This window comes from Balaenoptera borealis (assembly GCF_965194805.1).
Source record: "Balaenoptera borealis genome assembly, chromosome: 19".
In the NCBI taxonomy this organism is placed as follows: Eukaryota; Metazoa; Chordata; class Mammalia; order Artiodactyla; family Balaenopteridae; genus Balaenoptera; species Balaenoptera borealis.
Genome location: NC_138878.1, coordinates 39,088,034 through 39,160,122, shown reverse-complemented (window position 1 = coordinate 39,160,122; position 72,089 = coordinate 39,088,034).

Here is a 72,089-nt window from a genome sequence, read left to right as displayed (position 1 = left end):
TCCCAGGCCACAGGGTTCCAGAATCCACCGATGTCATGTTCCCAGGCCACAGGGTTCCAGAATTAATCCTCAGTTATGTTCCCAGGCTACAGGGTTCCGGAATCAAACCTCAGTCATGTTCCCAGGGAACAGGGTTCCAGGAACAAACCTCAGTCATGTTGCCAAGCCACAGGTTTCCACCATCAAACCTCAGACATGTTCCCAGGCCACAGGGTTCCAGAATCAAACCGTTCTCATGTTCCCCGGCCACAGGGTTCCAGAATCCACTGATGTAATGTTCCCAGGCAACAGGGTTCCAGTATCAATCCTCAGTCATAGTCCCAGTCTACAGGGTGCCAGAATAAAACCTCAGTCATGTTCCCAGTCCACAGGGTTCCAGAACCAAGCCTCAGTTAGGTTCCCAGGGCACAGTATTCCACAATCTAAACAGATGTCATATTCCCAGGCCACAGGATTCCAGAATCACGCCTCAGTCATGTTCCCAGGCCACAAGCATCCAGAATTAAACCTCAGTCATGTTGCCAGGCCATAGGGTACCACCATCAAACCTCAGTCATATTGCCAGACCACAGGTTTCCACAATCAAACCGATTTCATGTTCCCAGGCAACAGGGTACCAGAATCCAAACCGATGTCATGTTCCCAGGCCACAGGATTCCACAATCTAACATAAGTCATGTTCCCAGGACAATGCCCTCCAGAATCAAACCACAGTCATATACCCAGGCCACATGGTCCCAGAATCAATCCTCAGTCATGTTCCCAGTCCACAGGATTCCAGAACCAAGCCTTCAGTCAGGTTCCCAGGGCACAGTATTCCACAATCTAAACAGATGTCATGTTCCCAGGCCACAGGTTTCCAGAATCACGCCTCAGTCATGTTCCCAGGCCACAGGGTTCCAGAATCAAACCAATGTCAAGTTCCTAGGCCATGGGTTTCCAGTACCAGGCCGCAGTCATGTTTCCAGGGCACAGGGTTCTACAGTCAAACCTCAGTCATGTTGCCAGTCCACAGGTTTCTGCCATCAAACCTCAGTCAAGTTCCCAGGACACAGATTTCCAGAATCAAACCGCAGTCATATTCCCAGGTCACATGGTTCCAGAATCAAACCTCAGTCATGTTTGCAGGACCCATGGTTCCACAATCAAACCACAGTCATGTTCCCAGCACAAAGGTGTCCAGAATCAAACCTCAGTCATGTTCCCAGGGAACAGGGTTCCAGTAACAAACCTCAGTCATGTTGCCAAGCCACAGGTTTCCACCATGAAACCTCAGACATGTTCCCAGGCCATAGGGTTCCAGAATCAAACCGTTCTCATGTTCCCAGGCCACAGGGTTCCAGAATCCACTGATGTCATGTTCCCAGGCCACAGGATTCCAGAATAAAACCTCAGTCATGTTCCCAGTGCACAGGGTTCCAGAACCAAGCCTCAGTCAGGTTCCCATGGCACAGTATTCCACAATCTAAACAGATGTCATGTTCCCAGGCCACAGGATTCCAGAATCACGCCTCTGTCATGTTCCCTGGCCACAGGGTTCCAGAATCAAACCAATGTCAAGTTCCCAGGCCATGGGTTTCAAGTATCAGGTCGCAGTCATGTTTCCAGGACAGAGGGTTCTACAATCAAACCTCAGTCATGTCGCCAGTCCACAGGTTTCTGCCATCAAACCTCAGTCAAGTTCCCAGGCCACAGATTTCCAGAATCAAACCTCAGTCATATTCCCATGACACATGGTTCCAGAATCAAACCTCAGTCATGTTCGCAGGCCACAGGTTTCCACAATCAAAGCACGGTCATGTTCCCAGGACAAAGGTGTCCAGAAGCAAACCTCACTCATGTTCCCAGGGAACAGGGTTCCAGTAACAAACCTCAGTCATGTTGCCAGGCCACAGGTTTCCACCATCAAACCTCAGACATATTCCCAAGCCACAGGGTTCCAGAATCAAACCTTTCTCATGTTCCCAGGCCACAGGGTTTCAGAATCAGGCTTCAGTCATGTTGCCAGGCCACAGGGTTCCAAAATCCAGCCTCAGTCATTTTGCCAGTCAAGAGTGGTCCACCATCAAACCTCAGTCATGATCCCAGGCCACATGTTTCCACAATGAAACCTCAGTCATTATCCCAGGCCACAGGTTTCCAGAATCAAACCTCAGTCATATTCCCAGGACACATGTTTCCATTATCAAACCTCAGTCATGTTCGCAGGGCACAGGTTTCAACAATCAAACCTCATTCAATTTCCCAGAACACAGGTGTCCAGAATCCAACCTCAGTCATGTTCCCAGGGAACAGGCTTCCAGAAACAAACCTCAGTCATTTTCCCAGGCCACAGGGTTTCAGAATCAAACCACAGTCATGTTCCCAGGCCAGAGGGTTGCACAATCAAACCTCAGTCTTGTTCCCAGGCCACAGGATTCCAGAATCCAACCGATGTCATGTTCCCAGGCCACAGGGTTCCAGATTCAAACCACAGTCATGTTCCCAGGCCAGGGGGTTCCACAATCAAACCTCAGCCATGTTCCCAGGCCACAGGTTTCCAGAAGCAAACCTCAGTCATGTTCCCAGGACACAGGTTTCCAGAGTCAACCCGAGATCATGTTCCCTGGCCACAGTTTTCCAGAATTAAACCTCAGTCATGTTGCCAGGTCAGAGGTTTCCACCATCAAACCTCAGACAAGTTTCCAGGACACAGGGTTCCAGAATCAAACCGTTCTCATGTTCCCTGGCCACAGGGTTCCAGAATCCACTGATGTCATGTTCCCAGGCCACAGGGTTCCAGAATCAATCCTCAGTTATGTTCCCTGGCTACAGGGTTCCAGAATCAAACCTCAGTCATGTTCCCAGTCCACAGGGTTCAGGAACCAAGGCTCAGTCAGGTTACCGGGGCACAGTATTCCACAAACTAAACAGATGTCATGTTCCCAGGCCACCTGGTTCCAGAATCAAACCTCACTCATATTCCCAGGCCACAGGTTTCCAGAATCAATCCGATTTCATGTTCCCAGGCAACAGGGTACCAGAATCCAAACCGATGTCATGTTCCCAAGCCACAGGATTCCACAATCTCACATCAGGCATGTTCCCAGGCCAATGGTTTCCAGAATCAAACCTCAGTCATATTCCCAGGCCACATGGTTCCAGATTCAAACCTCAGTCATGTTCCCAGGACCCAGGGTTCCAGAATCAAACCTCAGTCATGTTCCCTGGACACAGGTTTCAAAAATAAAATCCCAGTCATGTTCTCAGGCCACAGGGTACCACAACTAAACCTCAGTCATATTCCCAGGCCAGAGGGTTCCACAATCAAACCTCAGTCCTTTTGCTAGGCCACGGTTCCACCAGCAAGCCTCAGTCATGTTCCCAGGCCAGAGTGTTCCACAATCAAACCTAAGTCATCTTTCCAGGCCACAGTGTTCCACCATCAACCCTCAGTCATGTTGCCTGGTCACAGGTTTCCACCATCAAACCTCAGACAAGTTTCCAGGACACAGGGTTCCAGAATCAAACCGTTCTCATGTTCCCTGGCCAGAGGGTTCCAGAATCCACCGATGTCATGTTCCCAGGCCACAGGGTTCCAGAATCCACCGATGTCATGTTCCCAGGCCACAGGGTTCCAGAATTAATCCTCAGTTATGTTCCCAGGCTACAGGGTTCCGGAATCAAACCTCAGTCATGTTCCCAGGGAACAGGGTTCCAGGAACAAACCTCAGTCATGTTGCCAAGCCACAGGTTTCCACCATCAAACCTCAGACATGTTCCCAGGCCACAGGGTTCCAGAATCAAACCGTTCTCATGTTCCCCGGCCACAGGGTTCCAGAATCCACTGATGTAATGTTCCCAGGCAACAGGGTTCCAGTATCAATCCTCAGTTATATTCCCAGTCTACAGGGTGCCAGAATAAAACCTCAGTCATGTTCCCAGTCCACAGGGTTCCAGAACCAAGCCTCAGTTAGGTTCCCAGGGCACAGTATTCCACAATCTAAACAGATGTCATATTCCCAGGCCACAGGATTCCAGAATCACGCCTCAGTCATGTTCCCAGGCCACAAGCATCCAGAATTAAACCTCAGTCATGTTGCCAGGCCATAGGGTACCACCATCAAACCTCAGTCATATTGCCAGACCACAGGTTTCCACAATCAAACCGATTTCATGTTCCCAGGCAACAGGGTACCAGAATCCAAACCGATGTCATGTTCCCAGGCCACAGGATTCCACAATCTAACATAAGTCATGTTCCCAGGACAATGCCCTCCAGAATCAAACCACAGTCATATACCCAGGCCACATGGTCCCAGAATCAATCCTCAGTCATGTTCCCAGTCCACAGGATTCCAGAACCAAGCCTTCAGTCAGGTTCCCAGGGCACAGTATTCCACAATCTAAACAGATGTCATGTTCCCAGGCCACAGGTTTCCAGAATCACGCCTCAGTCATGTTCCCAGGCCACAGGGTTCCAGAATCAAACCAATGTCAAGTTCCTAGGCCATGGGTTTCCAGTACCAGGCCGCAGTCATGTTTCCAGGGCACAGGGTTCTACAGTCAAACCTCAGTCATGTTGCCAGTCCACAGGTTTCTGCCATCAAACCTCAGTCAAGTTCCCAGGACACAGATTTCCAGAATCAAACCGCAGTCATATTCCCAGGTCACATGGTTCCAGAATCAAACCTCAGTCATGTTTGCAGGACCCATGGTTCCACAATCAAACCACAGTCATGTTCCCAGCACAAAGGTGTCCAGAATCAAACCTCAGTCATGTTCCCAGGGAACAGGGTTCCAGTAACAAACCTCAGTCATGTTGCCAAGCCACAGGTTTCCACCATGAAACCTCAGACATGTTCCCAGGCCATAGGGTTCCAGAATCAAACCGTTCTCATGTTCCCAGGCCACAGGGTTCCAGAATCCACTGATGTCATGTTCCCAGGCCACAGGATTCCAGAATAAAACCTCAGTCATGTTCCCAGTGCACAGGGTTCCAGAACCAAGCCTCAGTCAGGTTCCCATGGCACAGTATTCCACAATCTAAACAGATGTCATGTTCCCAGGCCACAGGATTCCAGAATCACGCCTCTGTCATGTTCCCTGGCCACAGGGTTCCAGAATCAAACCAATGTCAAGTTCCCAGGCCATGGGTTTCAAGTATCAGGTCGCAGTCATGTTTCCAGGACAGAGGGTTCTACAATCAAACCTCAGTCATGTCGCCAGTCCACAGGTTTCTGCCATCAAACCTCAGTCAAGTTCCCAGGCCACAGATTTCCAGAATCAAACCTCAGTCATATTCCCATGACACATGGTTCCAGAATCAAACCTCAGTCATGTTCGCAGGCCACAGGTTTCCACAATCAAAGCACGGTCATGTTCCCAGGACAAAGGTGTCCAGAAGCAAACCTCACTCATGTTCCCAGGGAACAGGGTTCCAGTAACAAACCTCAGTCATGTTGCCAGGCCACAGGTTTCCACCATCAAACCTCAGACATATTCCCAAGCCACAGGGTTCCAGAATCAAACCTTTCTCATGTTCCCAGGCCACAGGGTTTCAGAATCAGGCTTCAGTCATGTTGCCAGGCCACAGGGTTCCAAAATCCAGCCTCAGTCATTTTGCCAGTCAAGAGTGGTCCACCATCAAACCTCAGTCATGATCCCAGGCCACATGTTTCCACAATGAAACCTCAGTCATTATCCCAGGCCACAGGTTTCCAGAATCAAACCTCAGTCATATTCCCAGGACACATGTTTCCATTATCAAACCTCAGTCATGTTCGCAGGGCACAGGTTTCAACAATCAAACCTCATTCAATTTCCCAGAACACAGGTGTCCAGAATCCAACCTCAGTCATGTTCCCAGGGAACAGGCTTCCAGAAACAAACCTCAGTCATTTTCCCAGGCCACAGGGTTTCAGAATCAAACCACAGTCATGTTCCCAGGCCAGGGGGTTGCACAATCAAACCTCAGTCTTGTTCCCAGGCCACAGGATTCCAGAATCCAACCGATGTCATGTTCCCAGGCCACAGGGTTCCAGATTCAAACCACAGTCATGTTCCCAGGCCAGGGGGTTCCACAATCAAACCTCAGCCATGTTCCCAGGCCACAGGTTTCCAGAAGCAAACCTCAGTCATGTTCCCAGGACACAGGTTTCCAGAGTCAACCCGATATCATGTTCCCTGGCCACAGTCTTCCAGAATTAAACCTCAGTCATGTTGCCAGGTCAGAGGTTTCCACCATCAAACCTCAGACAAGTTTCCAGGACACAGGGTTCCAGAATCAAACCGTTCTCATGTTCCCTGGCCACAGGGTTCCAGAATCCACCGATGTCATGTTCCCAGGCCACAGGGTTCCAGATTCAATCCTCAGTTATGTTCCCTGGCTACAGGGTTCCAGAATCAAACCTCAGTCATGTTCCCAGTCCACAGGGTTTTGGAACCAAGGCTCAGTCAGGTTACCGGGGCACAGTATTCCACAAACTAAACAGATGTCATGTTCCCAGGCCACATGGTTCCAGAATCAAACCTCACTCATATTCCCAGGCCACAGGTTTCCAGAATCAATCCGATTTCATGTTCCCAGGCAACAGGGTACCAGAATCCAAACCGATGTCATGTTCCCGAGCCACAGGATTCCACAATCTCACATCAGGCATGTTCCCAGGCCAATGGTTTCCAGAATCAAACCTCAGTCATATTCCCAGGCCACATGGTTCCAGATTCAAACCTCAGTCATGTTCCCAGGACCCAGGGTTCCAGAATCAAACCTCAGTCATGTTCCCTGGACACAGGTTTCAAAAATAAAATCCCAGTCATGTTCTCAGGCCACAGGGTACCACAACTAAACCTCAGTCATATTCCCAGGCCAGAGGGTTCCACAATCAAACCTCAGTCCTTTTGCTAGGCCACGGTTCCACCAGCAAGCCTCAGTCATGTTCCCAGGCCAGAGTGTTCCACAATCAAACCTAAGTCATCTTTCCAGGCCACAGGGTTCCACCATCAACCCTCAGTCATGTTGCCTGGTCACAGGTTTCCACCATCAAACCTCAGACAAGTTTCCAGGACACAGGGTTCCAGAATCAAACCGTTCTCATGTTCCCTGGCCAGAGGGTTCCAGAATCCACCGATGTCATGTTCCCAGGCCACAGGGTTCCAGAATCCACCGATGTCATGTTCCCAGGCCACAGGGTTCCAGAATTAATCCTCAGTTATGTTCCCAGGCTACAGGGTTCCGGAATCAAACCTCAGTCATGTTCCCAGGGAACAGGGTTCCAGGAACAAACCTCAGTCATGTTGCCAAGCCACAGGTTTCCACCATCAAACCTCAGACATGTTCCCAGGCCACAGGGTTCCAGAATCAAACCGTTCTCATGTTCCCCGGCCACAGGGTTCCAGAATCCACTGATGTAATGTTCCCAGGCAACAGGGTTCCAGTATCAATCCTCAGTTATATTCCCAGTCTACAGGGTGCCAGAATAAAACCTCAGTCATGTTCCCAGTCCACAGGGTTCCAGAACCAAGCCTCAGTTAGGTTCCCAGGGCACAGTATTCCACAATCTAAACAGATGTCATATTCCCAGGCCACAGGATTCCAGAATCACGCCTCAGTCATGTTCCCAGGCCACAAGCATCCAGAATTAAACCTCAGTCATGTTGCCAGGCCATAGGGTACCACCATCAAACCTCAGTCATATTGCCAGACCACAGGTTTCCACAATCAAACCGATTTCATGTTCCCAGGCAACAGGGTACCAGAATCCAAACCAATGTCATATTCCCAGGCCACAGGATTCCACAATCTAACATAAGTCATGTTCCCAGGACAATGCCCTCCAGAATCAAACCACAGTCATATACCCAGGCCACATGGTCCCAGAATCAATCCTCAGTCATGTTCCCAGTCCACAGGATTCCAGAACCAAGCCTTCAGTCAGGTTCCCAGGGCACAGTATTCCACAATCTAAACAGATGTCATGTTCCCAGGCCACAGGTTTCCAGAATCACGCCTCATTCATGTTCCCAGGCCACAGGGTTCCAGAATCAAACCAATGTCAAGTTCCTAGGCCATGGGTTTCCAGTACCAGGCCGCAGTCATGTTTCCAGGGCACAGGGTTCTACAGTCAAACCTCAGTCATGTTGCCAGTCCACAGGTTTCTGCCATCAAACCTCAGTCAAGTTCCCAGGACACAGATTTCCAGAATCAAACCGCAGTCATATTCCCAGGTCACATGGTTCCAGAATCAAACCTCAGTCATGTTTGCAGGACCCATGGTTCCACAATCAAACCACAGTCATGTTCCCAGCACAAAGGTGTCCAGAATCAAACCTCAGTCATGTTCCCAGGGAACAGGGTTCCAGTAACAAACCTCAGTCATGTTGCCAAGCCACAGGTTTCCACCATGAAACCTCAGACATGTTCCCAGGCCACAGGGTTCCAGAATCAAACCGTTCTCATGTTCCCAGGCCACAGGGTTCCAGAATCCACTGATGTCATGTTCCCAGGCCACAGGATTCCAGAATAAAACCTCAGTCATGTTCCCAGTGCACAGGGTTCCAGAACCAAGCCTCAGTCAGGTTCCCATGGCACAGTATTCCACAATCTAAACAGATGTCATGTTCCCAGGCCACAGGATTCCAGAATCACGCCTCTGTCATGTTCCCTGGCCACAGGGTTCCAGAATCAAACCAATGTCAAGTTCCCAGGCCATGGGTTTCAAGTATCAGGTCGCAGTCATGTTTCCAGGACAGAGGGTTCTACAATCAAACCTCAGTCATGTCGCCAGTCCACAGGTTTCTGCCATCAAACCTCAGTCAAGTTCCCAGGCCACAGATTTCCAGAATCAAACCTCAGTCATATTCCCATGACACATGGTTCCAGAATCAAACCTCAGTCATGTTCGCAGGCCACAGGTTTCCACAATCAAAGCACGGTCATGTTCCCAGGACAAAGGTGTCCAGAAGCAAACCTCACTCATGTTCCCAGGGAACAGGGTTCCAGTAACAAACCTCAGTCATGTTGCCAGGCCACAGGTTTCCACCATCAAACCTCAGACATATTCCCAAGCCACAGGGTTCCAGAATCAAACCTTTCTCATGTTCCCAGGCCACAGGGTTTCAGAATCAGGCTTCAGTCATGTTGCCAGGCCACAGGGTTCCAAAATCCAGCCTCAGTCATTTTGCCAGTCAAGAGTGGTCCACCATCAAACCTCAGTCATGATCCCAGGCCACATGTTTCCACAATGAAACCTCAGTCATTATCCCAGGCCACAGGTTTCCAGAATCAAACCTCAGTCATATTCCCAGGACACATGTTTCCATTATCAAACCTCAGTCATGTTCGCAGGGCACAGGTTTCAACAATCAAACCTCATTCAATTTCCCAGAACACAGGTGTCCAGAATCCAACCTCAGTCATGTTCCCAGGGAACAGGCTTCCAGAAACAAACCTCAGTCATTTTCCCAGGCCACAGGGTTTCAGAATCAAACCACAGTCATGTTCCCAGGCCAGAGCGTTGCACAATCAAACCTCAGTCTTGTTCCCAGGCCACAGGATTCCAGAATCCAACCGATGTCATGTTCCCAGGCCACAGGGTTCCAGATTCAAACCACAGTCATGTTCCCAGGCCAGGGGGTTCCACAATCAAACCTCAGCCATGTTCCCAGGCCACAGGTTTCCAGAAGCAAACCTCAGTCATGTTCCCAGGACACAGGTTTCCAGAGTCAACCCGAGATCATGTTCCCTGGCCACAGTCTTCCAGAATTAAACCTCAGTCATGTTGCCAGGTCAGAGGTTTCCACCATCAAACCTCAGACAAGTTTCCAGGACACAGGGTTCCAGAATCAAACCGTTCTCATGTTCCCTGGCCACAGGGTTCCAGAATCCACCGATGTCATGTTCCCAGGCCACAGGGTTCCAGTATCAATCCTCAGTTATATTCCCAGTCTACAGGGTGCCAGAATAAAACCTCAGTCATGTTCCCAGTCCACAGGGTTCCAGAACCAAGCCTCAGTTAGGTTCCCAGGGCACAGTATTCCACAATCTAAACAGATGTCATATTCCCAGGCCACAGGATTCCAGAATCACGCCTCAGTCATGTTCCCAGGCCACAGGGTTCCAGAATCAAACCAATGTCAAGTTCCTAGGCCATGGGTTTCCAGTACCAGGCCGCAGTCATATTTCCAGGGCACAGGGTTCTACAGTCAAACCTCAGTCATGTTGCCAGTCCACAGGTTTCTGCCATCAAACCTCAGTCAAGTTCCCAGGCCACAGATTTCCAGAATCAAACCGCAGTCATATTCCCAGGTCACATGGTTCCAGAATCAAACCTCAGTCATGTTTGCAGGACCCATGGTTCCACAATCAAACCACAGTCATGTTCCCAGCACAAAGGTGTCCAGAATCAAACCTCAGTCATGTTCCCAGGGAACAGGGTTCCAGTAACAAACCTCAGTCATGTTGCCAAGCCACAGGTTTCCACCATGAAACCTCAGACATGTTCCCAGGCCAAAGGGTTCCAGAATCAAACCGTTCTCATGTTCCCAGGCCACAGGGTTCCAGAATCACGCCTCTGTCATGTTCCCTGGCCACAGGCTTCCAGAATCAAACCAATGTCAAGTTCCCAGGCCATGGGTTTCAAGTATCAGGTCGCAGTCATGTTTCCAGGACAGAGGGTTCTACAATCAAACCTCAGTCATGTCGCCAGTCCACAGGTTTCTGCCATCAAACCTCAGTCAAGTTCCCAGGCCACAGATTTCCAGAATCAAACCTCAGTCATATTCCCAGGACACATGGTTCCAGAATCAAACCTCAGTCATGTTCGCAGGCCACAGGTTTCCACAATCAAAGCACAGTCATGTTCCCAGGACAAAGGTGTCCAGAAGCAAACCTCACTCATGTTCCCAGGGAACAGGGTTCCAGTAACAAACCTCAGTCATGTTGCCAGGCCACAGGTTTCCACCATCAAACCTCAGACATATTCCCAAGCCACAGGGTTCCAAAATCAAACCTTTCTCATGTTCCCAGGCCACAGGGTTTCAGAATCAGGCTTCAGTCATGTTGCCAGGCCACAGGGTTTCAAAATCCAGCCTCAGTCATTTTGCCAGTCAAGAGTGGTCCACCATCAAACCTCAGTCATGATCCCAGGCCACATGTTTCCACAATGAAACCTCAGTCATTATCCCAGGCCACAGATTTCCAGAATCAAACCGCAGTCATATTCCCAGGTCACATGGTTCCAGAATCAAACCTCAGTCATGTTTGCAGGACCCATGGTTCCACAATCAAACCACAGTCATGTTCCCAGCACAAAGGTGTCCAGAATCAAACCTCAGTCATGTTCCCAGGGAACAGGGTTCCAGTAACAAACCTCAGTCATGTTGCCAAGCCACAGGTTTCCACCATGAAACCTCAGACATGTTCCCAGGCCATAGGGTTCCAGAATCAAACCGTTCTCAAGTTCCCAGGCCACAGGGTTCCAGAATCCACTGATGTCATGTTCCCAGGCCACAGGATTCCAGAATAAAACCTCAGTCATGTTCCCAGTGCACAGGGTTCCAGAACCAAGCCTCAGTCAGGTTCCCATGGCACAGTATTCCACAATCTAAACAGATGTCATGTTCCCAGGCCACAGGATTCCAGAATCACGCCTCTGTCATGTTCCCTGGCCACAGGGTTCCAGAATCAAACCAATGTCAAGTTCCCAGGCCATGGGTTTCAAGTATCAGGTCGCAGTCATGTTTCCAGGACAGAGGGTTCTACAATCAAACCTCAGTCATGTCGCCAGTCCACAGGTTTCTGCCATCAAACCTCAGTCAACTTCCCAGGCCACAGATTTCCAGAATCAAACCTCAGTCATATTCCCATGACACATGGTTCCAGAATCAAACCTCAGTCATGTTCGCAGGCCACAGGTTTCCACAATCAAAGCACGGTCATGTTCCCAGGACAAAGGTGTCCAGAAGCAAACCTCACTCATGTTCCCAGGGAACAGGGTTCCAGTAACAAACCTCAGTCATGTTGCCAGGCCACAGGTTTCCACCATCAAACCTCAGACATATTCCCAAGCCACAGGGTTCCAGAATCAAACCTTTCTCATGTTCCCAGGCCACAGGGTTTCAGAATCAGGCTTCAGTCATGTTGCCAGGCCACAGGGTTCCAAAATCCAGCCTCAGTCATTTTGCCAGTCAAGAGTGGTCCACCATCAAACCTCAGTCATGATCCCAGGCCACATGTTTCCACAATGAAACCTCAGTCATTATCCCAGGCCACAGGTTTCCAGAATCAAACCTCAGTCATATTCCCAGGACACATGTTTCCATTATCAAACCTCAGTCATGTTCGCAGGGCACAGGTTTCAACAATCAAACCTCATTCAATTTCCCAGAACACAGGTGTCCAGAATCCAACCTCAGTCATGTTCCCAGGGAACAGGCTTCCAGAAACAAACCTCAGTCATTTTCCCAGGCCACAGGGTTTCAGAATCAAACCACAGTCATGTTCCCAGGCCAGAGGGTTGCACAATCAAACCTCAGTCTTGTTCCCAGGCCACAGGATTCCAGAATCCAACCGATGTCATGTTCCCAGGCCACAGGGTTCCAGATTCAAACCACAGTCATGTTCCCAGGCCAGGGGGTTCCACAATCAAACCTCAGCCATGTTCCCAGGCCACAGGTTTCCAGAAGCAAACCTCAGTCATGTTCCCAGGACACAGGTTTCCAGAGTCAACCCGATATCATGTTCCCTGGCCACAGTCTTCCAGAATTAAACCTCAGTCATGTTGCCAGGTCAGAGGTTTCCACCATCAAACCTCAGACAAGTTTCCAGGACACAGGGTTCCAGAATCAAACCGTTCTCATGTTCCCTGGCCACAGGGTTCCAGAATCCACCGATGTCATGTTCCCAGGCCACAGGGTTCCAGAATCAATCCTCAGTTATGTTCCCTGGCTACAGGGTTCCAGAATCAAACCTCAGTCATGTTGCCAGTCCACAGGGTTCCAGAACCAAGGCTCAGTCAGGTTACCGGGGCACAGTATTCCACAAACTAAACAGATGTCATGTTCCCAGGCCACATGGTTCCAGAATCAAACCTCACTCATATTCCCAGGCCACAGGTTTCCAGAATCAATCCGATTTCATGTTCCCAGGCAACAGGGTACCAGAATCCAAACCGATGTCATGTTCCCAAGCCACAGGATTCCACAATCTCACATCAGGCATGTTCCCAGGCCAATGGTTTCCAGAATCAAACCTCAGTCATATTCCCAGGCCACATGGTTCCAGATTCAAACCTCAGTCATGTTCCCAGGACCCAGGGTTCCAGAATCAAACCTCAGTCATGTTCCCTGGACACAGGTTTCAAAAATAAAATCCCAGTCATGTTCTCAGGCCACAGGGTACCACAACTAAACCTCAGTCCTATTCCCAGGCCAGAGGGTTCCACAATCAAACCTCAGTCCTTTTGCTAGGCCACGGTTCCACCAGCAAGCCTCAGTCATGTTCCCAGGCCAGAGTGTTCCACAATCAAACCTAAGTCATCTTTCCAGGCCACAGGGTTCCACCATCAACCCTCAGTCATGTTGCCTGGTCACAGGTTTCCACCATCAAACCTCAGACAAGTTTCCAGGACACAGGGTTCCAGAATCAAACCGTTCTCATGTTCCCTGGCCAGAGGGTTCCAGAATCCACCGATGTCATGTTCCCAGGCCACAGGGTTCCAGAATCCACCGATGTCATGTTCCCAGGCCACAGGGTTCCAGAATTAATCCTCAGTTATGTTCCCAGGCTACAGGGTTCCGGAATCAAACCTCAGTCATGTTCCCAGGGAACAGGGCTCCAGGAACAAACCTCAGTCATGTTGCCAAGCCACAGGTTTCCACCATCAAACCTCAGACATGTTCCCAGGCCACAGGGTTCCAGAATCAAACCGTTCTCATGTTCCCCGGCCACAGGGTTCCAGAATCCACTGATGTAATGTTCCCAGGCAACAGGGTTCCAGTATCAATCCTCAGTTATATTCCCAGTCTACAGGGTGCCAGAATAAAACCTCAGTCATGTTCCCAGTCCACAGGGTTCCAGAACCAAGCCTCAGTTAGGTTCCCAGGGCACAGTATTCCACAATCTAAACAGATGTCATATTCCCAGGCCCCAGGATTCCAGAATCACGCCTCAGTCATGTTCCCAGGCCACAAGCATCCAGAATTAAACCTCAGTCATGTTGCCAGGCCATAGGGTACCACCATCAAACCTCAGTCATATTGCCAGACCACAGGTTTCCACAATCAAACCGATTTCATGTTCCCAGGCAACAGGGTACCAGAATCCAAACCGATGTCATATTCCCAGGCCACAGGATTCCACAATCTAACATAAGTCATGTTCCCAGGACAATGCCCTCCAGAATCAAACCACAGTCATATACCCAGGCCACATGGTCCCAGAATCAATCCTCAGTCATGTTCCCAGTCCACAGGATTCCAGAACCAAGCCTTCAGTCAGGTTCCCAGGGCACAGTATTCCACAATCTAAACAGATGTCATGTTCCCAGGCCACAGGTTTCCAGAATCACGCCTCAGTCATGTTCCCAGGCCACAGGGTTCCAGAATCAAACCAATGTCAAGTTCCTAGGCCATGGGTTTCCAGTACCAGGCCGCAGTCATGTTTCCAGGGCACAGGGTTCTACAGTCAAACCTTAGTCATGTTGCCAGTCCACAGGTTTCTGCCATCAAACCTCAGTCAAGTTCCCAGGCCACAGATTTCCAGAATCAAACCGCAGTCATATTCCCAGGTCACATGGTTCCAGAATCAAACCTCAGTCATGTTTGCAGGACCCATGGTTTCCACAATCAAACCACAGTCATGTTCCCAGCACAAAGGTGTCCAGAATCAAACCTCAGTCATGTTCCCAGGGAACAGGGTTCCAGTAACAAACCTCAGTCATGTTGCCAAGCCACAGGTTTCCACCATGAAACCTCAGACATGTTCCCAGGCCAAAGGGTTCCAGAATCAAACCGTTCTCATGTTCCCAGGCCACAGGGTTCCAGAATCACGCCTCTGTCATGTTCCCTGGCCACAGGGTTCCAGAATCAAACCAATGTCAAGTTCCCAGGCCATGGGTTTCAAGTATCAGGTCGCAGTCATGTTTCCAGGACAGAGGGTTCTACAATCAAACCTCAGTCATGTCGCCAGTCCACAGGTTTCTGCCATCAAACCTCAGTCAAGTTCCCAGGCCACAGATTTCCAGAATCAAACCTCAGTCATATTCCCATGACACATGGTTCCAGAATCAAACCTCAGTCATGTTCGCAGGCCACAGGTTTCCACAATCAAAGCACGGTCATGTTCCCAGGACAAAGGTGTCCAGAAGCAAACCTCACTCATGTTCCCAGGGAACAGGGTTCCAGTAACAAACCTCAGTCATGTTGCCAGGCCACAGGTTTCCACCATCAAACCTCAGACATATTCCCAAGCCACAGGGTTCCAGAATCAAACCTTTCTCATGTTCCCAGGCCACAGGGTTTCAGAATCAGGCTTCAGTCATGTTGCCAGGCCACAGGGTTTCAAAATCCAGCCTCAGTCATTTTGCCAGTCAAGAGTGGTCCACCATCAAACCTCAGTCATGATCCCAGGCCACATGTTTCCACAATGAAACCTCAGTCATTATCCCAGGCCACAGGTTTCCAGAATCAAACCTCAGTCATATTCCCAGGACACATGTTTCCATTATCAAACCTCAGTCATGTTCGCAGGGCACAGGTTTCAACAATCAAACCTCATTCAATTTCCCAGAACACAGGTGTCCAGAATCCAACCTCAGTCATGTTCCCAGGGAACAGGCTTCCAGAAACAAACCTCAGTCATTTTCCCAGGCCACAGGGTTTCAGAATCAAACCACAGTCATGTTCCCAGGCCAGAGGGTTGCACAATCAAACCTCAGTCTTGTTCCCAGGCCACAGGATTCCAGAATCCAACCGATGTCATGTTCCCAGGCCACAGGGTTCCAGATTCAAACCACAGTCATGTTCCCAGGCCAGGGGGTTCCACAATCAAACCTCAGCCATGTTCCCAGGCCACAGGTTTCCAGAAGCAAACCTCAGTCATGTTCCCAGGACACAGGTTTCCAGAGTCAACCCGATATCATGTTCCCTGGCCACAGTCTTCCAGAATTAAACCTCAGTCATGTTGCCAGGTCAGAGGTTTCCACCATCAAACCTCAGACAAGTTTCCAGGACACAGGGTTCCAGAATCAAACCGTTCTCATGTTCCCTGGCCACAGGGTTCCAGAATCCACCGATGTCATGTTCCCAGGCCACAGGGTTCCAGAATCAATCCTCAGTTATGTTCCCTGGCTACAGGGTTCCAGAATCAAACCTCAGTCATGTTGCCAGTCCACAGGGTTCCAGAACCAAGGCTCAGTCAGGTTACCGGGGCACAGTATTCCACAAACTAAACAGATGTCATGTTCCCAGGCCACATGGTTCCAGAATCAAACCTCACTCATATTCCCAGGCCACAGGTTTCCAGAATCAATCCGATTTCATGTTCCCAGGCAACAGGGTACCAGAATCCAAACCGATGTCATGTTCCCAAGCCACAGGATTCCACAATCTCACATCAGGCATGTTCCCAGGCCAATGGTTTCCAGAATCAAACCTCAGTCATATTCCCAGGCCACATGGTTCCAGATTCAAACCTCAGTCATGTTCCCAGGACCCAGGGTTCCAGAATCAAACCTCAGTCATGTTCCCTGGACACAGGTTTCAAAAATAAAATCCCAGTCATGTTCTCAGGCCACAGGGTACCACAACTAAACCTCAGTCATATTCCCAGGCCAGAGGGTTCCACAATCAAACCTCAGTCCTTTTGCTAGGCCACGGTTCCACCAGCAAGCCTCAGTCATGTTCCCAGGCCAGAGTGTTCCACAATCAAACCTAAGTCATCTTTCCAGGCCACAGGGTTCCACCATCAACCCTCAGTCATGTTGCCTGGTCACAGGTTTCCACCATCAAACCTCAGACAAGTTTCCAGGACACAGGGTTCCAGAATCAAACCGTTCTCATGTTCCCTGGCCAGAGGGTTCCAGAATCCACCGATGTCATGTTCCCAGGCCACAGGGTTCCAGAATCCACCGATGTCATGTTCCCAGGCCACAGGGTTCCAGAATTAATCCTCAGTTATGTTCCCAGGCTACAGGGTTCCGGAATCAAACCTCAGTCATGTTCCCAGGGAACAGGGTTCCAGGAACAAACCTCAGTCATGTTGCCAAGCCACAGGTTTCCACCATCAAACCTCAGACATGTTCCCAGGCCACAGGGTTCCAGAATCAAACCGTTCTCATGTTCCCAGGCCACAGGGTTCCAGAATCCACTGATGTCATGTTCCCAGGCAACAGGGTTCCAGTATCAATCCTCAGTTATATTCCCAGTCTACAGGGTTCCAGAATAAAACCTCAGTCATGTTCCCAGTCCACAGGGTTCCAGAACCAAGCCTCAGTTAGGTTCCCAGGGCACAGTATTCCACAATCTAAACAGATGTCATATTCCCAGGCCACAGGATTCCAGAATCACGCCTCAGTCATGTTCCCAGGCCACAAGCATCCAGAATTAAACCTCAGTCATGTTGCCAGGCCATAGGGTACCACCATCAAACCTCAGTCATATTGCCAGACCACAGGTTTCCACAATCAAACCGATTTCATGTTCCCAGGCAACAGGGTACCAGAATCCAAACCGATGTCATGTTCCCAGGCCACAGGATTCCACAATCTAACATCAGTCATGTTCCCAGGACAATGCCCTCCAGAATCAAACCACAGTCATATACCCAGGCCACATGGTCCCAGAATCAATCCTCAGTCATGTTCCCAGTCCACAGGATTCCAGAACCAAGCCTTCAGTCAGGTTCCCAGGGCACAGTATTCCACAATCTAAACAGATGTCATGTTCCCAGGCCACAGGTTTCCAGAATCACGCCTCAGTCATGTTCCCAGGCCACAGGGTTCCAGAATCAAACCAATGTCAAGTTCCTAGGCCATGGGTTTCCAGTACCAGGCCGCAGTCATGTTTCCAGGGCACAGGGTTCTACAGTCAAACCTCAGTCATGTTGCCAGTCCACAGGTTTCTGCCATCAAACCTCAGTCAAGTTCCCAGGACACAGATTTCCAGAATCAAACCGCAGTCATATTCCCAGGTCACATGGTTCCAGAATCAAACCTCAGTCATGTTTGCAGGACCCATGGTTCCACAATCAAACCACAGTCATGTTCCCAGCACAAAGGTGTCCAGAATCAAACCTCAGTCATGTTCCCAGGGAACAGGGTTCCAGTAACAAACCTCAGTCATGTTGCCAAGCCACAGGTTTCCACCATGAAACCTCAGACATGTTCCCAGGCCATAGGGTTCCAGAATCAAACCGTTCTCATGTTCCCAGGCCACAGCGTTCCAGAATCCACTGATGTCATGTTCCCAGGCCACAGGATTCCAGAATAAAACCTCAGTCATGTTCCCAGTGCACAGGGTTCCAGAACCAAGCCTCAGTCAGGTTCCCATGGCACAGTATTCCACAATCTAAACAGATGTCATGTTCCCAGGCCACAGGATTCCAGAATCACGCCTCTGTCATGTTCCCTGGCCACAGGGTTCCAGAATCAAACCAATGTCAAGTTCCCAGGCCATGGGTTTCAAGTATCAGGTCGCAGTCATGTTTCCAGGACAGAGGGTTCTACAATCAAACCTCAGTCATGTCGCCAGTCCACAGGTTTCTGCCATCAAACCTCAGTCAAGTTCCCAGGCCACAGATTTCCAGAATCAAACCTCAGTCATATTCCCATGACACATGGTTCCAGAATCAAACCTCAGTCATGTTCTCAGGCCACAGGTTTCCACAATCAAAGCACGGTCATGTTCCCAGGACAAAGGTGTCCAGAAGCAAACCTCACTCATGTTCCCAGGGAACAGGGTTCCAGTAACAAACCTCAGTCATGTTGCCAGGCCACAGGTTTCCACCATCAAACCTCAGACATATTCCCAAGCCACAGGGTTCCAGAATCAAACCTTTCTCATGTTCCCAGGCCACAGGGTTTCAGAATCAGGCTTCAGTCATGTTGCCAGGCCACAGGGTTCCAAAATCCAGCCTCAGTCATTTTGCCAGTCAAGAGTGGTCCACCATCAAACCTCAGTCATGATCCCAGGCCACATGTTTCCACAATGAAACCTCAGTCATTATCCCAGGCCACAGGTTTCCAGAATCAAACCTCAGTCATATTCCCAGGACACATGTTTCCATTATCAAACCTCAGTCATGTTCGCAGGGCACAGGTTTCAACAATCAAACCTCATTCAATTTCCCAGAACACAGGTGTCCAGAATCCAACCTCAGTCATGTTCCCAGGGAACAGGCTTCCAGAAACAAACCTCAGTCATTTTCCCAGGCCACAGGGTTTCAGAATCAAACCACAGTCATGTTCCCAGGCCAGAGGGTTGCACAATCAAACCTCAGTCTTGTTCCCAGGCCACAGGATTCCAGAATCCAACCGATGTCATGTTCCCAGGCCACAGGGTTCCAGATTCAAACCACAGTCATGTTCCCAGGCCAGGGGGTTCCACAATCAAACCTCAGCCATGTTCCCAGGCCACAGGTTTCCAGAAGCAAACCTCAGTCATGTTCCCAGGACACAGGTTTCCAGAGTCAACCCGATATCATGTTCCCTGGCCACAGTCTTCCAGAATTAAACCTCAGTCATGTTGCCAGGTCAGAGGTTTCCACCATCAAACCTCAGACAAGTTTCCAGGACACAGGGTTCCAGAATCAAACCGTTCTCATGTTCCCTGGCCACAGGGTTCCAGAATCCACTGATGTCATGTTCCCAGGCCACAGGGTTCCAGAATCAATCCTCAGTTATGTTCCCTGGCTACAGGGTTCCAGAATCAAACCTCAGTCATGTTCCCAGTCCACAGGGTTTTGGAACCAAGGCTCAGTCAGGTTACCGGGGCACAGTATTCCACAAACTAAACAGATGTCATGTTCCCAGGCCACATGGTTCCAGAATCAAACCTCACTCATATTCCCAGGCCACAGGTTTCCAGAATCAATCCGATTTCATGTTCCCAGGCAACAGGGTACCAGAATCCAAACCGATGTCATGTTCCCAAGCCACAGGATTCCACAATCTCACATCAGGCATGTTCCCAGGCCAATGGTTTCCAGAATCAAACCTCAGTCATATTCCCAGGCCACATGGTTCCAGATTCAAACCTCAGTCATGTTCCCAGGACCCAGGGTTCCAGAATCAAACCTCAGTCATGTTCCCTGGACACAGGTTTCAAAAATAAAATCCCAGTCATGTTCTCAGGCCACAGGGTACCACAACTAAACCTCAGTCATATTCCCAGGCCAGAGGGTTCCACAATCAAACCTCAGTCCTTTTGCTAGGCCACGGTTCCACCAGCAAGCCTCAGTCATGTTCCCAGGCCAGAGTGTTCCACAATCAAACCTAAGTCATCTTTCCAGGCCACAGGGTTCCACCATCAACCCTCAGTCATGTTGCCTGGTCACAGGTTTCCACCATCAAACCTCAGACAAGTTTCCAGGACACAGGGTTCCAGAATCAAACCGTTCTCATGTTCCCTGGCCAGAGGGTTCCAGAATCCACCGATGTCATGTTCCCAGGCCACAGGGTTCCAGAATCCACCGATGTCATGTTCCCAGGCCACAGGGTTCCAGAATTAATCCTCAGTTATGTTCCCAGGCTACAGGGTTCCGGAATCAAACCTCAGTCATGTTCCCAGGGAACAGGGTTCCAGGAACAAACCTCAGTCATGTTGCCAAGCCACAGGTTTCCACCATCAAACCTCAGACATGTTCCCAGGCCACAGGGTTCCAGAATCAAACCGTTCTCATGTTCCCCGGCCACAGGGTTCCAGAATCCACTGATGTAATGTTCCCAGGCAACAGGGTTCCAGTATCAATCCTCAGTTATATTCCCAGTCTACAGGGTGCCAGAATAAAACCTCAGTCATGTTCCCAGTCCACAGGGTTCCAGAACCAAGCCTCAGTTAGGTTCCCAGGGCACAGTATTCCACAATCTAAACAGATGTCATATTCCCAGGCCACAGGATTCCAGAATCACGCCTCAGTCATGTTCCCAGGCCACAAGCATCCAGAATTAAACCTCAGTCATGTTGCCAGGCCATAGGGTACCACCATCAAACCTCAGTCATATTGCCAGACCACAGGTTTCCACAATCAAACCGATTTCATGTTCCCAGGCAACAGGGTACCAGAATCCAAACCGATGTCATGTTCCCAGGCCACAGGATTCCACAATCTAACATAAGTCATGTTCCCAGGACAATGCCCTCCAGAATCAAACCACAGTCATATACCCAGGCCACATGGTCCCAGAATCAATCCTCAGTCATGTTCCCAGTCCACAGGATTCCAGAACCAAGCCTTCAGTCAGGTTCCCAGGGCACAGTATTCCACAATCTAAACAGATGTCATGTTCCCAGGCCACAGGTTTCCAGAATCACGCCTCAGTCATGTTCCCAGGCCACAGGGTTCCAGAATCAAACCAATGTCAAGTTCCTAGGCCATGGGTTTCCAGTACCAGGCCGCAGTCATGTTTCCAGGGCACAGGGTTCTACAGTCAAACCTCAGTCATGTTGCCAGTCCACAGGTTTCTGCCATCAAACCTCAGTCAAGTTCCCAGGACACAGATTTCCAGAATCAAACCGCAGTCATATTCCCAGGTCACATGGTTCCAGAATCAAACCTCAGTCATGTTTGCAGGACCCATGGTTCCACAATCAAACCACAGTCATGTTCCCAGCACAAAGGTGTCCAGAATCAAACCTCAGTCATGTTCCCAGGGAACAGGGTTCCAGTAACAAACCTCAGTCATGTTGCCAAGCCACAGGTTTCCACCATGAAACCTCAGACATGTTCCCAGGCCATAGGGTTCCAGAATCAAACCGTTCTCATGTTCCCAGGCCACAGCGTTCCAGAATCCACTGATGTCATGTTCCCAGGCCACAGGATTCCAGAATAAAACCTCAGTCATGTTCCCAGTGCACAGGGTTCCAGAACCAAGCCTCAGTCAGGTTCCCATGGCACAGTATTCCACAATCTAAACAGATGTCATGTTCCCAGGCCACAGGATTCCAGAATCACGCCTCTGTCATGTTCCCTGGCCACAGGGTTCCAGAATCAAACCAATGTCAAGTTCCCAGGCCATGGGTTTCAAGTATCAGGTCGCAGTCATGTTTCCAGGACAGAGGGTTCTACAATCAAACCTCAGTCATGTCGCCAGTCCACAGGTTTCTGCCATCAAACCTCAGTCAAGTTCCCAGGCCACAGATTTCCAGAATCAAACCTCAGTCATATTCCCATGACACATGGTTCCAGAATCAAACCTCAGTCATGTTCGCAGGCCACAGGTTTCCACAATCAAAGCACGGTCATGTTCCCAGGACAAAGGTGTCCAGAAGCAAACCTCACTCATGTTCCCAGGGAACAGGGTTCCAGTAACAAACCTCAGTCATGTTGCCAGGCCACAGGTTTCCACCATCAAACCTCAGACATATTCCCAAGCCACAGGGTTCCAGAATCAAACCTTTCTCATGTTCCCAGGCCACAGGGTTTCAGAATCAGGCTTCAGTCATGTTGCCAGGCCACAGGGTTCCAAAATCCAGCCTCAGTCATTTTGCCAGTCAAGAGTGGTCCACCATCAAACCTCAGTCATGATCCCAGGCCACATGTTTCCACAATGAAACCTCAGTCATTATCCCAGGCCACAGGTTTCCAGAATCAAACCTCAGTCATATTCCCAGGACACATGTTTCCATTATCAAACCTCAGTCATGTTCGCAGGGCACAGGTTTCAACAATCAAACCTCATTCAATTTCCCAGAACACAGGTGTCCAGAATCCAACCTCAGTCATGTTCCCAGGGAACAGGCTTCCAGAAACAAACCTCAGTCATTTTCCCAGGCCACAGGGTTTCAGAATCAAACCACAGTCATGTTCCCAGGCCAGAGGGTTGCACAATCAAACCTCAGTCTTGTTCCCAGGCCACAGGATTCCAGAATCCAACCGATGTCATGTTCCCAGGCCACAGGGTTCCAGATTCAAACCACAGTCATGTTCCCAGGCCAGGGGGTTCCACAATCAAACCTCAGCCATGTTCCCAGGCCACAGGTTTCCAGAAGCAAACCTCAGTCATGTTCCCAGGACACAGGTTTCCAGAGTCAACCCGATATCATGTTCCCTGGCCACAGTCTTCCAGAATTAAACCTCAGTCATGTTGCCAGGTCAGAGGTTTCCACCATCAAACCTCAGACAAGTTTCCAGGACACAGGGTTCCAGAATCAAACCGTTCTCATGTTCCCTGGCCACAGGGTTCCAGAATCCACTGATGTCATGTTCCCAGGCCACAGGGTTCCAGAATCAATCCTCAGTTATGTTCCCTGGCTACAGGGTTCCAGAATCAAACCTCAGTCATGTTCCCAGTCCACAGGGTTCCAGAACCAAGGCTCAGTCAGGTTACCGGGGCACAGTATTCCACAAACTAAACAGATGTCATGTTCCCAGGCCACCTGGTTCCAGAATCAAACCTCACTCATATTCCCAGGCCACAGGTTTCCAGAATCAATCCGATTTCATGTTCCCAGGCAACAGGGTACCAGAATCCAAACCGATGTCATGTTCCCAAGCCACAGGATTCCACAATCTCACATCAGGCATGTTCCCAGGCCAATGGTTTCCAGAATCAAACCTCAGTCATATTCCCAGGCCACATGGTTCCAGATTCAAACCTCAGTCATGTTCCCAGGACCCAGGGTTCCAGAATCAAACCTCAGTCATGTTCCCTGGACACAGGTTTCAAAAATAAAATCCCAGTCATGTTCTCAGGCCACAGGGTACCACAACTAAACCTCAGTCATATTCCCAGGCCAGAGGGTTCCACAATCAAACCTCAGTCCTTTTGCTAGGCCACGGTTCCACCAGCAAGCCTCAGTCATGTTCCCAGGCCAGAGTGTTCCACAATCAAACCTAAGTCATCTTTCCAGGCCACAGGGTTCCACCATCAACCCTCAGTCATGTTGCCTGGTCACAGGTTTCCACCATCAAACCTCAGACAAGTTTCCAGGACACAGGGTTCCAGAATCAAACCGTTCTCATGTTCCCTGGCCAGAGGGTTCCAGAATCCACCGATGTCATGTTCCCAGGCCACAGGGTTCCAGAATCCACCGATGTCATGTTCCCAGGCCACAGGGTTCCAGAATTAATCCTCAGTTATGTTCCCAGGCTACAGGGTTCCGGAATCAAACCTCAGTCATGTTCCCAGGGAACAGGGTTCCAGGAACAAACCTCAGTCATGTTGCCAAGCCACAGGTTTCCACCATCAAACCTCAGACATGTTCCCAGGCCACAGGGTTCCAGAATCAAACCGTTCTCATGTTCCCAGGCCACAGGGTTCCAGAATCCACTGATGTAATGTTCCCAGGCAACAGGGTTCCAGTATCAATCCTCAGTTATATTCCCAGTCTACAGGGTTCCAGAATAAAACCTCAGTCATGTTCCCAGTCCACAGGGTTCCAGAACCAAGCCTCAGTTAGGTTCCCAGGGCACAGTATTCCACAATCTAAACAGATGTCATATTCCCAGGCCACAGGATTCCAGAATCACGCCTCAGTCATGTTCCCAGGCCACAAGCATCCAGAATTAAACCTCAGTCATGTTGCCAGGCCATAGGGTACCACCATCAAACCTCAGTCATATTGCCAGACCACAGGTTTCCACAATCAAACCGATTTCATGTTCCCAGGCAACAGGGTACCAGAATCCAAACCGATGTCATGTTCCCAGGCCACAGGATTCCACAATCTAACATAAGTCATGTTCCCAGGACAATGCCCTCCAGAATCAAACCACAGTCATATACCCAGGCCACATGGTCCCAGAATCAATCCTCAGTCATGTTCCCAGTCCACAGGATTCCAGAACCAAGCCTTCAGTCAGGTTCCCAGGGCACAGTATTCCACAATCTAAACAGATGTCATGTTCCCAGGCCACAGGTTTCCAGAATCACGCCTCAGTCATGTTCCCAGGCCACAGGGTTCCAGAATCAAACCAATGTCAAGTTCCTAGGCCATGGGTTTCCAGTACCAGGCCGCAGTCATGTTTCCAGGGCACAGGGTTCTACAGTCAAACCTCAGTCATGTTGCCAGTCCACAGGTTTCTGCCATCAAACCTCAGTCAAGTTCCCAGGACACAGATTTCCAGAATCAAACCGCAGTCATATTCCCAGGTCACATGGTTCCAGAATCAAACCTCAGTCATGTTTGCAGGACCCATGGTTCCACAATCAAACCACAGTCATGTTCCCAGCACAAAGGTGTCCAGAATCAAACCTCAGTCATGTTCCCAGGGAACAGGGTTCCAGTAACAAACCTCAGTCATGTTGCCAAGCCACAGGTTTCCACCATCAAACCTCAGACATGTTCCCAGGCCATAGGGTTCCAGAATCAAACCGTTCTCATGTTCCCAGGCCACAGGGTTCCAGAATCCACTGATGTCATGTTCCCAGGCCACAGGATTCCAGAATAAAACCTCAGTCATGTTCCCAGTGCACAGGGTTCCAGAACCAAGCCTCAGTCAGGTTCCCATGGCACAGTATTCCACAATCTAAACAGATGTCATGTTCCCAGGCCACAGGATTCCAGAATCACGCCTCTGTCATGTTCCCTGGCCACAGGGTTCCAGAATCAAACCAATGTCAAGTTCCCAGGCCATGGGTTTCAAGTATCAGGTCGCAGTCATGTTTCCAGGACAGAGGGTTCTACAATCAAACCTCAGTCATGTCGCCAGTCCACAGGTTTCTGCCATCAAACCTCAGTCAAGTTCCCAGGCCACAGATTTCCAGAATCAAACCTCAGTCATATTCCCATGACACATGGTTCCAGAATCAAACCTCAGTCATGTTCGCAGGCCACAGGTTTCCACAATCAAAGCACGGTCATGTTCCCAGGACAAAGGTGTCCAGAAGCAAACCTCACTCATGTTCCCAGGGAACAGGGTTCCAGTAACAAACCTCAGTCATGTTGCCAGGCCACAGGTTTCCACCATCAAACCTCAGACATATTCCCAAGCCACAGGGTTCCAGAATCAAACCTTTCTCATGTTCCCAGGCCACAGGGTTTCAGAATCAGGCTTCAGTCATGTTGCCAGGCCACAGGGTTTCAAAATCCAGCCTCAGTCATTTTGCCAGTCAAGAGTGGTCCACCATCAAACCTCAGTCATGATCCCAGGCCACATGTTTCCACAATGAAACCTCAGTCATTATCCCAGGCCACAGGTTTCCAGAATCAAACCTCAGTCATATTCCCAGGACACATGTTTCCATTATCAAACCTCAGTCATGTTCGCAGGGCACAGGTTTCAACAATCAAACCTCATTCAATTTCCCAGAACACAGGTGTCCAGAATCCAACCTCAGTCATGTTCCCAGGGAACAGGCTTCCAGAAACAAACCTCAGTCATTTTCCCAGGCCACAGGGTTTCAGAATCAAACCACAGTCATGTTCCCAGGCCAGAGGGTTGCACAATCAAACCTCAGTCTTGTTCCCAGGCCACAGGATTCCAGAATCCAACCGATGTCATGTTCCCAGGCCACAGGGTTCCAGATTCAAACCACAGTCATGTTCCCAGGCCAGGGGGTTCCACAATCAAACCTCAGCCATGTTCCCAGGCCACAGGTTTCCAGAAGCAAACCTCAGTCATGTTCCCAGGACACAGGTTTCCAGAGTCAACCCGATATCATGTTCCCTGGCCACAGTCTTCCAGAATTAAACCTCAGTCATGTTGCCAGGTCAGAGGTTTCCACCATCAAACCTCAGACAAGTTTCCAGGACACAGGGTTCCAGAATCAAACCGTTCTCATGTTCCCTGGCCACAGGGTTCCAGAATCCACTGATGTCATGTTCCCAGGCCACAGGGTTCCAGAATCAATCCTCAGTTATGTTCCCTGGCTACAGGGTTCCAGAATCAAACCTCAGTCATGTTCCCAGTCCACAGGGTTCAGGAACCAAGGCTCAGTCAGGTTACCGGGGCACAGTATTCCACAAACTAAACAGATGTCATGTTCCCAGGCCACATGGTTCCAGAATCAAACCTCACTCATATTCCCAGGCCACAGGTTTCCAGAATCAATCCGATTTCATGTTCCCAGGCAACAGGGTACCAGAATCCAAACCGATGTCATGTTCCCAAGCCACAGGATTCCACAATCTCACATCAGGCATGTTCCCAGGCCAATGGTTTCCAGAATCAAACCTCAGTCATATTCCCAGGCCACATGGTTCCAGATTCAAACCTCAGTCATGTTCCCAGGACCCAGGGTTCCAGAATCAAACCTCAGTCATGTTCCCTGGACACAGGTTTCAAAAATAAAATCCCAGTCATGTTCTCAGGCCACAGGGTACCACAACTAAACCTCAGTCATATTCCCAGGCCAGAGGGTTCCACAATCAAACCTCAGTCCTTTTGCTAGGCCACGGTTCTACCAGCAAGCCTCAGTCATGTTCCCAGGCCAGAGTGTTCCACAATCAAACCTAAGTCATCTTTCCAGGCCACAGGGTTCCACCATCAACCCTCAGTCATGTTGCCTGGTCACAGGTTTCCACCATCAAACCTCAGACAAGTTTCCAGGACACAGGGTTCCAGAATCAAACCGTTCTCATGTTCCCTGGCCAGAGGGTTCCAGAATCCACCGATGTCATGTTCCCAGGCCACAGGGTTCCAGAATCCACCGATGTCATGTTCCCAGGCCACAGGGTTCCAGAATTAATCCTCAGTTATGTTCCCAGGCTACAGGGTTCCGGAATCAAACCTCAGTCATGTTCCCAGGGAACAGGGTTCCAGGAACAAACCTCAGTCATGTTGCCAAGCCACAGGTTTCCACCATCAAACCTCAGACATGTTCCCAGGCCACAGGGTTCCAGAATCAAACCGTTCTCATGTTCCCCGGCCACAGGGTTCCAGAATCCACTGATGTAATGTTCCCAGGCAACAGGGTTCCAGTATCAATCCTCAGTTATATTCCCAGTCTACAGGGTTCCAGAATAAAACCTCAGTCATGTTCCCAGTCCACAGGGTTCCAGAACCAAGCCTCAGTTAGGTTCCCAGGGCACAGTATTCCACAATCTAAACAGATGTCATATTCCCAGGCCACAGGATTCCAGAATCACGCCTCAGTCATGTTCCCAGGCCACAAGCATCCAGAATTAAACCTCAGTCATGTTGCCAGGCCATAGGGTACCACCATCAAACCTCAGTCATATTGCCAGACCACAGGTTTCCACAATCAAACCGATTTCATGTTCCCAGGCAACAGGGTACCAGAATCCAAACCGATGTCATGTTCCCAGGCCACAGGATTCCACAATCTAACATAAGTCATGTTCCCAGGACAATGCCCTCCAGAATCAAACCACAGTCATATACCCAGGCCACATGGTCCCAGAATCAATCCTCAGTCATGTTCCCAGTCCACAGGATTCCAGAACCAAGCCTTCAGTCAGGTTCCCAGGGCACAGTATTCCACAATCTAAACAGATGTCATGTTCCCAGGCCACAGGTTTCCAGAATCACGCCTCAGTCATGTTCCCAGGCCACAGGGTTCCAGAATCAAACCAATGTCAAGTTCCTAGGCCATGGGTTTCCAGTACCAGGCCGCAGTCATGTTTCCAGGGCACAGGGTTCTACAGTCAAACCTCAGTCATGTTGCCAGTCCACAGGTTTCTGCCATCAAACCTCAGTCAAGTTCCCAGGACACAGATTTCCAGAATCAAACCGCAGTCATATTCCCAGGTCACATGGTTCCAGAATCAAACCTCAGTCATGTTTGCAGGACCCATGGTTCCACAATCAAACCACAGTCATGTTCCCAGCACAAAGGTGTCCAGAATCAAACCTCAGTCATGTTCCCAGGGAACAGGGTTCCAGTAACAAACCTCAGTCATGTTGCCAAGCCACAGGTTTCCACCATGAAACCTCAGACATGTTCCCAGGCCATAGGGTTCCAGAATCAAACCGTTCTCATGTTCCCAGGCCACAGGGTTCCAGAATCCACTGATGTCATGTTCCCAGGCCACAGGATTCCAGAATAAAACCTCAGTCATGTTCCCAGTGCACAGGGTTCCAGAACCAAGCCTCAGTCAGGTTCCCATGGCACAGTATTCCACAATCTAAACAGATGTCATGTTCCCAGGCCACAGGATTCCAGAATCACGCCTCTGTCATGTTCCCTGGCCACAGGGTTCCAGAATCAAACCAATGTCAAGTTCCCAGGCCATGGGTTTCAAGTATCAGGTCGCAGTCATGTTTCCAGGACAGAGGGTTCTACAATCAAACCTCAGTCATGTCGCCAGTCCACAGGTTTCTGCCATCAAACCTCAGTCAAGTTCCCAGGACACAGATTTCCAGAATCAAACCTCAGTCATATTCCCATGACACATGGTTCCAGAATCAAACCTCAGTCATGTTCGCAGGCCACAGGTTTCCACAATCAAAGCACGGTCATGTTCCCAGGACAAAGGTGTCCAGAAGCAAACCTCACTCATGTTCCCAGGGAACAGGGTTCCAGTAACAAACCTCAGTCATGTTGCCAGGCCACAGGTTTCCACCATCAAACCTCAGACATATTCCCAAGCCACAGGGTTCCAGAATCAAACCTTTCTCATGTTCCCAGGCCACAGGGTTTCAGAATCAGGCTTCAGTCATGTTGCCAGGCCACAGGGTTTCAAAATCCAGCCTCAGTCATTTTGCCAGTCAAGAGTGGTCCACCATCAAACCTCAGTCATGATCCCAGGCCACATGTTTCCACAATGAAACCTCAGTCATTATCCCAGGCCACAGGTTTCCAGAATCAAACCTCAGTCATATTCCCAGGACACATGTTTCCATTATCAAACCTCAGTCATGTTCGCAGGGCACAGGTTTCAACAATCAAACCTCATTCAATTTCCCAGAACACAGGTGTCCAGAATCCAACCTCAGTCATGTTCCCAGGGAACAGGCTTCCAGAAACAAACCTCAGTCATTTTCCCAGGCCACAGGGTTTCAGAATCAAACCACAGTCATGTTCCCAGGCCAGAGGGTTGCACAATCAAACCTCAGTCTTGTTCCCAGGCCACAGGATTCCAGAATCCAACCGATGTCATGTTCCCAGGCCACAGGGTTCCAGATTCAAACCACAGTCATGTTCCCAGGCCAGGGGGTTCCACAATCAAACCTCAGCCATGTTCCCAGGCCACAGGTTTCCAGAAGCAAACCTCAGTCATGTTCCCAGGACACAGGTTTCCAGAGTCAACCCGATATCATGTTCCCTGGCCACAGTCTTCCAGAATTAAACCTCAGTCATGTTGCCAGGTCAGAGGTTTCCACCATCAAACCTCAGACAAGTTTCCAGGACACAGGGTTCCAGAATCAAACCGTTCTCATGTTCCCTGGCCACAGGGTTCCAGAATCCACTGATGTCATGTTCCCAGGCCACAGGGTTCCAGAATCAATCCTCAGTTATGTTCCCTGGCTACAGGGTTCCAGAATCAAACCTCAGTCATGTTCCCAGTCCACAGGGTTCAGGAACCAAGGCTCAGTCAGGTTACCGGGGCACAGTATTCCACAAACTAAACAGATGTCATGTTCCCAGGCCACCTGGTTCCAGAATCAAACCTCACTCATATTCCCAGGCCACAGGTTTCCAGAATCAATCCGATTTCATGTTCCCAGGCAACAGGGTACCAGAATCCAAACCGATGTCATGTTCCCAAGCCACAGGATTCCACAATCTCACATCAGGCATGTTCCCAGGCCAATGGTTTCCAGAATCAAACCTCAGTCATATTCCCAGGCCACATGGTTCCAGATTCAAACCTCAGTCATGTTCCCAGGACCCAGGGTTCCAGAATCAAACCTCAGTCATGTTCCCTGGACACAGGTTTCAAAAATAAAATCCCAGTCATGTTCTCAGGCCACAGGGTACCACAACTAAACCTCAGTCATATTCCCAGGCCAGAGGGTTCCACAATCAAACCTCAGTCCTTTTGCTAGGCCACGGTTCCACCAGCAAGCCTCAGTCATGTTCCCAGGCCAGAGTGTTCCACAATCAAACCTAAGTCATCTTTCCAGGCCACAGTGTTCCACCATCAACCCTCAGTCATGTTGCCTGGTCACAGGTTTCCACCATCAAACCTCAGACAAGTTTCCAGGACACAGGGTTCCAGAATCAAACCGTTCTCATGTTCCCTGGCCAGAGGGTTCCAGAATCCACCGATGTCATGTTCCCAGGCCACAGGGTTCCAGAATCCACCGATGTCATGTTCCCAGGCCACAGGGTTCCAGAATTAATCCTCAGTTATGTTCCCAGGCTACAGGGTTCCGGAATCAAACCTCAGTCATGTTCCCAGGGAACAGGGTTCCAGGAACAAACCTCAGTCATGTTGCCAAGCCACAGGTTTCCACCATCAAACCTCAGACATGTTCCCAGGCCACAGGGTTCCAGAATCAAACCGTTCTCATGTTCCCCGGCCACAGGGTTCCAGAATCCACTGATGTAATGTTCCCAGGCAACAGGGTTCCAGTATCAATCCTCAGTTATAGTCCCAGTCTACAGGGTGCCAGAATAAAACCTCAGTCATGTTCCCAGTCCACAGGGTTCCAGAACCAAGCCTCAGTTAGGTTCCCAGGGCACAGTATTCCACAATCTAAACAGATGTCATATTCCCAGGCCACAGGATTCCAGAATCACGCCTCAGTCATGTTCCCAGGCCACAAGCATCCAGAATTAAACCTCAGTCATGTTGCCAGGCCATAGGGTACCACCATCAAACCTCAGTCATATTGCCAGACCACAGGTTTCCACAATCAAACCGATTTCATGTTCCCAGGCAACAGGGTACCAGAATCCAAACCGATGTCATGTTCCCAGGCCACAGGATTCCACAATCTAACATAAGTCATGTTCCCAGGACAATGCCCTCCAGAATCAAACCACAGTCATATACCCAGGCCACATGGTCCCAGAATCAATCCTCAGTCATGTTCCCAGTCCACAGGATTCCAGAACCAAGCCTTCAGTCAGGTTCCCAGGGCACAGTATTCCACAATCTAAACAGATGTCATGTTCCCAGGCCACAGGTTTCCAGAATCACGCCTCAGTCATGTTCCCAGGCCACAGGGTTCCAGAATCAAACCAATGTCAAGTTCCTAGGCCATGGGTTTCCAGTACCAGGCCGCAGTCATGTTTCCAGGGCACAGGGTTCTACAGTCAAACCTCAGTCATGTTGCCAGTCCACAGGTTTCTGCCATCAAACCTCAGTCAAGTTCCCAGGACACAGATTTCCAGAATCAAACCGCAGTCATATTCCCAGGTCACATGGTTCCAGAATCAAACCTCAGTCATGTTTGCAGGACCCATGGTTCCACAATCAAACCACAGTCATGTTCCCAGCACAAAGGTGTCCAGAATCAAACCTCAGTCATGTTCCCAGGGAACAGGGTTCCAGTAACAAACCTCAGTCATGTTGCCAAGCCACAGGTTTCCACCATGAAACCTCAGACATGTTCCCAGGCCATAGGGTTCCAGAATCAAACCGTTCTCATGTTCCCAGGCCACAGGGTTCCAGAATCCACTGATGTCATGTTCCCAGGCCACAGGATTCCAGAATAAAACCTCAGTCATGTTCCCAGTGCACAGGGTTCCAGAACCAAGCCTCAGTCAGGTTCCCATGGCACAGTATTCCACAATCTAAACAGATGTCATGTTCCCAGGCCACAGGATTCCAGAATCACGCCTCTGTCATGTTCCCTGGCCACAGGGTTCCAGAATCAAACCAATGTCAAGTTCCCAGGCCATGGGTTTCAAGTATCAGGTCGCAGTCATGTTTCCAGGACAGAGGGTTCTACAATCAAACCTCAGTCATGTCGCCAGTCCACAGGTTTCTGCCATCAAACCTCAGTCAAGTTCCCAGGCCACAGATTTCCAGAATCAAACCTCAGTCATATTCCCATGACACATGGTTCCAGAATCAAACCTCAGTCATGTTCGCAGGCCACAGGTTTCCACAATCAAAGCACGGTCATGTTCCCAGGACAAAGGTGTCCAGAAGCAAACCTCACTCATGTTCCCAGGGAACAGGGTTCCAGTAACAAACCTCAGTCATGTTGCCAGGCCACAGGTTTCCACCATCAAACCTCAGACATATTCCCAAGCCACAGGGTTCCAGAATCAAACCTTTCTCATGTTCCCAGGCCACAGGGTTTCAGAATCAGGCTTCAGTCATGTTGCCAGGCCACAGGGTTCCAAAATCCAGCCTCAGTCATTTTGCCAGTCAAGAGTGGTCCACCATCAAACCTCAGTCATGATCCCAGGCCACATGTTTCCACAATGAAACCTCAGTCATTATCCCAGGCCACAGGTTTCCAGAATCAAACCTCAGTCATATTCCCAGGACACATGTTTCCATTATCAAACCTCAGTCATGTTCGCAGGGCACAGGTTTCAACAATCAAACCTCATTCAATTTCCCAGAACACAGGTGTCCAGAATCCAACCTCAGTCATGTTCCCAGGGAACAGGCTTCCAGAAACAAACCTCAGTCATTTTCCCAGGCCACAGGGTTTCAGAATCAAACCACAGTCATGTTCCCAGGCCAGAGGGTTGCACAATCAAACCTCAGTCTTGTTCCCAGGCCACAGGATTCCAGAATCCAACCGATGTCATGTTCCCAGGCCACAGGGTTCCAGATTCAAACCACAGTCATGTTCCCAGGCCAGGGGGTTCCACAATCAAACCTCAGCCATGTTCCCAGGCCACAGGTTTCCAGAAGCAAACCTCAGTCATGTTCCCAGGACACAGGTTTCCAGAGTCAACCCGAGATCATGTTCCCTGGCCACAGTCTTCCAGAATTAAACCTCAGTCATGTTGCCAGGTCAGAGGTTTCCACCATCAAACCTCAGACAAGTTTCCAGGACACAGGGTTCCAGAATCAAACCGTTCTCATGTTCCCTGGCCACAGGGTTCCAGAATCCACTGATGTCATGTTCCCAGGCCACAGGGTTCCAGAATCAATCCTCAGTTATGTTCCCTGGCTACAGGGTTCCAGAATCAAACCTCAGTCATGTTCCCAGTCCACAGGGTTCAGGAACCAAGGCTCAGTCAGGTTACCGGGGCACAGTATTCCACAAACTAAACAGATGTCATGTTCCCAGGCCACCTGGTTCCAGAATCAAACCTCACTCATATTCCCAGGCCACAGGTTTCCAGAATCAATCCGATTTCATGTTCCCAGGCAACAGGGTACCAGAATCCAAACCGATGTCATGTTCCCAAGCCACAGGATTCCACAATCTCACATCAGGCATGTTCCCAGGCCAATGGTTTCCAGAATCAAACCTCAGTCATATTCCCAGGCCACATGGTTCCAGATTCAAACCTCAGTCATGTTCCCAGGACCCAGGGTTCCAGAATCAAACCTCAGTCATGTTCCCTGGACACAGGTTTCAAAAATAAAATCCCAGTCATGTTCTCAGGCCACAGGGTACCACAACTAAACCTCAGTCATATTCCCAGGCCAGAGGGTTCCACAATCAAACCTCAGTCCTTTTGCTAGGCCACGGTTCCACCAGCAAGCCTCAGTCATGTTCCCAGGCCAGAGTGTTCCACAATCAAACCTAAGTCATCTTTCCAGGCCACAGTGTTCCACCATCAACCCTCAGTCATGTTGCCTGGTCACAGGTTTCCACCATCAAACCTCAGACAAGTTTCCAGGACACAGGGTTCCAGAATCAAACCGTTCTCATGTTCCCTGGCCAGAGGGTTCCAGAATCCACCGATGTCATGTTCCCAGGCCACAGGGTTCCAGAATCCACCGATGTCATGTTCCCAGGCCACAGGGTTCCAGAATTAATCCTCAGTTATGTTCCCAGGCTACAGGGTTCCGGAATCAAACCTCAGTCATGTTCCCAGGGAACAGGGTTCCAGGAACAAACCTCAGTCATGTTGCCAAGCCACAGGTTTCCACCATCAAACCTCAGACATGTTCCCAGGCCACAGGGTTCCAGAATCAAACCGTTCTCATGTTCCCCGGCCACAGGGTTCCAGAATCCACTGATGTAATGTTCCCAGGCAACAGGGTTCCAGTATCAATCCTCAGTTATATTCCCAGTCTACAGGGTGCCAGAATAAAACCTCAGTCATGTTCCCAGTCCACAGGGTTCCAGAACCAAGCCTCAGTTAGGTTCCCAGGGCACAGTATTCCACAATCTAAACAGATGTCATATTCCCAGGCCACAGGATTCCAGAATCACGCCTCAGTCATGTTCCCAGGCCACAAGCATCCAGAATTAAACCTCAGTCATGTTGCCAGGCCATAGGGTACCACCATCAAACCTCAGTCATATTGCCAGACCACAGGTTTCCACAATCAAACCGATTTCATGTTCCCAGGCAACAGGGTACCAGAATCCAAACCGATGTCATGTTCCCAGGCCACAGGATTCCACAATCTAACATAAGTCATGTTCCCAGGACAATGCCCTCCAGAATCAAACCACAGTCATATACCCAGGCCACATGGTCCCAGAATCAATCCTCAGTCATGTTCCCAGTCCACAGGATTCCAGAACCAAGCCTTCAGTCAGGTTCCCAGGGCACAGTATTCCACAATCTAAACAGATGTCATGTTCCCAGGCCACAGGTTTCCAGAATCACGCCTCAGTCATGTTCCCAGGCCACAGGGTTCCAGAATCAAACCAATGTCAAGTTCCTAGGCCATGGGTTTCCAGTACCAGGCCGCAGTCATGTTTCCAGGGCACAGGGTTCTACAGTCAAACCTCAGTCATGTTGCCAGTCCACAGGTTTCTGCCATCAAACCTCAGTCAAGTTCCCAGGACACAGATTTCCAGAATCAAACCGCAGTCATATTCCCAGGTCACATGGTTCCAGAATCAAACCTCAGTCATGTTTGCAGGACCCATGGTTCCACAATCAAACCACAGTCATGTTCCCAGCACAAAGGTGTCCAGAATCAAACCTCAGTCATGTTCCCAGGGAACAGGGTTCCAGTAACAAACCTCAGTCATGTTGCCAAGCCACAGGTTTCCACCATGAAACCTCAGACATGTTCCCAGGCCATAGGGTTCCAGAATCAAACCGTTCTCATGTTCCCAGGCCACAGGGTTCCAGAATCCACTGATGTCATGTTCCCAGGCCACAGGATTCCAGAATAAAACCTCAGTCATGTTCCCAGTGCACAGGGTTCCAGAACCAAGCCTCAGTCAGGTTCCCATGGCACAGTATTCCACAATCTAAACAGATGTCATGTTCCCAGGCCACAGGATTCCAGAATCACGCCTCTGTCATGTTCCCTGGCCACAGGGTTCCAGAATCAAACCAATGTCAAGTTCCCAGGCCATGGGTTTCAAGTATCAGGTCGCAGTCATGTTTCCAGGACAGAGGGTTCTACAATCAAACCTCAGTCATGTCGCCAGTCCACAGGTTTCTGCCATCAAACCTCAGTCAAGTTCCCAGGACACAGATTTCCAGAATCAAACCTCAGTCATATTCCCATGACACATGGTTCCAGAATCAAACCTCAGTCATGTTCGCAGGCCACAGGTTTCCACAATCAAAGCACGGTCATGTTCCCAGGACAAAGGTGTCCAGAAGCAAACCTCACTCATGTTCCCAGGGAACAGGGTTCCAGTAACAAACCTCAGTCATGTTGCCAGGCCACAGGTTTCCACCATCAAACCTCAGACATATTCCCAAGCCACAGGGTTCCAGAATCAAACCTTTCTCATGTTCCCAGGCCACAGGGTTTCAGAATCAGGCTTCAGTCATGTTGCCAGGCCACAGGGTTCCAAAATCCAGCCTCAGTCATTTTGCCAGTCAAGAGTGGTCCACCATCAAACCTCAGTCATGATCCCAGGCCACATGTTTCCACAATGAAACCTCAGTCATTATCCCAGGCCACAGGTTTCCAGAATCAAACCTCAGTCATATTCCCAGGACACATGTTTCCATTATCAAACCTCAGTCATGTTCGCAGGGCACAGGTTTCAACAATCAAACCTCATTCAATTTCCCAGAACACAGGTGTCCAGAATCCAACCTCAGTCATGTTCCCAGGGAACAGGCTTCCAGAAACAAACCTCAGTCATTTTCCCAGGCCACAGGGTTTCAGAATCAAACCACAGTCATGTTCCCAGGCCAGAGGGTTGCACAATCAAACCTCAGTCTTGTTCCCAGGCCACAGGATTCCAGAATCCAACCGATGTCATGTTCCCAGGCCACAGGGTTCCAGATTCAAACCACAGTCATGTTCCCAGGCCAGGGGGTTCCACAATCAAACCTCAGCCATGTTCCCAGGCCACAGGTTTCCAGAAGCAAACCTCAGTCATGTTCCCAGGACACAGGTTTCCAGAGTCAACCCGATATCATGTTCCCTGGCCACAGTCTTCCAGAATTAAACCTCAGTCATGTTGCCAGGTCAGAGGTTTCCACCATCAAACCTCAGACAAGTTTCCAGGACACAGGGTTCCAGAATCAAACCGTTCTCATGTTCCCTGGCCACAGGGTTCCAGAATCCACCGATGTCATGTTCCCAGGCCACAGGGTTCCAGAATCAATCCTCAGTTATGTTCCCTGGCTACAGGGTTCCAGAATCAAACCTCAGTCATGTTCCCAGTCCACAGGGTTCAGGAACCAAGGCTCAGTCAGGTTACCGGGGCACAGTATTCCACAAACTAAACAGATGTCATGTTCCCAGGCCACATGGTTCCAGAATCAAACCTCACTCATATTCCCAGGCCACAGGTTTCCAGAATCAATCCGATTTCATGTTCCCAGGCAACAGGGTACCAGAATCCAAACCGATGTCATGTTCCCAAGCCACAGGATTCCACAATCTCACATCAGGCATGTTCCCAGGCCAATGGTTTCCAGAATCAAACCTCAGTCATATTCCCAGGCCACATGGTTCCAGATTCAAACCTCAGTCATGTTCCCAGGACCCAGGGTTCCAGAATCAAACCTCAGTCATGTTCCCTGGACACAGGTTTCAAAAATAAAATCCCAGTCATGTTCTCAGGCCACAGGGTACCACAACTAAACCTCAGTCATATTCCCAGGCCAGAGGGTTCCACAGTCAAACCTCAGTCCTTTTGCTAGGCCACGGTTCTACCAGCAAGCCTCAGTCATGTTCCCAGGCCAGAGTGTTCCACAATCAAACCTAAGTCATCTTTCCAGGCCACAGGGTTCCACCATCAACCCTCAGTCATGTTGCCTGGTCACAGGTTTCCACCATCAAACCTCAGACAAGTTTCCAGGACACAGGGTTCCAGAATCAAACCGTTCTCATGTTCCCTGGCCAGAGGGTTCCAGAATCCACCGATGTCATGTTCCCAGGCCACAGGGTTCCAGAATCCACCGATGTCATGTTCCCAGGCCACAGGGTTCCAGAATTAATCCTCAGTTATGTTCCCAGGCTACAGGGTTCCGGAATCAAACCTCAGTCATGTTCCCAGGGAACAGGGTTCCAGGAACAAACCTCAGTCATGTTGCCAAGCCACAGGTTTCCACCATCAAACCTCAGACATGTTCCCAGGCCACAGGGTTCCAGAATCAAACCGTTCTCATGTTCCCCGGCCACAGGGTTCCAGAATCCACTGATGTAATGTTCCCAGGCAACAGGGTTCCAGTATCAATCCTCAGTTATATTCCCAGTCTACAGGGTGCCAGAATAAAACCTCAGTCATGTTCCCAGTCCACAGGGTTCCAGAACCAAGCCTCAGTTAGGTTCCCAGGGCACAGTATTCCACAATCTAAACAGATGTCATATTCCCAGGCCACAGGATTCCAGAATCACGCCTCAGTCATGTTCCCAGGCCACAAGCATCCAGAATTAAACCTCAGTCATGTTGCCAGGCCATAGGGTACCACCATCAAACCTCAGTCATATTGCCAGACCACAGGTTTCCACAATCAAACCGATTTCATGTTCCCAGGCAACAGGGTACCAGAATCCAAACCGATGACATGTTCCCAGGCCACAGGATTCCACAATCTAACATAAGTCATGTTCCCAGGACAATGCCCTCCAGAATCAAACCACAGTCATATACCCAGGCCACATGGTCCCAGAATCAATCCTCAGTCATGTTCCCAGTCCACAGGATTCCAGAACCAAGCCTTCAGTCAGGTTCCCAGGGCACAGTATTCCACAATCTAAACAGATGTCATGTTCCCAGGCCACAGGTTTCCAGAATCACGCCTCAGTCATGTTCCCAGGCCACAGGGTTCCAGAATCAAACCAATGTCAAGTTCCTAGGCCATGGGTTTCCAGTACCAGGCCGCAGTCATGTTTCCAGGGCACAGGGTTCTACAGTCAAACCTCAGTCATGTTGCCAGTCCACAGGTTTCTGCCATCAAACCTCAGTCAAGTTCCCAGGACACAGATTTCCAGAATCAAACCGCAGTCATATTCCCAGGTCACATGGTTCCAGAATCAAACCTCAGTCATGTTTGCAGGACCCATGGTTCCACAATCAAACCACAGTCATGTTCCCAGCACAAAGGTGTCCAGAATCAAACCTCAGTCATGTTCCCAGGGAACAGGGTTCCAGTAACAAACCTCAGTCATGTTGCCAAGCCACAGGTTTCCACCATGAAACCTCAGACATGTTCCCAGGCCATAGGGTTCCAGAATCAAACCGTTCTCATGTTCCCAGGCCACAGGGTTCCAGAATCCACTGATGTCATGTTCCCAGGCCACAGGATTCCAGAATAAAACCTCAGTCATGTTCCCAGTGCACAGGGTTCCAGAACCAAGCCTCAGTCAGGTTCCCATGGCACAGTATTCCACAATCTAAACAGATGTCATGTTCCCAGGCCACAGGATTCCAGAATCACGCCTCTGTCATGTTCCCTGGCCACAGGGTTCCAGAATCAAACCAATGTCAAGTTCCCAGGCCATGGGTTTCAAGTATCAGGTCGCAGTCATGTTTCCAGGACAGAGGGTTCTACAATCAAACCTCAGTCATGTCGCCAGTCCACAGGTTTCTGCCATCAAACCTCAGTCAAGTTCCCAGGCCACAGATTTCCAGAATCAAACCTCAGTCATATTCCCATGACACATGGTTCCAGAATCAAACCTCAGTCATGTTCGCAGGCCACAGGTTTCCACAATCAAAGCACGGTCATGTTCCCAGGACAAAGGTGTCCAGAAGCAAACCTCACTCATGTTCCCAGGGAACAGGGTTCCAGTAACAAACCTCAGTCATGTTGCCAGGCCACAGGTTTCCACCATCAAACCTCAGACATATTCCCAAGCCACAGGGTTCCAGAATCAAACCTTTCTCATGTTCCCAGGCCACAGGGTTTCAGAATCAGGCTTCAGTCATGTTGCCAGGCCACAGGGTTCCAAAATCCAGCCTCAGTCATTTTGCCAGTCAAGAGTGGTCCACCATCAAACCTCAGTCATGATCCCAGGCCACATGTTTCCACAATGAAACCTCAGTCATTATCCCAGGCCACAGGTTTCCAGAATCAAACCTCAGTCATATTCCCAGGACACATGTTTCCATTATCAAACCTCAGTCATGTTCGCAGGGCACAGGTTTCAACAATCAAACCTCATTCAATTTCCCAGAACACAGGTGTCCAGAATCCAACCTCAGTCATGTTCCCAGGGAACAGGCTTCCAGAAACAAACCTCAGTCATTTTCCCAGGCCACAGGGTTTCAGAATCAAACCACAGTCATGTTCCCAGGCCAGGGGGTTGCACAATCAAACCTCAGTCTTGTTCCCAGGCCACAGGATTCCAGAATCCAACCGATGTCATGTTCCCAGGCCACAGGGTTCCAGATTCAAACCACAGTCATGTTCCCAGGCCAGGGGGTTCCACAATCAAACCTCAGCCATGTTCCCAGGCCACAGGTTTCCAGAAGCAAACCTCAGTCATGTTCCCAGGACACAGGTTTCCAGAGTCAACCCGATATCATGTTCCCTGGCCACAGTCTTCCAGAATTAAACCTCAGTCATGTTGCCAGGTCAGAGGTTTCCACCATCAAACCTCAGACAAGTTTCCAGGACACAGGGTTCCAGAATCAAACCGTTCTCATGTTCCCTGGCCACAGGGTTCCAGAATCCACCGATGTCATGTTCCCAGGCCACAGGGTTCCAGATTCAATCCTCAGTTATGTTCCCTGGCTACAGGGTTCCAGAATCAAACCTCAGTCATGTTCCCAGTCCACAGGGTTTTGGAACCAAGGCTCAGTCAGGTTACCGGGGCACAGTATTCCACAAACTAAACAGATGTCATGTTCCCAGGCCACATGGTTCCAGAATCAAACCTCACTCATATTCCCAGGCCACAGGTTTCCAGAATCAATCCGATTTCATGTTCCCAGGCAACAGGGTACCAGAATCCAAACCGATGTCATGTTCCCAAGCCACAGGATTCCACAATCTCACATCAGGCATGTTCCCAGGCCAATGGTTTCCAGAATCAAACCTCAGTCATATTCCCAGGCCACATGGTTCCAGATTCAAACCTCAGTCATGTTCCCAGGACCCAGGGTTCCAGAATCAAACCTCAGTCATGTTCCCTGGACACAGGTTTCAAAAATAAAATCCCAGTCATGTTCTCAGGCCACAGGGTACCACAACTAAACCTCAGTCATATTCCCAGGCCAGAGGGTTCCACAATCAAACCTCAGTCCTTTTGCTAGGCCACGGTTCCACCAGCAAGCCTCAGTCATGTTCCCAGGCCAGAGTGTTCCACAATCAAACCTAAGTCATCTTTCCAGGCCACAGGGTTCCACCATCAACCCTCAGTCATGTTGCCTGGTCACAGGTTTCCACCATCAAACCTCAGACAAGTTTCCAGGACACAGGGTTCCAGAATCAAACCGTTCTCATGTTCCCTGGCCAGAGGGTTCCAGAATCCACCGATGTCATGTTCCCAGGCCACAGGGTTCCAGAATCCACCGATGTCATGTTCCCAGGCCACAGGGTTCCAGAATTAATCCTCAGTTATGTTCCCAGGCTACAGGGTTCCGGAATCAAACCTCAGTCATGTTCCCAGGGAACAGGGTTCCAGGAACAAACCTCAGTCATGTTGCCAAGCCACAGGTTTCCACCATCAAACCTCAGACATGTTCCCAGGCCACAGGGTTCCAGAATCAAACCGTTCTCATGTTCCCCGGCCACAGGGTTCCAGAATCCACTGATGTAATGTTCCCAGGCAACAGGGTTCCAGTATCAATCCTCAGTTATATTCCCAGTCTACAGGGTGCCAGAATAAAACCTCAGTCATGTTCCCAGTCCACAGGGTTCCAGAACCAAGCCTCAGTTAGGTTCCCAGGGCACAGTATTCCACAATCTAAACAGATGTCATATTCCCAGGCCACAGGATTCCAGAATCACGCCTCAGTCATGTTCCCAGGCCACAAGCATCCAGAATTAAACCTCAGTCATGTTGCCAGGCCATAGGGTACCACCATCAAACCTCAGTCATATTGCCAGACCACAGGTTTCCACAATCAAACCGATTTCATGTTCCCAGGCAACAGGGTACCAGAATCCAAACCAATGTCATATTCCCAGGCCACAGGATTCCACAATCTAACATAAGTCATGTTCCCAGGACAATGCCCTCCAGAATCAAACCACAGTCATATACCCAGGCCACATGGTCCCAGAATCAATCCTCAGTCATGTTCCCAGTCCACAGGATTCCAGAACCAAGCCTTCAGTCAGGTTCCCAGGGCACAGTATTCCACAATCTAAACAGATGTCATGTTCCCAGGCCACAGGTTTCCAGAATCACGCCTCAGTCATGTTCCCAGGCCACAGGGTTCCAGAATCAAACCAATGTCAAGTTCCTAGGCCATGGGTTTCCAGTACCAGGCCGCAGTCATGTTTCCAGGGCACAGGGTTCTACAGTCAAACCTCAGTCATGTTGCCAGTCCACAGGTTTCTGCCATCAAACCTCAGTCAAGTTCCCAGGACACAGATTTCCAGAATCAAACCGCAGTCATATTCCCAGGTCACATGGTTCCAGAATCAAACCTCAGTCATGTTTGCAGGACCCATGGTTCCACAATCAAACCACAGTCATGTTCCCAGCACAAAGGTGTCCAGAATCAAACCTCAGTCATGTTCCCAGGGAACAGGGTTCCAGTAACAAACCTCAGTCATGTTGCCAAGCCACAGGTTTCCACCATGAAACCTCAGACATGTTCCCAGGCCACAGGGTTCCAGAATCAAACCGTTCTCATGTTCCCAGGCCACAGGGTTCCAGAATCCACTGATGTCATGTTCCCAGGCCACAGGATTCCAGAATAAAACCTCAGTCATGTTCCCAGTGCACAGGGTTCCAGAACCAAGCCTCAGTCAGGTTCCCATGGCACAGTATTCCACAATCTAAACAGATGTCATGTTCCCAGGCCACAGGATTCCAGAATCACGCCTCTGTCATGTTCCCTGGCCACAGGGTTCCAGAATCAAACCAATGTCAAGTTCCCAGGCCATGGGTTTCAAGTATCAGGTCGCAGTCATGTTTCCAGGACAGAGGGTTCTACAATCAAACCTCAGTCATGTCGCCAGTCCACAGGTTTCTGCCATCAAACCTCAGTCAAGTTCCCAGGCCACAGATTTCCAGAATCAAACCTCAGTCATATTCCCATGACACATGGTTCCAGAATCAAACCTCAGTCATGTTCGCAGGCCACAGGTTTCCACAATCAAAGCACGGTCATGTTCCCAGGACAAAGGTGTCCAGAAGCAAACCTCACTCATGTTCCCAGGGAACAGGGTTCCAGTAACAAACCTCAGTCATGTTGCCAGGCCACAGGTTTCCACCATCAAACCTCAGACATATTCCCAAGCCACAGGGTTCCAGAATCAAACCTTTCTCATGTTCCCAGGCCACAGGGTTTCAGAATCAGGCTTCAGTCATGTTGCCAGGCCACAGGGTTCCAAAATCCAGCCTCAGTCATTTTGCCAGTCAAGAGTGGTCCACCATCAAACCTCAGTCATGATCCCAGGCCACATGTTTCCACAATGAAACCTCAGTCATTATCCCAGGCCACAGGTTTCCAGAATCAAACCTCAGTCATATTCCCAGGACACATGTTTCCATTATCAAACCTCAGTCATGTTCGCAGGGCACAGGTTTCAACAATCAAACCTCATTCAATTTCCCAGAACACAGGTGTCCAGAATCCAACCTCAGTCATGTTCCCAGGGAACAGGCTTCCAGAAACAAACCTCAGTCATTTTCCCAGGCCACAGGGTTTCAGAATCAAACCACAGTCATGTTCCCAGGCCAGAGCGTTGCACAATCAAACCTCAGTCTTGTTCCCAGGCCACAGGATTCCAGAATCCAACCGATGTCATGTTCCCAGGCCACAGGGTTCCAGATTCAAACCACAGTCATGTTCCCAGGCCAGGGGGTTCCACAATCAAACCTCAGCCATGTTCCCAGGCCACAGGTTTCCAGAAGCAAACCTCAGTCATGTTCCCAGGACACAGGTTTCCAGAGTCAACCCGAGATCATGTTCCCTGGCCACAGTCTTCCAGAATTAAACCTCAGTCATGTTGCCAGGTCAGAGGTTTCCACCATCAAACCTCAGACAAGTTTCCAGGACACAGGGTTCCAGAATCAAACCGTTCTCATGTTCCCTGGCCACAGGGTTCCAGAATCCACCGATGTCATGTTCCCAGGCCACAGGGTTCCAGTATCAATCCTCAGTTATATTCCCAGTCTACAGGGTGCCAGAATAAAACCTCAGTCATGTTCCCAGTCCACAGGGTTCCAGAACCAAGCCTCAGTTAGGTTCCCAGGGCACAGTATTCCACAATCTAAACAGATGTCATATTCCCAGGCCACAGGATTCCAGAATCACGCCTCAGTCATGTTCCCAGGCCACAGGGTTCCAGAATCAAACCAATGTCAAGTTCCTAGGCCATGGGTTTCCAGTACCAGGCCGCAGTCATATTTCCAGGGCACAGGGTTCTACAGTCAAACCTCAGTCATGTTGCCAGTCCACAGGTTTCTGCCATCAAACCTCAGTCAAGTTCCCAGGCCACAGATTTCCAGAATCAAACCGCAGTCATATTCCCAGGTCACATGGTTCCAGAATCAAACCTCAGTCATGTTTGCAGGACCCATGGTTCCACAATCAAACCACAGTCATGTTCCCAGCACAAAGGTGTCCAGAATCAAACCTCAGTCATGTTCCCAGGGAACAGGGTTCCAGTAACAAACCTCAGTCATGTTGCCAAGCCACAGGTTTCCACCATGAAACCTCAGACATGTTCCCAGGCCAAAGGGTTCCAGAATCAAACCGTTCTCATGTTCCCAGGCCACAGGGTTCCAGAATCACGCCTCTGTCATGTTCCCTGGCCACAGGCTTCCAGAATCAAACCAATGTCAAGTTCCCAGGCCATGGGTTTCAAGTATCAGGTCGCAGTCATGTTTCCAGGACAGAGGGTTCTACAATCAAACCTCAGTCATGTCGCCAGTCCACAGGTTTCTGCCATCAAACCTCAGTCAAGTTCCCAGGCCACAGATTTCCAGAATCAAACCTCAGTCATATTCCCAGGACACATGGTTCCAGAATCAAACCTCAGTCATGTTCGCAGGCCACAGGTTTCCACAATCAAAGCACAGTCATGTTCCCAGGACAAAGGTGTCCAGAAGCAAACCTCACTCATGTTCCCAGGGAACAGGGTTCCAGTAACAAACCTCAGTCATGTTGCCAGGCCACAGGTTTCCACCATCAAACCTCAGACATATTCCCAAGCCACAGGGTTCCAAAATCAAACCTTTCTCATGTTCCCAGGCCACAGGGTTTCAGAATCAGGCTTCAGTCATGTTGCCAGGCCACAGGGTTTCAAAATCCAGCCTCAGTCATTTTGCCAGTCAAGAGTGGTCCACCATCAAACCTCAGTCATGATCCCAGGCCACATGTTTCCACAATGAAACCTCAGTCATTATCCCAGGCCACAGATTTCCAGAATCAAACCGCAGTCATATTCCCAGGTCACATGGTTCCAGAATCAAACCTCAGTCATGTTTGCAGGACCCATGGTTCCACAATCAAACCACAGTCATGTTCCCAGCACAAAGGTGTCCAGAATCAAACCTCAGTCATGTTCCCAGGGAACAGGGTTCCAGTAACAAACCTCAGTCATGTTGCCAAGCCACAGGTTTCCACCATGAAACCTCAGACATGTTCCCAGGCCATAGGGTTCCAGAATCAAACCGTTCTCAAGTTCCCAGGCCACAGGGTTCCAGAATCCACTGATGTCATGTTCCCAGGCCACAGGATTCCAGAATAAAACCTCAGTCATGTTCCCAGTGCACAGGGTTCCAGAACCAAGCCTCAGTCAGGTTCCCATGGCACAGTATTCCACAATCTAAACAGATGTCATGTTCCCAGGCCACAGGATTCCAGAATCACGCCTCTGTCATGTTCCCTGGCCACAGGGTTCCAGAATCAAACCAATGTCAAGTTCCCAGGCCATGGGTTTCAAGTATCAGGTCGCAGTCATGTTTCCAGGACAGAGGGTTCTACAATCAAACCTCAGTCATGTCGCCAGTCCACAGGTTTCTGCCATCAAACCTCAGTCAAGTTCCCAGGCCACAGATTTCCAGAATCAAACCTCAGTCATATTCCCATGACACATGGTTCCAGAATCAAACCTCAGTCATGTTCGCAGGCCACAGGTTTCCACAATCAAAGCACGGTCATGTTCCCAGGACAAAGGTGTCCAGAAGCAAACCTCACTCATGTTCCCAGGGAACAGGGTTCCAGTAACAAACCTCAGTCATGTTGCCAGGCCACAGGTTTCCACCATCAAACCTCAGACATATTCCCAAGCCACAGGGTTCCAGAATCAAACCTTTCTCATGTTCCCAGGCCACAGGGTTTCAGAATCAGGCTTCAGTCATGTTGCCAGGCCACAGGGTTCCAAAATCCAGCCTCAGTCATTTTGCCAGTCAAGAGTGGTCCACCATCAAACCTCAGTCATGATCCCAGGCCACATGTTTCCACAATGAAACCTCAGTCATTATCCCAGGCCACAGGTTTCCAGAATCAAACCTCAGTCATATTCCCAGGACACATGTTTCCATTATCAAACCTCAGTCATGTTCGCAGGGCACAGGTTTCAACAATCAAACCTCATTCAATTTCCCAGAACACAGGTGTCCAGAATCCAACCTCAGTCATGTTCCCAGGGAACAGGCTTCCAGAAACAAACCTCAGTCATTTTCCCAGGCCACAGGGTTTCAGAATCAAACCACAGTCATGTTCCCAGGCCAGAGGGTTGCACAATCAAACCTCAGTCTTGTTCCCAGGCCACAGGATTCCAGAATCCAACCGATGTCATGTTCCCAGGCCACAGGGTTCCAGATTCAAACCACAGTCATGTTCCCAGGCCAGGGGGTTCCACAATCAAACCTCAGCCATGTTCCCAGGCCACAGGTTTCCAGAAGCAAACCTCAGTCATGTTCCCAGGACACAGGTTTCCAGAGTCAACCCGATATCATGTTCCCTGGCCACAGTCTTCCAGAATTAAACCTCAGTCATGTTGCCAGGTCAGAGGTTTCCACCATCAAACCTCAGACAAGTTTCCAGGACACAGGGTTCCAGAATCAAACCGTTCTCATGTTCCCTGGCCACAGGGTTCCAGAATCCACCGATGTCATGTTCCCAGGCCACAGGGTTCCAGAATCAATCCTCAGTTATGTTCCCTGGCTACAGGGTTCCAGAATCAAACCTCAGTCATGTTGCCAGTCCACAGGGTTCCAGAACCAAGGCTCAGTCAGGTTACCGGGGCACAGTATTCCACAAACTAAACAGATGTCATGTTCCCAGGCCACATGGTTCCAGAATCAAACCTCACTCATATTCCCAGGCCACAGGTTTCCAGAATCAATCCGATTTCATGTTCCCAGGCAACAGGGTACCAGAATCCAAACCGATGTCATGTTCCCAAGCCACAGGATTCCACAATCTCACATCAGGCATGTTCCCAGGCCAATGGTTTCCAGAATCAAACCTCAGTCATATTCCCAGGCCACATGGTTCCAGATTCAAACCTCAGTCATGTTCCCAGGACCCAGGGTTCCAGAATCAAACCTCAGTCATGTTCCCTGGACACAGGTTTCAAAAATAAAATCCCAGTCATGTTCTCAGGCCACAGGGTACCACAACTAAACCTCAGTCATATTCCCAGGCCAGAGGGTTCCACAATCAAACCTCAGTCCTTTTGCTAGGCCACGGTTCCACCAGCAAGCCTCAGTCATGTTCCCAGGCCAGAGTGTTCCACAATCAAACCTAAGTCATCTTTCCAGGCCACAGGGTTCCACCATCAACCCTCAGTCATGTTGCCTGGTCACAGGTTTCCACCATCAAACCTCAGACAAGTTTCCAGGACACAGGGTTCCAGAATCAAACCGTTCTCATGTTCCCTGGCCAGAGGGTTCCAGAATCCACCGATGTCATGTTCCCAGGCCACAGGGTTCCAGAATCCACCGATGTCATGTTCCCAGGCCACAGGGTTCCAGAATTAATCCTCAGTTATGTTCCCAGGCTACAGGGTTCCGGAATCAAACCTCAGTCAAGTTCCCAGGGAACAGGGCTCCAGGAACTAACCTCAGTCATGTTGCCAAGCCACAGGTTTCCACCATCAAACCTCAGACATGTTCCCAGGCCACAGGGTTCCAGAATCAAACCGTTCTCATGTTCCCCGGCCACAGGGTTCCAGAATCCACTGATGTAATGTTCCCAGGCAACAGGGTTCCAGTATCAATCCTCAGTTATATTCCCAGTCTACAGGGTGCCAGAATAAAACCTCAGTCATGTTCCCAGTCCACAGGGTTCCAGAACCAAGCCTCAGTTAGGTTCCCAGGGCACAGTATTCCACAATCTAAACAGATGTCATATTCCCAGGCCCCAGGATTCCAGAATCACGCCTCAGTCATGTTCCCAGGCCACAAGCATCCAGAATTAAACCTCAGTCATGTTGCCAGGCCATAGGGTACCACCATCAAACCTCAGTCATATTGCCAGACCACAGGTTTCCACAATCAAACCGATTTCATGTTCCCAGGCAACAGGGTACCAGAATCCAAACCGATGTCATATTCCCAGGCCACAGGATTCCACAATCTAACATAAGTCATGTTCCCAGGACAATGCCCTCCAGAATCAAACCACAGTCATATACCCAGGCCACATGGTCCCAGAATCAATCCTCAGTCATGTTCCCAGTCCACAGGATTCCAGAACCAAGCCTTCAGTCAGGTTCCCAGGGCACAGTATTCCACAATCTAAACAGATGTCATGTTCCCAGGCCACAGGTTTCCAGAATCACGCCTCAGTCATGTTCCCAGGCCACAGGGTTCCAGAATCAAACCAATGTCAAGTTCCTAGGCCATGGGTTTCCAGTACCAGGCCGCAGTCATGTTTCCAGGGCACAGGGTTCTACAGTCAAACCTTAGTCATGTTGCCAGTCCACAGGTTTCTGCCATCAAACCTCAGTCAAGTTCCCAGGCCACAGATTTCCAGAATCAAACCGCAGTCATATTCCCAGGTCACATGGTTCCAGAATCAAACCTCAGTCATGTTTGCAGGACCCATGGTTTCCACAATCAAACCACAGTCATGTTCCAAGCACAAAGGTGTCCAGAATCAAACCTCAGTCATGTTCCCAGGGAACAGGGTTCCAGTAACAAACCTCAGTCATGTTGCCAAGCCACAGGTTTCCACCATGAAACCTCAGACATGTTCCCAGGCCAAAGGGTTCCAGAATCAAACCGTTCTCATGTTCCCAGGCCACAGGGTTCCAGAATCACGCCTCTGTCATGTTCCCTGGCCACAGGGTTCCAGAATCAAACCAATGTCAAGTTCCCAGGCCATGGGTTTCAAGTATCAGGTCGCAGTCATGTTTCCAGGACAGAGGGTTCTACAATCAAACCTCAGTCATGTCGCCAGTCCACAGGTTTCTGCCATCAAACCTCAGTCAAGTTCCCAGGCCACAGATTTCCAGAATCAAACCTCAGTCATATTCCCAGGACACATGGTTCCAGAATCAAACCTCAGTCATGTTTGCAGGCCACAGGTTTCCACAATCAAAGCACGGTCATGTTCCCAGGACAAAGGTGTCCAGAAGCAAACCTCACTCATGTTCCCAGGGAACAGGGTTCCAGTAACAAACCTCAGTCATGTTGCCAGGCCACAGGTTTCCACCATCAAACCTCAGACATATTCCCAAGCCACAGGGTTCCAGAATCAAACCTTTCTCATGTTCCCAGGCCACAGGGTTTCAGAATCAGGCTTCAGTCATGTTGCCAGGCCACAGGGTTTCAAAATCCAGCCTCAGTCATTTTGCCAGTCAAGAGTGGTCCACCATCAAACCTCAGTCATGATCCCAGGCCACATGTTTCCACAATGAAACCTCAGTCATTATCCCAGGCCACAGGTTTCCAGAATCAAACCTCAGTCATATTCCCAGGACACATGTTTCCATTATCAAACCTCAGTCATGTTCGCAGGGCACAGGTTTCAACAATCAAACCTCATTCAATTTCCCAGAACACAGGTGTCCAGAATCCAACCTCAGTCATGTTCCCAGGGAACAGGCTTCCAGAAACAAACCTCAGTCATTTTCCCAGGCCACAGGGTTTCAGAATCAAACCACAGTCATGTTCCCAGGCCAGAGGGTTGCACAATCAAACCTCAGTCTTGTTCCCAGGCCACAGGATTCCAGAATCCAACCGATGTCATGTTCCCAGGCCACAGGGTTCCAGATTCAAACCACAGTCATGTTCCCAGGCCAGGGGGTTCCACAATCAAACCTCAGCCATGTTCCCAGGCCACAGGTTTCCAGAAGCAAACCTCAGTCATGTTCCCAGGACACAGGTTTCCAGAGTCAACCCGATATCATGTTCCCTGGCCACAGTCTTCCAGAATTAAACCTCAGTCATGTTGCCAGGTCAGAGGTTTCCACCATCAAACCTCAGACAAGTTTCCAGGACACAGGGTTCCAGAATCAAACCGTTCTCATGTTCCCTGGCCACAGGGTTCCAGAATCCACTGATGTCATGTTCCCAGGCCACAGGGTTCCAGAATCAATCCTCAGTTATGTTCCCTGGCTACAGGGTTCCAGAATCAAACCTCAGTCATGTTCCCAGTCCACAGGGTTCAGGAACCAAGGCTCAGTCAGGTTACCGGGGCACAGTATTCCACAAACTAAACAGATGTCATGTTCCCAGGCCACATGGTTCCAGAATCAAACCTCACTCATATTCCCAGGCCACAGGTTTCCAGAATCAATCCGATTTCATGTTCCCAGGCAACAGGGTACCAGAATCCAAACCGACGTCATGTTCCCAAGCCACAGGATTCCACAATCTCACATCAGGCATGTTCCCAGGCCAATGGTTTCCAGAATCAAACCTCAGTCATATTCCCAGGCCACATGGTTCCAGATTCAAACCTCAGTCATGTTCCCAGGACCCAGGGTTCCAGAATCAAACCTCAGTCATGTTCCCTGGACACAGGTTTCAAAAATAAAATCCCAGTCATGTTCTCAGGCCACAGGGTACCACAACTAAACCTCAGTCATATTCCCAGGCCAGAGGGTTCCACAATCAAACCTCAGTCCTTTTGCTAGGCCACGGTTCTACCAGCAAGCCTCAGTCATGTTCCCAGGCCAGAGTGTTCCACAATCAAACCTAAGTCATCTTTCCAGGCCACAGGGTTCCACCATCAACCCTCAGTCATGTTGCCTGGTCACAGGTTTCCACCATCAAACCTCAGACAAGTTTCCAGGACACAGGGTTCCAGAATCAAACCGTTCTCATGTTCCCTGGCCAGAGGGTTCCAGAATCCACCGATGTCATGTTCCCAGGCCACAGGGTTCCAGAATCCACCGATGTCATGTTCCCAGGCCACAGGGTTCCAGAATTAATCCTCAGTTATGTTCCCAGGCTACAGGGTTCCGGAATCAAACCTCAGTCATGTTCCCAGGGAACAGGGTTCCAGGAACAAACCTCAGTCATGTTGCCAAGCCACAGGTTTCCACCATCAAACCTCAGACATGTTCCCAGGCCACAGGGTTCCAGAATCAAACCGTTCTCATGTTCCCCGGCCACAGGGTTCCAGAATCCACTGATGTAATGTTCCCAGGCAACAGGGTTCCAGTATCAATCCTCAGTTATATTCCCAGTCTACAGGGTGCCAGAATAAAACCTCAGTCATGTTCCCAGTCCACAGGGTTCCAGAACCAAGCCTCAGTTAGGTTCCCAGGGCACAGTATTCCACAATCTAAACAGATGTCATATTCCCAGGCCACAGGATTCCAGAATCACGCCTCAGTCATGTTCCCAGGCCACAAGCATCCAGAATTAAACCTCAGTCATGTTGCCAGGCCATAGGGTACCACCATCAAACCTCAGTCATATTGCCAGACCACAGGTTTCCACAATCAAACCGATTTCATGTTCCCAGGCAACAGGGTACCAGAATCCAAACCGATGTCATGTTCCCAGGACACAGGATTCCACAATCTAACATAAGTCATGTTCCCAGGACAATGCCCTCCAGAATCAAACCACAGTCATATACCCAGGCCACATGGTCCCAGAATCAATCCTCAGTCATGTTCCCAGTCCACAGGATTCCAGAACCAAGCCTTCAGTCAGGTTCCCAGGGCACAGTATTCCACAATCTAAACAGATGTCATGTTCCCAGGCCACAGGTTTCCAGAATCACGCCTCAGTCATGTTCCCAGGCCACAGGGTTCCAGAATCAAACCAATGTCAAGTTCCTAGGCCATGGGTTTCCAGTACCAGGCCGCAGTCATGTTTCCAGGGCACAGGGTTCTACAGTCAAACCTCAGTCATGTTGCCAGTCCACAGGTTTCTGCCATCAAACCTCAGTCAAGTTCCCAGGACACAGATTTCCAGAATCAAACCGCAGTCATATTCCCAGGTCACATGGTTCCAGAATCAAACCTCAGTCATGTTTGCAGGACCCATGGTTCCACAATCAAACCACAGTCATGTTCCCAGCACAAAGGTGTCCAGAATCAAACCTCAGTCATGTTCCCAGGGAACAGGGTTCCAGTAACAAACCTCAGTCATGTTGCCAAGCCACAGGTTTCCACCATGAAACCTCAGACATGTTCCCAGGCCATAGGGTTCCAGAATCAAACCGTTCTCATGTTCCCAGGCCACAGGGTTCCAGAATCCACTGATGTCATGTTCCCAGGCCACAGGATTCCAGAATAAAACCTCAGTCATGTTCCCAGTGCACAGGGTTCCAGAACCAAGCCTCAGTCAGGTTCCCATGGCACAGTATTCCACAATCTAAACAGATGTCATGTTCCCAGGCCACAGGATTCCAGAATCACGCCTCTGTCATGTTCCCTGGCCACAGGGTTCCAGAATCAAACCAATGTCAAGTTCCCAGGCCATGGGTTTCAAGTATCAGGTCGCAGTCATGTTTCCAGGACAGAGGGTTCTACAATCAAACCTCAGTCATGTCGCCAGTCCACAGGTTTCTGCCATCAAACCTCAGTCAAGTTCCCAGGCCACAGATTTCCAGAATCAAACCTCAGTCATATTCCCATGACACATGGTTCCAGAATCAAACCTCAGTCATGTTTGCAGGCCACAGGTTTCCACAATCAAAGCACGGTCATGTTCCCAGGACAAAGGTGTCCAGAAGCAAACCTCACTCATGTTCCCAGGGAACAGGGTTCCAGTAACAAACCTCAGTCATGTTGCCAGGCCACAGGTTTCCACCATCAAACCTCAGACATATTCCCAAGCCACAGGGTTCCAGAATCAAACCTTTCTCATGTTCCCAGGCCACAGGGTTTCAGAATCAGGCTTCAGTCATGTTGCCAGGCCACAGGGTTTCAAAATCCAGCCTCAGTCATTTTGCCAGTCAAGAGTGGTCAACCATCAAACCTCAGTCATGATCCCAGGCCACATGTTTCCACAATGAAACCTCAGTCATTATCCCAGGCCACAGGTTTCCAGAATCAAACCTCAGTCATATTCCCAGGACACATGTTTCCATTATCAAACCTCAGTCATGTTCGCAGGGCACAGGTTTCAACAATCAAACCTCATTCAATTTCCCAGAACACAGGTGTCCAGAATCCAACCTCAGTCATGTTCCCAGGGAACAGGCTTCCAGAAACAAACCTCAGTCATTTTCCCAGGCCACAGGGTTTCAGAATCAAACCACAGTCATGTTCCCAGGCCAGAGGGTTGCACAATCAAACCTCAGTCTTGTTCCCAGGCCACAGGATTCCAGAATCCAACCGATGTCATGTTCCCAGGCCACAGGGTTCCAGATTCAAACCACAGTCATGTTCCCAGGCCAGGGGGTTCCACAATCAAACCTCAGCCATGTTCCCAGGCCACAGGTTTCCAGAAGCAAACCTCAGTCATGTTCCCAGGACACAGGTTTCCAGAGTCAACCCGAGATCATGTTCCCTGGCCACAGTCTTCCAGAATTAAACCTCAGTCATGTTGCCAGGTCAGAGGTTTCCACCATCAAACCTCAGACAAGTTTCCAGGACACAGGGTTCCAGAATCAAACCGTTCTCATGTTCCCTGGCCACAGGGTTCCAGAATCCACTGATGTCATGTTCCCAGGCCACAGGGTTCCAGAATCAATCCTCAGTTATGTTCCCTGGCTACAGGGTTCCAGAATCAAACCTCAGTCATGTTCCCAGTCCACAGGGTTCAGGAACCAAGGCTCAGTCAGGTTACCGGGGCACAGTATTCCACAAACTAAACAGATGTCATGTTCCCAGGCCACCTGGTTCCAGAATCAAACCTCACTCATATTCCCAGGCCACAGGTTTCCAGAATCAATCCGATTTCATGTTCCCAGGCAACAGGGTACCAGAATCCAAACCGATGTCATGTTCCCAAGCCACAGGATTCCACAATCTCACATCAGGCATGTTCCCAGGCCAATGGTTTCCAGAATCAAACCTCAGTCATATTCCCAGGCCACATGGTTCCAGATTCAAACCTCAGTCATGTTCCCAGGACCCAGGGTTCCAGAATCAAACCTCAGTCATGTTCCCTGGACACAGGTTTCAAAAATAAAATCCCAGTCATGTTCTCAGGCCACAGGGTACCACAACTAAACCTCAGTCATATTCCCAGGCCAGAGGGTTCCACAATCAAACCTCAGTCCTTTTGCTAGGCCACGGTTCCACCAGCAAGCCTCAGTCATGTTCCCAGGCCAGAGTGTTCCACAATCAAACCTAAGTCATCTTTCCAGGCCACAGTGTTCCACCATCAACCCTCAGTCATGTTGCCTGGTCACAGGTTTCCACCATCAAACCTCAGACAAGTTTCCAGGACACAGGGTTCCAGAATCAAACCGTTCTCATGTTCCCTGGCCAGAGGGTTCCAGAATCCACCGATGTCATGTTCCCAGGCCACAGGGTTCCAGAATCCACCGATGTCATGTTCCCAGGCCACAGGGTTCCAGAATTAATCCTCAGTTATGTTCCCAGGCTACAGGGTTCCGGAATCAAACCTCAGTCATGTTCCCAGGGAACAGGGTTCCAGGAACAAACCTCAGTCATGTTGCCAAGCCACAGGTTTCCACCATCAAACCTCAGACATGTTCCCAGGCCACAGGGTTCCAGAATCAAACCGTTCTCATGTTCCCCGGCCACAGGGTTCCAGAATCCACTGATGTAATGTTCCCAGGCAACAGGCTTCCAGTATCAATCCTCAGTTATAGTCCCAGTCTACAGGGTGCCAGAATAAAACCTCAGTCATGTTCCCAGTCCACAGGGTTCCAGAACCAAGCCTCAGTTAGGTTCCCAGGGCACAGTATTCCACAATCTAAACAGATGTCATATTCCCAGGCCACAGGATTCCAGAATCACGCCTCAGTCATGTTCCCAGGCCACAAGCATCCAGAATTAAACCTCAGTCATGTTGCCAGGCCATAGGGTACCACCATCAAACCTCAGTCATATTGCCAGACCACAGGTTTCCACAATCAAACCGATTTCATGTTCCCAGGCAACAGGGTACCAGAATCCAAACCGATGTCATGTTCCCAGGCCACAGGATTCCACAATCTAACATAAGTCATGTTCCCAGGACAATGCCCTCCAGAATCAAACCACAGTCATATACCCAGGCCACATGGTCCCAGAATCAATCCTCAGTCATGTTCCCAGTCCACAGGATTCCAGAACCAAGCCTTCAGTCAGGTTCCCAGGGCACAGTATTCCACAATCTAAACAGATGTCATGTTCCCAGGCCACAGGTTTCCAGAATCACGCCTCAGTCATGTTCCCAGGCCACAGGGTTCCAGAATCAAACCAATGTCAAGTTCCTAGGCCATGGGTTTCCAGTACCAGGCCGCAGTCATGTTTCCAGGGCACAGGGTTCTACAGTCAAACCTCAGTCATGTTGCCAGTCCACAGGTTTCTGCCATCAAACCTCAGTCAAGTTCCCAGGACACAGATTTCCAGAATCAAACCGCAGTCATATTCCCAGGTCACATGGTTCCAGAATCAAACCTCAGTCATGTTTGCAGGACCCATGGTTCCACAATCAAACCACAGTCATGTTCCCAGCACAAAGGTGTCCAGAATCAAACCTCAGTCATGTTCCCAGGGAACAGGGTTCCAGTAACAAACCTCAGTCATGTTGCCAAGCCACAGGTTTCCACCATGAAACCTCAGACATGTTCCCAGGCCATAGGGTTCCAGAATCAAACCGTTCTCATGTTCCCAGGCCACAGGGTTCCAGAATCCACTGATGTCATGTTCCCAGGCCACAGGATTCCAGAATAAAACCTCAGTCATGTTCCCAGTGCACAGGGTTCCAGAACCAAGCCTCAGTCAGGTTCCCATGGCACAGTATTCCACAATCTAAACAGATGTCATGTTCCCAGGCCACAGGATTCCAGAATCACGCCTCTGTCATGTTCCCTGGCCACAGGGTTCCAGAATCAAACCAATGTCAAGTTCCCAGGCCATGGGTTTCAAGTATCAGGTCGCAGTCATGTTTCCAGGACAGAGGGTTCTACAATCAAACCTCAGTCATGTCGCCAGTCCACAGGTTTCTGCCATCAAACCTCAGTCAAGTTCCCAGGCCACAGATTTCCAGAATCAAACCTCAGTCATATTCCCATGACACATGGTTCCAGAATCAAACCTCAGTCATGTTCGCAGGCCACAGGTTTCCACAATCAAAGCACGGTCATGTTCCCAGGACAAAGGTGTCCAGAAGCAAACCTCACTCATGTTCCCAGGGAACAGGGTTCCAGTAACAAACCTCAGTCATGTTGCCAGGCCACAGGTTTCCACCATCAAACCTCAGACATATTCCCAAGCCACAGGGTTCCAGAATCAAACCTTTCTCATGTTCCCAGGCCACAGGGTTTCAGAATCAGGCTTCAGTCATGTTGCCAGGCCACAGGGTTCCAAAATCCAGCCTCAGTCATTTTGCCAGTCAAGAGTGGTCCACCATCAAACCTCAGTCATGATCCCAGGCCACATGTTTCCACAATGAAACCTCAGTCATTATCCCAGGCCACAGGTTTCCAGAATCAAACCTCAGTCATATTCCCAGGACACATGTTTCCATTATCAAACCTCAGTCATGTTCGCAGGGCACAGGTTTCAACAATCAAACCTCATTCAATTTCCCAGAACACAGGTGTCCAGAATCCAACCTCAGTCATGTTCCCAGGGAACAGGCTTCCAGAAACAAACCTCAGTCATTTTCCCAGGCCACAGGGTTTCAGAATCAAACCACAGTCATGTTCCCAGGCCAGAGGGTTGCACAATCAAACCTCAGTCTTGTTCCCAGGCCACAGGATTCCAGAATCCAACCGATGTCATGTTCCCAGGCCACAGGGTTCCAGATTCAAACCACAGTCATGTTCCCAGGCCAGGGGGTTCCACAATCAAACCTCAGCCATGTTCCCAGGCCACAGGTTTCCAGAAGCAAACCTCAGTCATGTTCCCAGGACACAGGTTTCCAGAGTCAACCCGAGATCATGTTCCCTGGCCACAGTCTTCCAGAATTAAACCTCAGTCATGTTGCCAGGTCAGAGGTTTCCACCATCAAACCTCAGACAAGTTTCCAGGACACAGGGTTCCAGAATCAAACCGTTCTCATGTTCCCTGGCCACAGGGTTCCAGAATCCACTGATGTCATGTTCCCAGGCCACAGGGTTCCAGAATCAATCCTCAGTTATGTTCCCTGGCTACAGGGTTCCAGAATCAAACCTCAGTCATGTTCCCAGTCCACAGGGTTCAGGAACCAAGGCTCAGTCAGGTTACCGGGGCACAGTATTCCACAAACTAAACAGATGTCATGTTCCCAGGCCACATGGTTCCAGAATCAAACCTCACTCATATTCCCAGGCCACAGGTTTCCAGAATCAATCCGATTTCATGTTCCCAGGCAACAGGGTACCAGAATCCAAACCGATGTCATGTTCCCAAGCCACAGGATTCCACAATCTCACATCAGGCATGTTCCCAGGCCAATGGTTTCCAGAATCAAACCTCAGTCATATTCCCAGGCCACATGGTTCCAGATTCAAACCTCAGTCATGTTCCCAGGACCCAGGGTTCCAGAATCAAACCTCAGTCATGTTCCCTGGACACAGGTTTCAAAAATAAAATCCCAGTCATGTTCTCAGGCCACAGGGTACCACAACTAAACCTCAGTCATATTCCCAGGCCAGAGGGTTCCACAATCAAACCTCAGTCCTTTTGCTAGGCCACGGTTCCACCAGCAAGCCTCAGTCATGTTCCCAGGCCAGAGTGTTCCACAATCAAACCTAAGTCATCTTTCCAGGCCACAGTGTTCCACCATCAACCCTCAGTCATGTTGCCTGGTCACAGGTTTCCACCATCAAACCTCAGACAAGTTTCCAGGACACAGGGTTCCAGAATCAAACCGTTCTCATGTTCCCTGGCCAGAGGGTTCCAGAATCCACCGATGTCATGTTCCCAGGCCACAGGGTTCCAGAATCCACCGATGTCATGTTCCCAGGCCACAGGGTTCCAGAATTAATCCTCAGTTATGTTCCCAGGCTACAGGGTTCCGGAATCAAACCTCAGTCATGTTCCCAGGGAACAGGGTTCCAGGAACAAACCTCAGTCATGTTGCCAAGCCACAGGTTTCCACCATCAAACCTCAGACATGTTCCCAGGCCACAGGGTTCCAGAATCAAACCGTTCTCATGTTCCCCGGCCACAGGGTTCCAGAATCCACTGATGTAATGTTCCCAGGCAACAGGGTTCCAGTATCAATCCTCAGTTATATTCCCAGTCTACAGGGTGCCAGAATAAAACCTCAGTCATGTTCCCAGTCCACAGGGTTCCAGAACCAAGCCTCAGTTAGGTTCCCAGGGCACAGTATTCCACAATCTAAACAGATGTCATATTCCCAGGCCACAGGATTCCAGAATCACGCCTCAGTCATGTTCCCAGGCCACAAGCATCCAGAATTAAACCTCAGTCATGTTGCCAGGCCATAGGGTACCACCATCAAACCTCAGTCATATTGCCAGACCACAGGTTTCCACAATCAAACCGATTTCATGTTCCCAGGCAACAGGGTACCAGAATCCAAACCGATGTCATGTTCCCAGGCCACAGGATTCCACAATCTAACATAAGTCATGTTCCCAGGACAATGCCCTCCAGAATCAAACCACAGTCATATACCCAGGCCACATGGTCCCAGAATCAATCCTCAGTCATGTTCCCAGTCCACAGGATTCCAGAACCAAGCCTTCAGTCAGGTTCCCAGGGCACAGTATTCCACAATCTAAACAGATGTCATGTTCCCAGGCCACAGGTTTCCAGAATCACGCCTCAGTCATGTTCCCAGGCCACAGGGTTCCAGAATCAAACCAATGTCAAGTTCCTAGGCCATGGGTTTCCAGTACCAGGCCGCAGTCATGTTTCCAGGGCACAGGGTTCTACAGTCAAACCTCAGTCATGTTGCCAGTCCACAGGTTTCTGCCATCAAACCTCAGTCAAGTTCCCAGGACACAGATTTCCAGAATCAAACCGCAGTCATATTCCCAGGTCACATGGTTCCAGAATCAAACCTCAGTCATGTTTGCAGGACCCATGGTTCCACAATCAAACCACAGTCATGTTCCCAGCACAAAGGTGTCCAGAATCAAACCTCAGTCATGTTCCCAGGGAACAGGGTTCCAGTAACAAACCTCAGTCATGTTGCCAAGCCACAGGTTTCCACCATGAAACCTCAGACATGTTCCCAGGCCATAGGGTTCCAGAATCAAACCGTTCTCATGTTCCCAGGCCACAGGGTTCCAGAATCCACTGATGTCATGTTCCCAGGCCACAGGATTCCAGAATAAAACCTCAGTCATGTTCCCAGTGCACAGGGTTCCAGAACCAAGCCTCAGTCAGGTTCCCATGGCACAGTATTCCACAATCTAAACAGATGTCATGTTCCCAGGCCACAGGATTCCAGAATCACGCCTCTGTCATGTTCCCTGGCCACAGGGTTCCAGAATCAAACCAATGTCAAGTTCCCAGGCCATGGGTTTCAAGTATCAGGTCGCAGTCATGTTTCCAGGACAGAGGGTTCTACAATCAAACCTCAGTCATGTCGCCAGTCCACAGGTTTCTGCCATCAAACCTCAGTCAAGTTCCCAGGCCACAGATTTCCAGAATCAAACCTCAGTCATATTCCCATGACACATGGTTCCAGAATCAAACCTCAGTCATGTTCGCAGGCCACAGGTTTCCACAATCAAAGCACGGTCATGTTCCCAGGACAAAGGTGTCCAGAAGCAAACCTCACTCATGTTCCCAGGGAACAGGGTTCCAGTAACAAACCTCAGTCATGTTGCCAGGCCACAGGTTTCCACCATCAAACCTCAGACATATTCCCAAGCCACAGGGTTCCAGAATCAAACCTTTCTCATGTTCCCAGGCCACAGGGTTTCAGAATCAGGCTTCAGTCATGTTGCCAGGCCACAGGGTTCCAAAATCCAGCCTCAGTCATTTTGCCAGTCAAGAGTGGTCCACCATCAAACCTCAGTCATGATCCCAGGCCACATGTTTCCACAATGAAACCTCAGTCATTATCCCAGGCCACAGGTTTCCAGAATCAAACCTCAGTCATATTCCCAGGACACATGTTTCCATTATCAAACCTCAGTCATGTTCGCAGGGCACAGGTTTCAACAATCAAACCTCATTCAATTTCCCAGAACACAGGTGTCCAGAATCCAACCTCAGTCATGTTCCCAGGGAACAGGCTTCCAGAAACAAACCTCAGTCATTTTCCCAGGCCACAGGGTTTCAGAATCAAACCACAGTCATGTTCCCAGGCCAGAGGGTTGCACAATCAAACCTCAGTCTTGTTCCCAGGCCACAGGATTCCAGAATCCAACCGATGTCATGTTCCCAGGCCACAGGGTTCCAGATTCAAACCACAGTCATGTTCCCAGGCCAGGGGGTTCCACAATCAAACCTCAGCCATGTTCCCAGGCCACAGGTTTCCAGAAGCAAACCTCAGTCATGTTCCCAGGACACAGGTTTCCAGAGTCAACCCGAGATCATGTTCCCTGGCCACAGTCTTCCAGAATTAAACCTCAGTCATGTTGCCAGGTCAGAGGTTTCCACCATCAAACCTCAGACAAGTTTCCAGGACACAGGGTTCCAGAATCAAACCGTTCTCATGTTCCCTGGCCACAGGGTTCCAGAATCCACTGATGTCATGTTCCCAGGCCACAGGGTTCCAGAATCAATCCTCAGTTATGTTCCCTGGCTACAGGGTTCCAGAATCAAACCTCAGTCATGTTCCCAGTCCACAGGGTTCAGGAACCAAGGCTCAGTCAGGTTACCGGGGCACAGTATTCCACAAACTAAACAGATGTCATGTTCCCAGGCCACCTGGTTCCAGAATCAAACCTCACTCATATTCCCAGGCCACAGGTTTCCAGAATCAATCCGATTTCATGTTCCCAGGCAACAGGGTACCAGAATCCAAACCGATGTCATGTTCCCAAGCCACAGGATTCCACAATCTCACATCAGGCATGTTCCCAGGCCAATGGTTTCCAGAATCAAACCTCAGTCATATTCCCAGGCCACATGGTTCCAGATTCAAACCTCAGTCATGTTCCCAGGACCCAGGGTTCCAGAATCAAACCTCAGTCATGTTCCCTGGACACAGGTTTCAAAAATAAAATCCCAGTCATGTTCTCAGGCCACAGGGTACCACAACTAAACCTCAGTCATATTCCCAGGCCAGAGGGTTCCACAATCAAACCTCAGTCCTTTTGCTAGGCCACGGTTCCACCAGCAAGCCTCAGTCATGTTCCCAGGCCAGAGTGTTCCACAATCAAACCTAAGTCATCTTTCCAGGCCACAGGGTTCCACCATCAACCCTCAGTCATGTTGCCTGGTCACAGGTTTCCACCATCAAACCTCAGACAAGTTTCCAGGACACAGGGTTCCAGAATCAAACCGTTCTCATGTTCCCTGGCCAGAGGGTTCCAGAATCCACCGATGTCATGTTCCCAGGCCACAGGGTTCCAGAATCCACCGATGTCATGTTCCCAGGCCACAGGGTTCCAGAATTAATCCTCAGTTATGTTCCCAGGCTACAGGGTTCCGGAATCAAACCTCAGTCATGTTCCCAGGGAACAGGGTTCCAGGAACAAACCTCAGTCATGTTGCCAAGCCACAGGTTTCCACCATCAAACCTCAGACATGTTCCCAGGCCACAGGGTTCCAGAATCAAACCGTTCTCATGTTCCCCGGCCACAGGGTTCCAGAATCCACTGATGTAATGTTCCCAGGCAACAGGGTTCCAGTATCAATCCTCAGTTATATTCCCAGTCTACAGGGTGCCAGAATAAAACCTCAGTCATGTTCCCAGTCCACAGGGTTCCAGAACCAAGCCTCAGTTAGGTTCCCAGGGCACAGTATTCCACAATCTAAACAGATGTCATATTCCCAGGCCACAGGATTCCAGAATCACGCCTCAGTCATGTTCCCAGGCCACAAGCATCCAGAATTAAACCTCAGTCATGTTGCCAGGCCATAGGGTACCACCATCAAACCTCAGTCATATTGCCAGACCACAGGTTTCCACAATCAAACCGATTTCATGTTCCCAGGCAACAGGGTACCAGAATCCAAACCGATGTCATGTTCCCAGGCCACAGGATTCCACAATCTAACATAAGTCATGTTCCCAGGACAATGCCCTCCAGAATCAAACCACAGTCATATACCCAGGCCACATGGTCCCAGAATCAATCCTCAGTCATGTTCCCAGTCCACAGGATTCCAGAACCAAGCCTTCAGTCAGGTTCCCAGGGCACAGTATTCCACAATCTAAACAGATGTCATGTTCCCAGGCCACAGGTTTCCAGAATCACGCCTCAGTCATGTTCCCAGGCCACAGGGTTCCAGAATCAAACCAATGTCAAGTTCCTAGGCCATGGGTTTCCAGTACCAGGCCGCAGTCATGATTCCAGGGCACAGGGTTCTACAGTCAAACCTCAGTCATGTTGCCAGTCCACAGGTTTCTGCCATCAAACCTCAGTCAAGTTCCCAGGACACAGATTTCCAGAATCAAACCGCAGTCATATTCCCAGGTCACATGGTTCCAGAATCAAACCTCAGTCATGTTTGCAGGACCCATGGTTCCACAATCAAACCACAGTCATGTTCCCAGCACAAAGGTGTCCAGAATCAAACCTCAGTCATGTTCCCAGGGAACAGGGTTCCAGTAACAAACCTCAGTCATGTTGCCAAGCCACAGGTTTCCACCATGAAACCTCAGACATGTTCCCAGGCCATAGGGTTCCAGAATCAAACCGTTCTCATGTTCCCAGGCCACAGGGTTCCAGAATCCACTGATGTCATGTTCCCAGGCCACAGGATTCCAGAATAAAACCTCAGTCATGTTCCCAGTGCACAGGGTTCCAGAACCAAGCCTCAGTCAGGTTCCCAGGGCACAGTATTCCACAATCTAAACAGATGTCATGTTCCCAGGCCACAGGATTCCAGAATCACGCCTCTGTCATGTTCCCTGGCCACAGGGTTCCAGAATCAAACCAATGTCAAGTTCCCAGGCCATGGGTTTCAAGTATCAGGTCGCAGTCATGTTTCCAGGACAGAGGGTTCTACAATCAAACCTCAGTCATGTCGCCAGTCCACAGGTTTCTGCCATCAAACCTCAGTCAAGTTCCCAGGACACAGATTTCCAGAATCAAACCTCAGTCATATTCCCATGACACATGGTTCCAGAATCAAACCTCAGTCATGTTCGCAGGCCACAGGTTTCCACAATCAAAGCACGGTCATGTTCCCAGGACAAAGGTGTCCAGAAGCAAACCTCACTCATGTTCCCAGGGAACAGGGTTCCAGTAACAAACCTCAGTCATGTTGCCAGGCCACAGGTTTCCACCATCAAACCTCAGACATATTCCCAAGCCACAGGGTTCCAGAATCAAACCTTTCTCATGTTCCCAGGCCACAGGGTTTCAGAATCAGGCTTCAGTCATGTTGCCAGGCCACAGGGTTCCAAAATCCAGCCTCAGTCATTTTGCCAGTCAAGAGTGGTCCACCATCAAACCTCAGTCATGATCCCAGGCCACATGTTTCCACAATGAAACCTCAGTCATTATCCCAGGCCACAGGTTTCCAGAATCAAACCTCAGTCATATTCCCAGGACACATGTTTCCATTATCAAACCTCAGTCATGTTCGCAGGGCACAGGTTTCAACAATCAAACCTCATTCAATTTCCCAGAACACAGGTGTCCAGAATCCAACCTCAGTCATGTTCCCAGGGAACAGGCTTCCAGAAACAAACCTCAGTCATTTTCCCAGGCCACAGGGTTTCAGAATCAAACCACAGTCATGTTCCCAGGCCAGAGGGTTGCACAATCAAACCTCAGTCTTGTTCCCAGGCCACAGGATTCCAGAATCCAACCGATGTCATGTTCCCAGGCCACAGGGTTCCAGATTCAAACCACAGTCATGTTCCCAGGCCAGGGGGTTCCACAATCAAACCTCAGCCATGTTCCCAGGCCACAGGTTTCCAGAAGCAAACCTCAGTCATGTTCCCAGGACACAGGTTTCCAGAGTCAACCCGATATCATGTTCCCTGGCCACAGTCTTCCAGAATTAAACCTCAGTCATGTTGCCAGGTCAGAGGTTTCCACCATCAAACCTCAGACAAGTTTCCAGGACACAGGGTTCCAGAATCAAACCGTTCTCATGTTCCCTGGCCACAGGGTTCCAGAATCCACCGATGTCATGTTCCCAGGCCACAGGGTTCCAGAATCAATCCTCAGTTATGTTCCCTGGCTACAGGGTTCCAGAATCAAACCTCAGTCATGTTCCCAGTCCACAGGGTTCAGGAACCAAGGCTCAGTCAGGTTACCGGGGCACAGTATTCCACAAACTAAACAGATGTCATGTTCCCAGGCCACATGGTTCCAGAATCAAACCTCACTCATATTCCCAGGCCACAGGTTTCCAGAATCAATCCGATTTCATGTTCCCAGGCAACAGGGTACCAGAATCCAAACCGATGTCATGTTCCCAAGCCACAGGATTCCACAATCTCACATCAGGCATGTTCCCAGGCCAATGGTTTCCAGAATCAAACCTCAGTCATATTCCCAGGCCACATGGTTCCAGATTCAAACCTCAGTCATGTTCCCAGGACCCAGGGTTCCAGAATCAAACCTCAGTCATGTTCCCTGGACACAGGTTTCAAAAATAAAATCCCAGTCATGTTCTCAGGCCACAGGGTACCACAACTAAACCTCAGTCATATTCCCAGGCCAGAGGGTTCCACAGTCAAACCTCAGTCCTTTTGCTAGGCCACGGTTCTACCAGCAAGCCTCAGTCATGTTCCCAGGCCAGAGTGTTCCACAATCAAACCTAAGTCATCTTTCCAGGCCACAGGGTTCCACCATCAACCCTCAGTCATGTTGCCTGGTCACAGGTTTCCACCATCAAACCTCAGACAAGTTTCCAGGACACAGGGTTCCAGAATCAAACCGTTCTCATGTTCCCTGGCCAGAGGGTTCCAGAATCCACCGATGTCATGTTCCCAGGCCACAGGGTTCCAGAATCCACCGATGTCATGTTCCCAGGCCACAGGGTTCCAGAATTAATCCTCAGTTATGTTCCCAGGCTACAGGGTTCCGGAATCAAACCTCAGTCATGTTCCCAGGGAACAGGGTTCCAGGAACAAACCTCAGTCATGTTGCCAAGCCACAGGTTTCCACCATCAAACCTCAGACATGTTCCCAGGCCACAGGGTTCCAGAATCAAACCGTTCTCATGTTCCCCGGCCAAAGGGTTCCAGAATCCACTGATGTAATGTTCCCAGGCAACAGGGTTCCAGTATCAATCCTCAGTTATATTCCCAGTCTACAGGGTGCCAGAATAAAACCTCAGTCATGTTCCCAGTCCACAGGGTTCCAGAACCAAGCCTCAGTTAGGTTCCCAGGGCACAGTATTCCACAATCTAAACAGATGTCATATTCCCAGGCCCCAGGATTCCAGAATCACGCCTCAGTCATGTTCCCAGGCCACAAGCATCCAGAATTAAACCTCAGTCATGTTGCCAGGCCATAGGGTACCACCATCAAACCTCAGTCATATTGCCAGACCACAGGTTTCCACAATCAAACCGATTTCATGTTCCCAGGCAACAGGGTACCAGAATCCAAACCGATGACATGTTCCCAGGCCACAGGATTCCACAATCTAACATAAGTCATGTTCCCAGGACAATGCCCTCCAGAATCAAACCACAGTCATATACCCAGGCCACATGGTCCCAGAATCAATCCTCAGTCATGTTCCCAGTCCACAGGATTCCAGAACCAAGCCTTCAGTCAGGTTCCCAGGGCACAGTATTCCACAATCTAAACAGATGTCATGTTCCCAGGCCACAGGTTTCCAGAATCACGCCTCAGTCATGTTCCCAGGCCACAGGGTTCCAGAATCAAACCAATGTCAAGTTCCTAGGCCATGGGTTTCCAGTACCAGGCCGCAGTCATGTTTCCAGGGCACAGGGTTCTACAGTCAAACCTCAGTCATGTTGCCAGTCCACAGGTTTCTGCCATCAAACCTCAGTCAAGTTCCCAGGACACAGATTTCCAGAATCAAACCGCAGTCATATTCCCAGGTCACATGGTTCCAGAATCAAACCTCAGTCATGTTTGCAGGACCCATGGTTCCACAATCAAACCACAGTCATGTTCCCAGCACAAAGGTGTCCAGAATCAAACCTCAGTCATGTTCCCAGGGAACAGGGTTCCAGTAACAAACCTCAGTCATGTTGCCAAGCCACAGGTTTCCACCATGAAACCTCAGACATGTTCCCAGGCCATAGGGTTCCAGAATCAAACCGTTCTCATGTTCCCAGGCCACAGGGTTCCAGAATCCACTGATGTCATGTTCCCAGGCCACAGGATTCCAGAATAAAACCTCAGTCATGTTCCCAGTGCACAGGGTTCCAGAACCAAGCCTCAGTCAGGTTCCCATGGCACAGTATTCCACAATCTAAACAGATGTCATGTTCCCAGGCCACAGGATTCCAGAATCACGCCTCTGTCATGTTCCCTGGCCACAGGGTTCCAGAATCAAACCAATGTCAAGTTCCCAGGCCATGGGTTTCAAGTATCAGGTCGCAGTCATGTTTCCAGGACAGAGGGTTCTACAATCAAACCTCAGTCATGTCGCCAGTCCACAGGTTTCTGCCATCAAACCTCAGTCAAGTTCCCAGGCCACAGATTTCCAGAATCAAACCTCAGTCATATTCCCATGACACATGGTTCCAGAATCAAACCTCAGTCATGTTCGCAGGCCACAGGTTTCCACAATCAAAGCACGGTCATGTTCCCAGGACAAAGGTGTCCAGAAGCAAACCTCACTCATGTTCCCAGGGAACAGGGTTCCAGTAACAAACCTCAGTCATGTTGCCAGGCCACAGGTTTCCACCATCAAACCTCAGACATATTCCCAAGCCACAGGGTTCCAGAATCAAACCTTTCTCATGTTCCCAGGCCACAGGGTTTCAGAATCAGGCTTCAGTCATGTTGCCAGGCCACAGGGTTCCAAAATCCAGCCTCAGTCATTTTGCCAGTCAAGAGTGGTCCACCATCAAACCTCAGTCATGATCCCAGGCCACATGTTTCCACAATGAAACCTCAGTCATTATCCCAGGCCACAGGTTTCCAGAATCAAACCTCAGTCATATTCCCAGGACACATGTTTCCATTATCAAACCTCAGTCATGTTCGCAGGGCACAGGTTTCAACAATCAAACCTCATTCAATTTCCCAGAACACAGGTGTCCAGAATCCAACCTCAGTCATGTTCCCAGGGAACAGGCTTCCAGAAACAAACCTCAGTCATTTTCCCAGGCCACAGGGTTTCAGAATCAAACCACAGTCATGTTCCCAGGCCAGGGGGTTGCACAATCAAACCTCAGTCTTGTTCCCAGGCCACAGGATTCCAGAATCCAACCGATGTCATGTTCCCAGGCCACAGGGTTCCAGATTCAAACCACAGTCATGTTCCCAGGCCAGGGGGTTCCACAATCAAACCTCAGCCATGTTCCCAGGCCACAGGTTTCCAGAAGCAAACCTCAGTCATGTTCCCAGGACACAGGTTTCCAGAGTCAACCCGATATCATGTTCCCTGGCCACAGTCTTCCAGAATTAAACCTCAGTCATGTTGCCAGGTCAGAGGTTTCCACCATCAAACCTCAGACAAGTTTCCAGGACACAGGGTTCCAGAATCAAACCGTTCTCATGTTCCCTGGCCACAGGGTTCCAGAATCCACCGATGTCATGTTCCCAGGCCACAGGGTTCCAGATTCAATCCTCAGTTATGTTCCCTGGCTACAGGGTTCCAGAATCAAACCTCAGTCATGTTCCCAGTCCACAGGGTTCCAGAACCAAGGCTCAGTCAGGTTACCGGGGCACAGTATTCCACAAACTAAACAGATGTCATGTTCCCAGGCCACATGGTTCCAGAATCAAACCTCACTCATATTCCCAGGCCACAGGTTTCCAGAATCAATCCGATTTCATGTTCCCAGGCAACAGGGTACCAGAATCCAAACCGATGTCATGTTCCCAAGCCACAGGATTCCACAATCTCACATCAGGCATGTTCCCAGGCCAATGGTTTCCAGAATCAAACCTCAGTCATATTCCCAGGCCACATGGTTCCAGATTCAAACCTCAGTCATGTTCCCAGGACCCAGGGTTCCAGAATCAAACCTCAGTCATGTTCCCTGGACACAGGTTTCAAAAATAAAATCCCAGTCATGTTCTCAGGCCACAGGGTACCACAACTAAACCTCAGTCATATTCCCAGGCCAGAGGGTTCCACAATCAAACCTCAGTCCTTTTGCTAGGCCACGGTTCCACCAGCAAGCCTCAGTCATGTTCCCAGGCCAGAGTGTTCCACAATCAAACCTAAGTCATCTTTCCAGGCCACAGGGTTCCACCATCAACCCTCAGTCATGTTGCCTGGTCACAGGTTTCCACCATCAAACCTCAGACAAGTTTCCAGGACACAGGGTTCCAGAATCAAACCGTTCTCATGTTCCCTGGCCAGAGGGTTCCAGAATCCACCGATGTCATGTTCCCAGGCCACAGGGTTCCAGAATCCACCGATGTCATGTTCCCAGGCCACAGGGTTCCAGAATTAATCCTCAGTTATGTTCCCAGGCTACAGGGTTCCGGAATCAAACCTCAGTCATGTTCCCAGGGAACAGGGTTCCAGGAACAAACCTCAGTCATGTTGCCAAGCCACAGGTTTCCACCATCAAACCTCAGACATGTTCCCAGGCCACAGGGTTCCAGAATCAAACCGTTCTCATGTTCCCAGGCCACAGGGTTCCAGAATCCACTGATGTAATGTTCCCAGGCAACAGGGTTCCAGTATCAATCCTCAGTTATATTCCCAGTCTACAGGGTTCCAGAATAAAACCTCAGTCATGTTCCCAGTCCACAGGGTTCCAGAACCAAGCCTCAGTTAGGTTCCCAGGGCACAGTATTCCACAATCTAAACAGATGTCATATTCCCAGGCCACAGGATTCCAGAATCACGCCTCAGTCATGTTCCCAGGCCACAAGCATCCAGAATTAAACCTCAGTCATGTTGCCAGGCCATAGGGTACCACCATCAAACCTCAGTCATATTGCCAGACCACAGGTTTCCACAATCAAACCGATTTCATGTTCCCAGGCAACAGGGTACCAGAATCCAAACCGATGACATGTTCCCAGGCCACAGGATTCCACAATCTAACATAAGTCATGTTCCCAGGACAATGCCCTCCAGAATCAAACCACAGTCATATACCCAGGCCACATGGTCCCAGAATCAATCCTCAGTCATGTTCCCAGTCCACAGGATTCCAGAACCAAGCCTTCAGTCAGGTTCCCAGGGCACAGTATTCCACAATCTAAACAGATGTCATGTTCCCAGGCCACAGGTTTCCAGAATCACGCCTCAGTCATGTTCCCAGGCCACAGGGTTCCAGAATCAAACCAATGTCAAGTTCCTAGGCCATGGGTTTCCAGTACCAGGCCGCAGTCATGTTTCCAGGGCACAGGGTTCTACAGTCAAACCTCAGTCATGTTGCCAGTCCACAGGTTTCTGCCATCAAACCTCAGTCAAGTTCCCAGGACACAGATTTCCAGAATCAAACCGCAGTCATATTCCCAGGTCACATGGTTCCAGAATCAAACCTCAGTCATGTTTGCAGGACCCATGGTTCCACAATCAAACCACAGTCATGTTCCCAGCACAAAGGTGTCCAGAATCAAACCTCAGTCATGTTCCCAGGGAACAGGGTTCCAGTAACAAACCTCAGTCATGTTGCCAAGCCACAGGTTTCCACCATGAAACCTCAGACATGTTCCCAGGCCATAGGGTTCCAGAATCAAACCGTTCTCATGTTCCCAGGCCACAGGGTTCCAGAATCCACTGATGTCATGTTCCCAGGCCACAGGATTCCAGAATAAAACCTCAGTCATGTTCCCAGTGCACAGGGTTCCAGAACCAAGCCTCAGTCAGGTTCCCATGGCACAGTATTCCACAATCTAAACAGATGTCATGTTCCCAGGCCACAGGATTCCAGAATCACGCCTCTGTCATGTTCCCTGGCCACAGGGTTCCAGAATCAAACCAATGTCAAGTTCCCAGGCCATGGGTTTCAAGTATCAGGTCGCAGTCATGTTTCCAGGACAGAGGGTTCTACAATCAAACCTCAGTCATGTCGCCAGTCCACAGGTTTCTGCCATCAAACCTCAGTCAAGTTCCCAGGCCACAGATTTCCAGAATCAAACCTCAGTCATATTCCCATGACACATGGTTCCAGAATCAAACCTCAGTCATGTTCGCAGGCCACAGGTTTCCACAATCAAAGCACGGTCATGTTCCCAGGACAAAGGTGTCCAGAAGCAAACCTCACTCATGTTCCCAGGGAACAGGGTTCCAGTAACAAACCTCAGTCATGTTGCCAGGCCACAGGTTTCCACCATCAAACCTCAGACATATTCCCAAGCCACAGGGTTCCAGAATCAAACCTTTCTCATGTTCCCAGGCCACAGGGTTTCAGAATCAGGCTTCAGTCATGTTGCCAGGCCACAGGGTTCCAAAATCCAGCCTCAGTCATTTTGCCAGTCAAGAGTGGTCCACCATCAAACCTCAGTCATGATCCCAGGCCACATGTTTCCACAATGAAACCTCAGTCATTATCCCAGGCCACAGGTTTCCAGAATCAAACCTCAGTCATATTCCCAGGACACATGTTTCCATTATCAAACCTCAGTCATGTTCCCAGGGAACAGGGTTCCAGTAACAAACCTCAGTCATGTTGCCAAGCCACAGGTTTCCACCATGAAACCTCAGACATGTTCCCAGGCCATAGGGTTCCAGAATCAAACCGTTCTCATGTTCCCA